The following is a 64,235-nucleotide window of genomic DNA, read 5'->3' on the forward strand; positions in this document are numbered from 1 at the left end:
AAGAAAAGTATATGCTTTAGTAGCTCCTTTGTCCATGAAGCAACTGCCGTTCATTATATCAAAAGTTTCTTTTTGATGATCAGAAAGACCATTAAAGAATGAACAAACAAAGACAGCTTTGTCTAGTTGGTGATGAGGACATTCTAAAAGAAGATCAGTAAAACGACTCCATGCTTCCGTAAAGGATTAATGAGGATTTTGACAAAAGAATTGAATTTTCTGAAGCATTTCAGTTATTTTCTTCAGAGTGTAAAATTGAAGCATGAAAGCTTGAACAAGTTTATTCCATGTGTCTATGGATTGTGGCTGTTGTCCTGCTAGCCAAATTGATGCTTTTTCCGCTAAAGTGAATGGAAATAGCCGAAGCAAGAGTTGTTCCTTAGAGATGGCTGGATGGTGAAATGTTGTGGCCACTTGTTGAAGCCTATGAAGATGATTGTACGGTTTTTCGTGATCGAAACCATGATACATAGGTAACAAACTAAAAACGTTTGGCGGGATACGAAAATCACCGACAATGTCCTCAAGTTTGATGCAGGAAGAAGGTCCTTCCTGTAATGCAGTATAGAAGTCCGATAGGGGCTTCTCAGTTGGTGGAGGATCGTCAGCCATTACGACAGAAGGTAATGGCGACGAAGGATCTTGATGAAGGTAATTAACAGAAGAAGAACAATTTTTAGGTGAGAACTTGCGCAATTGCTTATCGTATTTTTTTCGACGATACGTATGTTCAAATTCTTTAGTGGAACCAAACCTTAATCTCATGCAAGCATAAAATTAGATCTAATTTACAGAAGGAACTAATTATTACTTGAGTTTTATGATTCTCTTGAAGTATTATTAGAGTTAGACAACGTAGGCCTAAGCTGCTGCTAATGTAGCAGTGAAGCGAGGAATACGTGTGCATAAACCAACGGCCAGGTTACAAGAGAGATATGAGGGAGGCTTTCCGTGCAAGCACGGTTCTAATTAAGTAACCTCAATCTGTCAAGTTTCCTAGACACCGTTGGAATATGATTAAGATTTATGAAATTAAAATTTATACAAGGTCGTTCTTAATTTTTTTTTTTTTTTTTTTTTTTTTTTTTTTTTTTTTAAGATTTATGCAAGGGGGTGAAAATACAAGCATACAAATACGATCTACTCATACAATACTAGATGCAGTAGCATGTGAAGATACTCTACTCATGCATTATAGCCGCATTTAATAGGCAAGGTTATATCATCGATAAATATTTCCATACGTACAGGCAAATATACATCAGTAATACGTATATGTACGCTAATTTGTAAATCGATATTGCGTAGACGTATATCTACAGTTACAGGCAAATTTGAATTACTCATACGTATTTAGATACGGTAGCATGTGAAAATATTATACGTACGCATATATATACTAATATGTGAAAACGTAAACTAAACAGGCGACGTATTTTACCTAGACTAAAATACGACTCTTGTATTGCATAATAATTCGATTTCGTCAATACTCATTGAGATTGCAAGTGTCATATAGAGAGCAACTTCACCCCTTAGGGTTTAGAAACAACTTACCCAACTCAGATTTTAACCATCGTTGGAATGTTCTCCTCTTTCATGACAAAATCGACTTATTAAACAACATAATTTTCTAAAATGATGATTTTTGAAGGGAAAACAGTTGATTTTGACCTCGAAAATGACCTCCACCGAGTAGAGCTGGGTGGTGTCAGCGTGCACGCCGTCGAGATCTTTCCGAATTGAGCTCACACGCGTGATTCAAAGAACCGTAGCCAAAGTTATGGCCAAAATACCAAAACACACCCTAATTACTATGTATAACTCCTAAGTTATATATGCCAACATGAAAATAACCACTCATACGGTAATATATATGCTAAACATGTGACTTATATATATATATATATATATAGATAACCATGCAAAACTACTCATACAAATGGTACTGTTTTGCATGGTTATATATATCATATTCACATGATTCATGCATATTACTAAACTAATACGCAAAATATAGTCCATTAACTACGACATAATAACTACATACATGTGAAGCATGCAAAAATATTGAAAATTTGGAACCTGCAAGCTTCCTGCAAGTCCACCAAATAAAAGAAACATGCACAGCAGACCAAATGTTTTACAGTAAGCTTAGTGGTTGTTGTAGCCTAGTTTCCAGGTCCTAGTATTTGGAACCTGTCAGTACAACCAAAACCAGTATGTGGATCAGTAACAAAAACGCAGGAAATTTCAAAAAAAAAACGAAGAAAACATAAGAAAAAGAAATATATGAAAGGATGAGCGTGGGGGGCTTCCCCTTGAAGCAATTCCAGTTTGCAAGCACAAGTCCTTGGGTCTTTAGAATGGCAGCGGCGCCATTTTGATATTCACCTTTTTGCTATATTAGAGATTTGAATATCTTCTTTGGCCAAAGTGCGAATTCAAAGATATTTTTCCTTACTCACGATCTTCGTGTTCATATTGTTTGGAGTAGGGATTCGAACCAACCTAAATTCTAGGACCACTTACAACTTGGTTTTACTTTTTTAGGAAACTAGTGAGTAAGTTTAGCTATGATTGTATAAATACTAAATACTTGGTTTCTTTACTACACAAAAATTTAAAACATTAAGTTACATAAACATGCAACTAAAACAAGATAAAATTTTAATAAAACAAAAGTAGAGAGTTAATTCTCCTCATGTGAAGATAACTTTTGTTATTTGATTTTAGTAAGTGCATCTAATCTTCCTAGAACTCTTAGACAAGTCCTAATAAAAGAAAACTTGATCCCTAACATATATGACTCATCTCTAAGCTCATACATGCTAGCATGTAGAACCAAAGCAATGACTTATCTCTAAGCTCATCACTTTGATCCCTAACTAGACACTACACCAACTATTATTTTGGGATAGGATGTAGGTCTAGTTGTTCTTCCTAAACAACTTACTAAACCAAATAACAAAGATTTTCCCTCACATGAGTATTATTAACTCCCCACAAAGGGGAGGTTTAGCACATGATCCTTGGGCTAAAAGATGACTAATGTAGAATGTAAAAAGAGGGAGAGAGCACAAAAAGAAAACTAACTATAAAAACTCACTTGCATTTAGATTTTATTTTCACTAGAAGAAAACAAAGTTTCCTCCATTAAAACTATTACAAGCTTTTTTTTCAAAACCAAAAACTAAATAAAAACTAAGGCTAAGGAACTAAATTAATACATGGTAAAGGAAAAAAAATCAAGGGAGTAAATGGATTGTCCCCCCCCCCCCCACATTTACTTCATTTTTACCCACCACATTAAAACAAAGTGACACCTTACTTTTTTTTTCACTATTAACACCTAATCTAATTAATTACATGCAAGGTGTCAACTTTGCACCAATAATTTGGCATTTTTGTCTTGACATGCTCCATGATTGATGACTCATCAAATCTTGGGGGCCCGCATAGTGGGTCCACGTGCGATCGCTGGCACCGTCTTTTGGCAATTTTACAACTTCCCGCCTATCGCATTAGAGTTCATCGCATTCGATTGTCCGAAAGAGCAGCTCACTTGTCACATTCAGAGTCCTGGTTCTAGAGGTAGGAGCTTCAGAAGTTTGATGCTTCTGTGCGGATTTGTTGGGCTTTACATGGCTAATTTGGAAGAATTCATATATACATCGTTCCCCATGCTTTAACGCAGGTTTAACCAATATTTTCATGTTTACTGCGAATACCTGCAAAAGTATGAAAATATATTTATTTCATAATTATTAAACACATAATTAACCAAATTTATATGTCTCAATGGGGTTTCATATTACAGTTTTGGGTGCTTATCAGTGGGCTTATCTGTTTGGACACTAGTTGATGGTGTAATGGGAACTAGGTCTCTTTGGTTGTTGATAGGTGGGTTTTGATAGTTCTGGTTAAACTGGGATGGAACTAATACTCTGCTCTGATTATTATAGGTACCTTGTCCTTGTCTGAAGGTATTTGTTGGTTTGTTAAAACCTGGTGGTGTTTGGTTTTGTGGAATGTTGGTCCATGCGAAGTTTGGATGTTGTCTCCACGGTGCATTCAGTACATTGAAAGAACACACTTCTTCTGGTTAAAGTGATGATAGGTTTGTGATCAAGGGACAAGTGGCATCTATATGATTTAAGCTAAGACAAAAATTACATGGTAAGGTATTTACATTCATGACAGGATGAAGGGTTTAGTCTTTTTGTTTGGTTATGATCGAGGGCATCTATCTTTCTGGTGAGGGTTTCTATTAGGGTTTTGATTTTTGGATCTGATTTCACCTCAAAAATACCACTAGCCTTGGTTGTAATGGGTTGGGCTATTCTGAAATTGTTTATGTCGCCCCAATGGCTACTCTTTTCAGCTTGGTTTTCAAAAAAGCTTAAGGCTTCGGTTGCACCTCTATCCAAAAAATTACCATTACTCATGATGTCGAGGGTTACTTTGTGTTATGGGAGAAGGCCTTTGAAGAAACATTAGACAAGAGTGGATTTTTCTAGTTTATAGTGAGGACAAGAATGGAGTAGGTAAGAGAATCTATCCCATGCTTCGGAAAATGTCTCACTCAGACTCTGTCTGAAGAACTGTATCTTGCTTCTTATCTTTTCTGTTTTCTTCGGTGGAAAATACTTCTTCATGAAGGTGAACACAATCTTTTCCCATGTATCGAAAGAATCGGCCTTCTGTGAAAGAAGCCAAGCATGACTCTTGCCAGCTAGAGTGAAAGGAAACACTCATAGCTTAACCTGATCGTCGGTGACGCCCGGATGATGAAAAGTATTACATACTTCATGTATCCGGCGTAGATGCTCATACGGTAACTTGTGTTCTAACCCATGGAAGACGGGTAGAAGATTGAACATGTTCGGTGGAATCCTAAAATCACTCGTAAGCGGTGTGAGTCGTATACAAGATGGAGACCCATCTTGCAACGGTGTATAAAAGTTGGAGAGAGGCTCTTCAGCTTGCACTACTTCGTCAGCCATCTTATGAGATGGAGGATTAGAAATAGGAGATTGTCTAGGTCGACAAACTCTCCTATGTGAGTAAGTTTTATTTTTGCTAATACTAGAAGTGCCTGAACACAGTATCATACACTTTTAGTAAGACCCCAAAACTATCCTAACATGCACAAACAGTGCAATGAATGCTCAAGCAATCGAAATTCGTTTTTGCAAGTATGGAGTTTTGAAAACTTTGCTTTTGGTCTATATTTTACTATTCCCTGTTAAGAGGAACAGTTGGGCGCGAGACTAGGATGGCTCTACTACATGTCTCAGAAGAGTAGGCAGTCACTTCACCAAGTGGTGTGCTACTAAGAATCTCACTCACGATGAATCTAGGGGAGGGGAGTGACGAAGGTAGTTGGTCCACCAGAATCTGACAACTGATTACTCTAAATCCTCGTGGCTATATTTTTCTCTTTTTTTGGAGGAACGTGACTATTTTGGGCTCTAGTTGATATATTTTAATTAATTTTTTTGGTCTAGGGCTTTCAAGAATCAAGCAACGTCCAATTTACTTACATTGGGTATTGACTTCCCAATGGTTGTTATGTCTCGGGCTCAGCCTTATGCGCGAATGTAAATTGCAGTGCGGAAAGTAAATTTCAAACAATCATGTAAGCATGCTTAAACACACAAGTATCCTCTTACTTGGGCTTCGAGGAGGTTTATAATTTACCTCTCAAGCCGTGCTTACATGTTGCTTGAGGAGAAGGCGACGTCGGTTGGCGCTTGTTATGAGAATCAGACCTAACCTTTCGAGCTTTACCCTGTTTTAAGTTACAATAAATGCCCACTTAAAAAGCCCACAAGTTGGATTTTTGACAATTTATACAACTTTGCCTTCAAGGGCTCAAACTTAAAACTAAACTAAGATTATACTAATATAGTTAACTAGTTTTAGATTAATCACCTAGATTAACTAGAGTCAATTGGACTTAGAGTGTTGATTACCAAGTTGATTCAAAGTATGTAAGCTATGATCCATAACTTGCCTCACACACTTGAACTTCCCAAGGCAATTAAAACTCTAATCCCTTGGTAAGTATTAAACTTAAACCAAATTTAACTCATGTTCATCATAAGAAATCAATCAAAAACTTTTTTTTTTCCGTTTTTCTTTTTATCGCTAACTATTACAAACAAGTTCTACTATTTTCTCCTACTCTATTACAAAATTCGGGCTTGGAGTATAAATGCTCGTCACAAATGAACTGGACTACCAAAAAATCGGATACACCTTACTGGAAGTGACTGGGCGGTCGCCCGCCAGCGCCGGTGGCTTGACATCGGTTTTTGTCGGTTTGATCAGCTCCTCTCCAGCTTTGTTGTCCCGCAACCTGATTTGTAAAAAAAGTAGATCGATCTGAGAGAAACAATAAAATGAAATGACGAAAAATTGAAAAAAAAAATATAAATGGAGAGATGAGAATGATGCTCCCTTCTTAGATTCTCAACCAATCACTCTCACTCTTTCAATCCATGATGGCAGCGCTATTTGAAGTTTTAGTTATGGTGGAAGTATACTTCAAAAGAGTTTTGTTTTAGAAGTTGAGGTTCATCCTAAATTGTTTAGAGTTTGAGTGAGGGAGATATGAAGAAGAAAGGTAGACTCTTGTAGGATTAGAACGGTTCTAAGCTAATGAACTTATAAGATTTGATTGTTGTATTGAAATAACTTGAAAACATGAAAGGGGAAGATTGATTAAAACATTGAAATAAAAGCAACAAACAAGATTGAAAATTAAAACAAAGAACAAGAAAATAATAAGTTGATTGAAATAAAGAAAAGGAAATAACAAGTTGATTGAAATAAAATAAAATAACAAGAAATTAAAAACATGAATTGAAAAACAAGACAAGAAAATAAACAAACCAAAATGGTCTGAATCCTAAGACAATCGATGAGTTCTCTTTCCCTTGTTTTTTGTTTATATACCCCTACTTTTGTCATTTATAGATTTGCCCTTCTCCATTACAAACTAGACACCTCACCCTTTCACTTTTGATTTTGCTTTTGCTTTTGCTTTTTGGTTTCTTCATGACCAAGGTAGGTGTAAGGAGAAAAGTCTTCATAATTTGAGATAAGGGCCTCCATCTTTGGTCTTCTGATTTGATGACTTTGACTGTTGACTTTGACCCGTTGACTTTGACTTTTTTAGCACTTTTCCATAGTAGCTACTAGTCTTCATAATAAGCGTGATTAAGGCTCCTTTTGGTGCTAAGACGCAGCTTTTATGATAAGTGGTATGAAATACTCTTTAACCTGAAAAATGCAGTAAAAGCTATGAGTTGTCTTTTTCGTTAAAAGTAGAGGACTCAGAATGCAAAGAATATACGGGTAATAAAATGCACATTTGGGAGCTGATCAGGTTCTTCTTTTTGGTCTATCCAATTCTTGCCATATATATTATAGAACACTTGTGTCCATAAAGACCCATGGTCATGTATAGCTTTCTAAGCCAACTTAGAGAGCATGGCCTTGTTCATGTCATGTGCTCTCCTAAACCCAAGACCACCCCAGGCTTTAGGAGTGCAAATATGTTCCCACCCTATGGTGTGCACACTTTTTGCTTCATCAGTCTCATTCCACAAAAACTGTCTACATACTTTATCAATTTTTTCACAAGTTGACACAGGGAGTAAGTATGTAGCCATAGCATACAAAGGGGTGGCTTGAGCCACAGTTTGAATCATAACAGCTCTGCCAGCTTGAGACAACACCTTGGCTCTCCACCCCTTTATCTTATTATTGACCTTATCTACCAGATAATCAAAGTCCTTAGTTTTCTTTCTTGACAGAGCAATGGGCACCCCCAAATACTTATCTTTCCTATCAAAAGTCCCCATTTTCCAAAACCTTTTCAAAATCATTTTGTGTCTACTATGGACATTATTGCTACAAAAAATACTAGATTTTTCATAATTTATTTTTTGTCCTAAAGCAGCACAATAGTCCTTTAGGAGTCCTTTCAAAAAAATCCCCTTCTTTCATACTAGCTTTTGAAAATATGATCAAATCATCAGCAAACATAAGATGGGTAATGTCAGGTGAATTCCTTTTTATCTTGATGCCATGAATATCACCATTAGCCTCAGCCTTAGCAATCATCCTTGACAAGGCCTCAGACACAATAATGAAAAGGTAAGGTGAGAGAGGGTATCCTTGCCTCAGCCCCCTATCAGGGGTGAAGCTTTCTAGGGGAGTACCATTCAAGAGAACTCTAAAGAAGACTATGGTTAAGCATTGAAGAATGAGATTTCTCCACTTTTCACTAAACCCCAGTCTTCTAAAGATATTGTCAAGAAAGGTCCACTCAACCGTACCCTATCATATACCTTGGCCATATCTAGCTTTAAAGCCGTCCAGCCTTTTTACTTGGTTTTCATGTGCTTCATATTGTGGAAAATTTCATAGGCTAGGCCTATATATATTATCCCCAATATTTCTTCCTTTGATGAAATCCCCTTGAAAAGGCGACACAATCTTATGTAGATGTGCTTTAAGCCTATTTGCCAGAATTTTTGATATTACTTTATAACTATAGTTGCATAAACTGATTGGTCTGAACTTTGCAATGTGATCAAGGTTGGAGATCTTTGGGATCAGAGTAATGAATGTTTCATTGAACTTGGGGTTTAAAATCCCAGTTATAAAAAAGTCCTTAATGAAATTAGAAATACTAGGTCCCACAATGTCCCAACACTTATGGTAAAAGACCCCTTGGAAACCATCAGGCCCAGGGGCTTTCAAACTTCCCATCCTCTTGATCACATTCCAAATTTCATTATCAGTTGGACAACCAGTTAAGATGTCATTCTCTCTATCAGAAACACAAGGATTGAAGAGATCCAAAATGTTATTATTGCTTAGGTGGTCATCAGAAGCAAAAATATCATGGAAATAACCATTAATGGTCTCTCCCACATCCTTCCTTCCTTCTTTCCAACTCCCAGCATCATCTTTAATCTTGTGGATGATGTTCTTCCTCCTCCTATATACAGTGGAGAGGTGGAAGAACTTGATATTTCTACCACCTTCTTTGATGTAATGAATGGTGGACTTCTGTTTCTACAAGCTTTCTTCCTTAGCCACCAAGTTAAGTAACTAAGCCTTAAGGAATCTAGCCTTCTCATGATTCTCTCTAGAGGGAACTCACATCAGAATTCTTTCTAGTTCCCTCTGAGTTTTCTTAATGTTGGTAAAGATATTCCCAAAACAGCTTTTATTCCAAGCATTTAGAGAGGATTCAGTAGCCTTCAGCTTGTGAATAACATTACAATCAGGTCTGATATCTCTAACCTCATGCCAGGCTTTATCAATAACAGTTTTACAATTATCATGCATGAGCCACATGTCAAAAAACCTGAAGGGTTTCTTCCCCATCTCATCCTTTTTATTTAGACTAATAGCCATAGAAAGGTGATCAGAGATAGCATTCACCATATTTCTAACCTCAGCATTAGGGAAGAGGGTCATCCATGTAGTGGATGCTAGAGCTCTGTCTAACCTTTCGAGAACATTGGCCTTATATCCTCTGTTATTATTCCAGGTAAACTTTAGACCTTTGTAACCAAGGTCCACAAGTCCCAGATCACTAATCATACTGTTAAAATCAAACATGTATTTATTAAAAATACTTCTCCCTCCTACTTTCTCATCCAGAGAAGTTATAGCATTGAAGTCCCCAAAAAGAATCCAAGGGCCTAGGATGAGAGGTGCTAGCTCATGCAACTCATCCTAAATCTTCTTTTCTCATATGCTAAAACGGAGAACCATATATAAAAAAAAAAAACCATGGAGCACTTCAAAATCGTGATCCAACTTTCCAAAGACAAGACAAGACCACCACCACTCAAGCCAGGTAGAGAAAAGAAAAGCAACTATCATACTTAATAGCTTTACTTAACCTAATAATACTATCATTACTTACTTTAGTTTTCGAGAGACAGACAATATCTGGTTGGTGCTGTTGAAGCAGGTCCTTTAGTTGTTGAATTGCCGTGGGGGAACCAATTCCCCGGCAGTTTTGGGCGAGCATCATTGAAGTGTAGGTGGTTGTACGTGTTGGGACAGCCACAACGAACCCTTGTTGTGTATACCCTGAGTCTTCTTCCTCTTCTCTGTTTGCTTGTGATCCACTAAACAGAGACATGCTTACCACCTTTGCATCTGACATTCCCTCTACAGGATTGTTACTACCAAAGTTTCCACCTTCCCTGTAAAAATCCAGCCTCCAAGCCATTGATTTGCTCACCATGGAGTCATTTACCACTAAGGGTAGTGGTTGGGTGACACTATCTTCATATCTCGATTCATATTCCACCAAATTTCTTTCTGATCCTCTGACCCCTCAGTAGCTGGTACCATCTGTCCTTCTTCATTTCCCTACCCATTGCTTGATTCGCTTGACACAGAGATGATGGTTGCATTCCATGGTATGAGTTTGTTCATTTTTCCTTGCTTCCTCATTTTTTCTGCAAAGATCCTAGATTTTTTAGATCTATTTATCACATTCCTTACCCCTTTCCCCCTCAATTCATCACTATTTTCTCTTTGATCCTCCATATGTGTGATCTTCCTCTTACAGTTTAGATCTGAGTTAAAACTCAGTTCTTCCAAACCAGAAGATAAGGATGGTCTTGAGTATGGTGTGCTTTTAATCTCCGCTCTCTTCCCCATTTTCTCTCCTCACATAACCAACCTTTTGTAGGTCTTGTTGCCTGCTTTGACCAATCTAGCATGTTGTGTCAGTTTTTCTGTGATTCCAAACTCAGGAGAACTAATGCCCTCGATACTTTCTTCTAGGCGGAGAGGTGATAAGACCGGAGTAGGTGAGATGGTGGGACTTGTGTTTTCTGTTTCCATTGACTGGGCCTGCCATGTTACTATATCATTATCCTTGTTACCCCTATCACTACCCAAGCCTAATCGTTCAACCCCCATACTCCGGTCCACCTCCATCCTGTCTAACCCACTAATGCCTTAGCTGGGCTCCCTTAGATTCGAACCCACATCTGAGCCCATTTCATCTGATTGCCTATCTTCTAAGCCTACTCCAACGGCTCTATATATCCTGTGCCTCGGTACCTTTGTCCTGTTCTGTTTCTCTAGATCCACTTCCAACGGTACTCTGCCTAGTCACCATTGACACATGTTCATCCCTGCCCCCAAGTTACCCTTGCTACCACGCCTCCCTACCAAGATCAGAGATTCCTCCCTGTCTCTTCCCCCAGCTGGTTCTTCACCAAAGTGCAGTTTCCTCGGCGTTTCGGAAAAGGTGATGGATTTCCTATGCATACTCGATAGTCCATGAAAGAAAATCCCTGCCTTGAGCAAGAACTTATAGTTCAGCTTGACATCTTTCGGTGAACCACCAAGTTTCGTTAGGGTTCTTCCATGTTGTGCTTTGATTGAGATTCCATGGTAGTCATGCCCAATGACCCTATAGAAGTAACAAAACATAGTCAACTTCTCATATTTGTAGCTTATTGGGTAGATCGTCCCTTTCTCCATCTGGAAGTCGACATCTTTCTCTAGTCTTCCCTTGATATCAACTTCTGTCCGGACCCTAACCACCGACAAACTCGGCCGAGCAATTCTCATCGATTTCCATCACTGTTCCCAAGCTTCTTCCTATCTCTTTCATGTTAGCCTCATTAATGTGGTCGAGGGGGAGCCCCCAAATTTGAATCCGGAACTTTACCAAATTGAACCCTAGCTCGTCATTCTTATTTAAGGGCTCCCATTCTTTCATGGAGAACATAAAATTGTAAACTTCCCATGGTACATTCTCAATGGCATGTAAGTATTCTGCCTCCTCAAATTTAACTGAGTAATATCCCCTTGAGATAATGTCAATTTTGACCTCCCCTCTGGACTGCCATTGACGGTGTAGCTCCTCTGCAATATCTGCCAGAGGTGAGAACCGTGTACCATAGAGTTTGCAAATAGCCGTTTGAAACCATTTACCCTTCTCATCCTGGTTGACACATTTTGCCGTTATTACCTTCTTTTCATTGACACGGAGTTTTTGTATTGCTTCCTGTAAATCCGATATCTTACTTTGGCTGGTTGATGATGATGCTCCAGCTGACGACCAAGCTGATAACGCCGTGCATTCCTCAGAATTGGACTCTAAGAGTAATCCCTCTTTACTTCCATAACTTGTTTACCTTAGATATAGATATGCCCCAAAAGTGGGCGAGAAAAGAACTAAAACTCAACAAAAAACGACACACCAATTAGAAACAATGGGTTGAAAGAGAGATTGGTGACTTGTAACTGGTAAGCTCTGGTATGCCACTAGTGATTTAGATTCTTAGTGCAATCCTTCAGATGCAGGATTGCAAGACGTTTGAGACCGAGACCCACTGTTTTCAGCCGCAGAATGTATTAACAGAATCCTCTTTAGCACAAGTTTTAACCTAGGTTTAGAGACTTCCCCACAACCAAAACCATTAACAGGATATGCTACATTGTCTTTAACATCAGCCATATCTTACTTACTAATATTGTTGCTCAACAACGAAAATTAAAACTAACAGGAAAACTAGCTTTCTTTTTTTCGGAAGAACAAAACGAAACATAGAACAAGAGAGGAGAAATAACTAAGAGAGTTTCTTATATATAGAGAGAGAGATTAGAGAGTGGGAAGATGGAAGTACACACTTGGCTTGGAGTTAAAGCTAACTAATTTTCACTACTTTCTATTTTTATTTTCCAATTTAACAACCTGGATTTGTATGTTTTTAACTTCTCACCGCTAAAACAAGATAGGAGAAATAACTAAGAGAGTTTCTTATATATAGAGAGTGAGATTAGAGAGTGGGAAGATGGAAGTACACACTTGCTTGGAGTTAAAGCTAACTAATTTTCACTACTTTCTATTTCTATTTTCTAATTTAACAACCTGGATTTGTATGTTTTTAACTTCTCACCGCTCCTTTTCTAATTTGCCATTTGCAGATGCACATGGCTGTTGCTTGAACGCGTTATTTTCTAATTTGCCATTTGCACATGCACGTGGTTGTTGTTGCTTGAATGCGTTATTTTATCATGTAAGACAAGATTTACTTATCGGTTATCAGTGATGTGCGTCAAAGCATTTTGACCATTTTTACAAACAATGTTTTTTGTAGGGTCGGTTTTGGGTCGGTTCTTACCGGTTTCGGTTTTGGGTCTATTTTTAGCGGTTCTTATCGGGTTCGGTTCTTTCGGGTTTTTTCTTATATTTTGAAAACCCAGACCCATACCCATTAATTAAGTCGGTTCCGATTCCAGTTTCGATTCCTTATCGGGTTATACATTTTTATTGCTAAAATTATTTTTTTTAGTTATATAACCGATATAAAAGTTGGTTTAGGATGAGTATAACACTTGTCATTGATATTTTTGTCCTCTCATAAGAAGTAATGGTCCTAAATTCAATAATAATATTTGAAAGTTATCTAAAAATTTTAAATATATTCTCATACATTATATGTATGTGTGTATTTTAAATCGAACATATGTATATTATACTATACGTAATGCGTCATATATAGAATAAATACCACATATACCACAATTGTTAGTTAGCATTGCACGTATTCGTTATCTAATATATATACATGTAATATATCAAGCACATACACGTTCATGCATTAGTTAATATAGACAGTACATAAGTTAATTCATAGTATACGACTATACGTATAGACGTAGACACGTAAACATTATTATTAATATTTATAATACACATATTTAATGTAAAATTATAAAAAATATATTTAATAACACACATTCACTATTATGCTAAATGTTATATATATTTAATATAATTTTACACCTAACAAATATAGACTATATATAATACTATATATAATAATAATGTTTGGATTTGTTTTTATTTAGTGTAATATAATACTAAATTCTATATATCAAAATCAAACTAATCGGTTCCGGTTTCGGTTCGGGTACCCATTGGTTTTTTACTATTTGGTTCTTTATCGGGTCGGTTCTTAAAGACCCACTTTAAATAGGTCTAATATTTTAGGACCCAGACCCGCTATAAATGGTTCCGGTTCCAGTTCGGGTAATTGGGTACCCATGCACACCCCTAGTTTTTTGTTGGTACTATTAAGAATTTCATTTAGAGTTGATTTACTTTGTCTCAACAACCATCACCATATTATTGTGATCGGCCTCATGACATTGTTGGGTGCCTTGAGCATGTACAGTATTGGGTGCTGCCTTTTATCTGCAGTTATCGAATCGTACATGATTTTGCTTTCTTGCCTGTACCACCATTGATTGTGATCATGATGTTATCTAGCTTACCAAACTGACTTGCATACTTGTGCCACGCTCAACTTTCTGCAATTGTTGTCTACTCTGTATTGAACAAATTCATTGCATTTTCACCCCAAAAAATATAAAATAAGACACCTTCCGATGACTCACTTGCACAAATTGCCTGTCTTACTTCCAACTTTCAAGTTCAAATACATCTTGCCTCTTTACGACATGAAAGGACCAGCGTGCTTGGTACTCTGCATATGACAACGGCAACTACAAAAAGTAAAACTAAGAATCCACTTATGTAGTGATAAATATATTTTCTCGTTGTTCCCTCAATTCTCACGTTCTACTCAAATTTGATCAGGCAATTACAATTCGTCCTTGCTAGCAGTGTCTCCACCCATGAGCTCTTCAAGGGAAAATTCATCTTCTTCGATGATTTCACCATCTTTACCATCCCATGGTTCCGTCTCGACAATCATGGGAGAACTCTCTAGAGGTAAATTTCCCTTCCCACCACGCCCTGCCTCCTTCACAAACTCTCTGAAAGAGAAATGCAATGCAATCAACATTAAAAAATAATAACTAAGATCAACCATTTTTGAAACCAAAACAAGGGGAAAAGATCCATGATCAAGAAGTAAGTTAACTATACTCAATCTGACACCAAAACAAGGGGAAAAAAATCCATGACTTACATGATTTGGTCAAGCTCGAAAGCACTCCGAAGAGGTGCATAAGCACCTTTCTTCACATTCAGCGCTACCATAGCAGGGTATCCATAACCACCTACACCAACACGCTTCTCAAGATCCGGCTGCTTACCTGAGGCTGCCCAAACATAGCTGCAAAAAGGCTTACAATAAGATTCCACTAAAATACAGACATCCAAACCAAGTCTTTCCCGTTACAGCTAATGCTTTCCGACATGCTAAGTTCAAACATTTAAGGTGAATCATTTCAAATTTGTTTAATGATAGTAATAAAAAAAAAAAGCCTTTGTTGTCTATGATTCTAAATATACCAAAATTTCTCTGTTTCCTCCTAGATTTTGATTCTGAAGAGGAACCAATTGCTCATTATACATTAGCGGTATAGAAACAAAATTACTCCACAGCCAAGGGCGGTATAGACAACGTTGAATATAGACGTAGAACATTTGGTCTAATCCAAGTGCTTCAAGTAAACTGGATTGCAACATGATCAGGTATGCAGTTTAACAACTTTATATGACGAATAAGGTAAGCTATTTGGAAATGTACTATTATACTACTTGGCCTAGTTTATACTAAACCAATAATTTTATTTGATCAGCCTACCAAACCAACTTTGGTACACTAAAAATTTACAACTCACATTTGATATTATGGGGAAGAATCCCTTTGGAGAAAATGTAAAGATACATCTAAAGCAAATTAGCAACAATCATTTGGACTTCATCCCGCAGATCAATACTTATTTTCAAACTGAGTACTAACAGAAAGTTTGAAGCACATAATGCACATGATCTCCGAACATGGTAATGCCAGGAGATGGAAAAATAATTGCTGAAAAATAATAAATATAGTTCCAAGGAAATGCATACTAGTGCTGTGTAGCAACTATTTTTCGAGAAAGTTTTTGACAATGTGGACTTTAATACTTACCTATAAGGACTTCTCTTGAACTTTTCTGCAACAGACAGCAACAGCTGCACATACTTGTTTCTTCCTTCTGCCTTTGAATCTAAAATGTCAGGGAGGAAAGAGACGAAACAAATAGCAGCTGAACCACACTTCTCTTCCATCAAAGCCTACATTAGGAAAAGAAGGAAAAGAAGAATAAACACCGGTAATCACTCACAAATCCTCAGTTATAATGTGATAAAAGGATACAATTACTTACTGGACTTGTTAGCTCAGTTACTTCAGGAGGAGAAACATTTGTTTCCAGCTGTTCCAGTGCAAATGATTCAATGGCTGAGGCAGCTCTTGTGCCCTCATAAGGGAACGGGCTATCTTTATCAGCACCAAATACCAAGATTGTAGGGAAACCTTGAACGTTGAACCTGCTCATCAAAGACTGGTGGAATCAATTAGTTAGAAACTACACAATTAAACTAATATGTACATGGAATTCACAATGTGAATTTAGAAGATCAGAAAGTATGCCATATCCCTTGGTAATGACATTCAGCTTTATTTTTAAGTAAAGTGTGGACCATGAGCTCAAAAGCCCGTGAAGAGATGTCATAGACTATCATGACCACACTATAGTGAAGAGATGAACTCCAAAGAATAATTAATCTACTACGAGCTAATAATTAAGTCATGAACGTTCATTCCTGTATAATGAGCACCTGTACAACTTTGAAGCTTAGTTGCGCGTGACAGAAGAAGAAACTTATATATAAGCTACATTCAACGCATCACCAGAGTGGAAAATCTTTGCTGTTTGTGAGAAAATTGTGTAACGGTCGATCAACTAATTACAAGAAGAGGAAAAAATGGTATAACAGGATTCCATGCCAAGACAGGATAACTCAATATCTAAGTTTCTTACCTTATCTGCATCACAATCAACATGCCCAAGTTTAACCTTTCCCTTCAAATTGTTAGCAGCCTTCTTCCATTCCGGTGCCAGCTTTTTACAATGTCCGCACCTGTCAAATAAAACCAAATAGCATTACAGATCACAGATGAACAATAAAAGTAGTGGATTTTGTCAAACAAGTAAGCTTTAGTTATTAAGGAAAAATACCTTACTTGTGTGCAAAATATATATATATATATATATTAAGGAAAAGTAAAATTCGCCTTCCATGACTTTTCAGAAAAACAAAAAGGCTGATGTAGAACTTTGCTTGTTCTGGAATTTCTGGAGAGTGGGTTTTCCAATTTCCACAACATGATGTTTCTCCCCAAGTAGAAATGTCGTAATACCGACTTCATTCTCACTTAGTCACTTGTATTAATCTGACTTTAAAAGTACATTGGTGGGCAAGGAGACTTTCAGAGAGAATCGTTTATATTTAGGTCATTTTCTGGCAAATCAAGGACAGCGAATATCACTTACTTCAAATTTATATCCAGAAATTCCAGCTAGGCATGAACATAAATAAGTAAAAGAAAGAAAATAATAAATAAAGAAAATGATCGTATACAAACACGTTAAACATAACTTCAACAATACTATATTACTATATTATTTTATTTGGTTGAATGTGCTTTTCTTTGGACTTGCTTATTTCAACATCCAACTGATCGAAATTTCTTACCAAATACTCAACCAACAAATTTAACATCCGGAAAACACTTACCAGGGTGCAAAAAACTCCACGATCCAAAGTTCTTTACTTTTAAGGACCGACTCATCAAAATTACGTGAATCCAACTCTACGGATGCACTTGGTACACTTTTCTCAGATGATGCTCCAGTCGTCTTTCCACTTAAACGATCCTTCAGAGTTGCTTTAATCTGCCCATGGTTTCAGTACCTCAGTAACTTCACATACAATCATTACAAGGAGTTCTAAACATAATGAGGAAATTAAAGGAAAATGGAATGTACTTTATAATAAGTAGATATCAAAGATGATTTGAACTGGTTTCAAATTATTATTACAATAATTCTAATAATTTAATAACAATGACAATAATAATTATTATGATCGTTATTGTTATTATTATCATTCAGTGAAGCTGAACTTATTTATTCAATTTTGAACATACAACAAGTTAGGAGTCAAAAGATATGATCCTAGGTAGTATGAAGCTACTAAACAACAACATGAAAAAGCTTACACCTAAATTTACAAGAGCATCCCACTTAAAAGAAATTAACAAATCCCAATCCCTGAAATTGGACAAGCACCTCAGTAATACTACTACTAGGCACTGCCTCATTTTGAGGCATGCCTCAAAAACTAAGTTCTAAACATCAATCAATCATATGAATCTTGGCATGCATTATTCTATGACATGTGTTAACAATAAGCATTCCTCTTGCAAGTACGTCAGCACAATGCCAGAATTTGATGAAAGAAGTGAAAAACTATGTTGTATGAAAAACAACAGAATTTTGGGTATAATTTACTTTTCCCAATTGAATACTGAGACCATCATGAGATTAATGTCCGTAGAAAAGCTTCATTTTAAAAAAATTGTGCGCTGTATTTTTCTTTAACTAAAAAATAAGGGAATTATGAAAGTCTAAGAATGTCTAGGGACTTGGGCAAGAGATGTAGGTAGTCTAATGTAAAGTGGTAGGATCAGTGGCATTTTTAAAGTACGTAGTAGTGTAGTACTAGCTTGTTATAAGTAAAAAGAGTTTTTCATGTTTAACTCAGTAAATAGTCAGGCTGTGTAAATATTTGTGACAACGCACTCTACCAACAGTGATGTCCCTACTTAACCACATACCAACACCTAATGAAGTGCGTGGTTTTCCTTAAAAGGCCTTGCTGCTAAGCATAGATCGATCTTCAGGTCTTTGAAGTATTTGATTTAGAACTAATTAACTAAACCTCAAAGCATCGTAATTTTAATTGATGTTCATAACTAGCGACATTCCGTTCTTCCTGGCTAGCCTCAATAATATATGTGCAAACACCCAAAACCCTCAGGGCATCAGAATTTTAATGCATGTTAACAACCTTCATTCATGACTCGCCTCAGTAATATCTGCAAGTGTGTAACCATGCGTTTTAACACGTTTTTAACATGTCAATCTTGCACTTTCTAACATGTTAACACAAGCCTTGATACATGCATAGCACGTGTCTTGCAGTGTAGATCACAAGAAATATCTGGGAAAAACCGTTTCAAGTTACCAATTTATTTAAGAAAGCAGAGGAGATAACAAGTTTTGACATAAAAAGTATAACGAAAAAATTGTGTCATACACACCCTAGACATGTTTTCACCAAATTATTAATATAAAAATCAATACTCTTCTATTAATCCCAATTATATTGTTTGAGAGATCTCAAGTAATTGTTTTCTGCCATACCAACTATACATCTATACCGTTAAGCAGATTTGCCAATCAAAAGGTTACGCCACTCAAAGTTTTAGCAATTTAGATTTAAAACATGTGCCTTTCAGTTTCAAAGTTCTAGATAATTCAGAAATGCAATGTTTTCTGTTTTTGCCATTGAGGAATTCAGAGTACATCTTGGCATACAAACTTTTGCTTATAATTTTGCCCATTTCCTACCAAAATTTTATTTCCTTATTATATAGATACCTTTCAAAAGAATACACCTAGATAGTGATACAAGAAGCAATTATAGAAATAATGGAAAAAAGAATTCTGGTAAATGAAGAACTGTTTCAAAAATTAAAAGCATATCTCAAGAAATTTAAACCTGTTGGAGTGCAAATTCAGCAATAGGTTTGACATCCCTTGCTCCTTGATAGTCCACTGGAGGCTTACCCGGTGCAAACACCTTTATTGTGGGAAAGCCTTTGATTCCGTACTCCTGTATAAATAACATGAATATTGGTAACAGAGTAAGAGTAAAAATAAATAAGAAGTAAGACAGATAACTAAGATTCAAACTTGGCACACAACACGTCAAGATTAAAGATTCCTTTTTTCTTCATTTCATATCCATTCAACATTTGTAGTGTATTTAATTGATTTATAAAAAATTAACTTCTTAAACAAGTCTTAATTTTAAGAATATGGATTTACCACCAATATATTCCCATAAATCATACGAACCATCGGATTTGTTCAGATGACGAGACTTGCTGAAAATCAATGTTCTTGCGAAAGTTAAAAATTCTTTTAACTTTGATTTTCAAGATTTTTTTACTATAAATATTATTAAAAAAAATTAAAATAACAACGCCAACTTCAATCTTTTAGATTTTGAAAACTTTTCGTTAAATAGTGTTCCATATACGCTTTTGTCTGAAGTAGATAACAGGAGAATACATGCAAGAAGTAAGAAGTTTAAACCACACAGTTTGCAAAATGTAGGTAACGTAATTGAGTTGCTAAGGAAGACCGCTGAAAGTATGTTTTTCATTACATTATCACTTCTCCCTTTACCCATGAATACCACTACTCTAGATGTTTTCCCAAAAGGACTTTCTTATATATCAAACTCGGATTGTGTCCGAATCACACCAATATACTACCACATTGACCTATTTGTCAACAACGTTGTTTTCTTGACCGAAACTACAATAGGGGTCCCATTACAAAAAAAATCTGTCATGTTCACTAAGGGTTCACTTGGGGTTGGGAACAATAAAGAGACCACATTACTTATCAACCAATTGTCCTGGTGGTAGGAAAGTATCTACTCAAGTTATTTGAGAACACACATTAAAAGGATTTAAGACACGTCTGTAAATCTCACACAACCACTGCCATATCTTCCGGACTCTCTCCCAAGAAAATCTAAAGAAATCTAATCTAAATCTAAAGTGGCCCCAAATCTATATTTAAAAAAGACTAAAATTTAATTGAATTTACTCTTTTTTCTCTCTGAGCACAGTTTCAGCGGATCCCCAGTTTCAAACTAGTATGTGGTAGCGTTTGAGGAATGGGAATTGTGTTTGAAATTGTGCTCAGAGAGAAGAAATAGTTAATTCAATTAAACATTTATTCTTTTTAAATATAGATTTGGGGCCACTTTAGATTTAGATTTCTTTAGATTTCCTTTTAAAATTTGCATAATAGGAGAGAGAAAGAGACAAAGATAGGTAAAGGAGGAAAGAGGAACAAGATTGTGTTGGCTCTTTTTGGTGTCAAACTTGTTGAGGAGGTTTCTATCTGTAACTTGAGTTTACATACTGGATTGAGGGATAATACAATAATATAATTAATATAATATCCCTAATATTCGGCAGATATCGCAGTGGCTGTGTGAGATTTACAGAAATGTATTAAGTCCGTTTAATGTACATTCTCAAATAACTTGAGTAGATGTTTTCCTACCATTAGGACAAATGATTGATAAGTAATGTGGTCTCTTTAATGTTCACAACCCCGAGTGAATATAGGAGATGTTTTTGTAATGGGATCCCTTTTGTAATTTCAGTCAAGAAAACAGCGTTGTTGACAAATGGGTCAATATGCCAGTATATTGTTGGGATTATTTATTGGTGTGATTCGGACACAATCCGAGTTTGATATATAGGAAAATCCCTTTGGGAAAACATCTAGGGTAGTGGTACTCATGGTCATGGCCCATGGGTAACGGGAGAAGTGATAATGTACTGAAAACATACTTTCAGCAGTCTTCCTTAGCATAAAAATTATGTTACCTACATTTTGCAAACTGCAGTGTTTGCAGTCGGGGAAAATAAGACCATAACCAAAATGGGAGGGTAACATAACCTGGATCAGACATTTGGTCTTAGTAACCAAAAATACTGAGATCCTAAGATACTCTTCGAAATTACAAAAGAGATTGGCATGTCCATTACACTTCACGATTCGACAAACCATTATAGTGTTGACATTGAACGTGATTTCTAAAACTTTTGACGGTCGAGAGGGAAAACTTTGATTTATTCATCAAAGTCGAGTATGAAAATCTTTCCTATTTGCACTAATATTGCTTTCTTGGTCATGATCTGTATGAATGAAAGCTTGCATTGAAAAATTGAGATATCAAGGAAACACGGGTGAGTAGATCCATCATGGGAAGGTCTAAAGGACGTTCAGTGTTCTTCATAAGACACATTGTCTCTTAGATGTTAAATTTTAAGTTTGTTCTTATTCTCTTATACATATGAATGTGTTCAGTGGCCTACTGGTCCAAGATTTTAGGTTTAATCCCCACCTTCAACTTGCTATACCTAGTTTGTCGCTTATCTTATGTTCAAAATCATATTAACATACTAATAAACTCTTTCATTTAACAACAAAAAGAATAATATTAAAACCTGAGCAAGAGATTGATGAGCATCAGCATCAAGAGAAGCTACAGTAGCAACACCTTTCAATACAGTAGCTGCTTTTTCCCATATAGGTGTCAATGCTTTACAGTGTCCACACCACGGTGCAAAAAATTCAACCAAAACTACACCATTTGAATTTAATACCTGCCCATCACAAAAAAAACCCGACAACATTTGAATTCTAATTTTGAAATGAACAAAAAAATAAAAAATTGGATACATACATACCTTGGACTTGAAATTGGTTGGGTTTAATTGAAGTACGGGTGATGACGGTCCGTAAAGTGCAGTGACGTGGTGAATTAGACACAGTGATATTAGTGTTGAAATGAATAACACTTTTTTTTGTGATCTTTTTATTAACAACAACATTCTCCTTCTCGATTTTCTGATCTATTTCTTCTCTTTTTCTTTCTACTTGTTTTAGCTCTTACCTTCGTTTCGGCTTATTATACTAGTAAACTGCATAGCAGTGGGGCGTGAGCGGAGAGGGAGGAGTGGAGAGGGAGTGGGGCGTGAGCGGAGAGGGAGAGGGAGAGGGAGGAGTGGAGAGGGAGAGATTGAGAGGGAGAAGGATGAATAGGAGAAGATGAGGACAGACAGAAACCAACCAAGTAATGTTTTGGGCCACCTTACTCCCACCCGGCCCAAAATCGTTAAGCTCGGCTTCACTAAAGAAGTAAGAACTGCGTAAGAAAGTGGGAGGAGAGAGGAGCGGAGATTGAGAGGGAGAGGGATGAATAGGAGAAGATGAGGACATACAGAAACCAACCAAGTAACATTTTGGGCCACCTTACCCCCCTCTCCCAAAATGTTCGCTCCGCTCACGGATTATTCCACGTGAACGTTGTTTATAGATTTACACGTACCATAGCGAATGAGAAGAGGACACGTGTGCTACATTTATGTGTTATGGCCCTTTTCCCCGCTAGAGGCCTGACATAGAAATATTGACGGGCTGGGGTGAGCATTTGAATCTTTTTTTTATTTTTTTGGTAGATAAAGCAGGGTGTTTAGAGAGGTCTCTTACCCATTTTCATAAATAAATGAGCTGATTACGTCTTTGCATATTCCTTGCTTATAGCATCTTCATATACAATTTTCTTTACATCAACTAGGTACAATTTCAATAAAAACAATAGTAAGGATATTAGCAGCTAATGCATCTGCTAACATATTAGACTCTCAGTAAGCATGTACAATAGAGAACACATGTAGTTTCCCTATATAGCGCTAAGAAACTACAATGGGGAGGTTTTGGCAGCATCACATGGAAGGGCAGACCATAACAACATAGCACTCATTGAACTACAAGGATTGATGCAAGGAATAAAGCTGGCTACATAGCACAACATCAAGAGAATTAAAGCACAAACGGATTCAAGCAATGTGGTATCATTCATGAAGGCCAAGGAACAGTACCCCATGGCATGCAAAGAACACTATAGATGGCATTTCAATCTATGGACACTCCCATGATGAATTTTGAAGCTCCATTACTCCTTTGATGCATTGATCTTCCACTCGTGCAACTGTGCAAGAGATAGGAATTCTGTTTCTGATTCTCTTAAAAATCCTTTCCATTCATGCTAAGAATCTGTTCGAGGTTTAGAAGAACATTGATGAACAATAATAAAATAAAAATGCCCCAAGAATGTATCATGTTTATTTCTCTATGAAGTTACCGCTAAATTGATTTCTACAATGATTTAGAGATTTGAATCACTACAATACGACATCTGAAAATATTGAATTTTTTCCATTGAAGTATGATAAAAGAGAAAACTATATTAGGAGAAGATGCGTCCAAGATTCCAAGTTACATTCTTGAAGCATCAAGGTGGTGGCCATGAAACTCTAATTTCATTAATGTAAGGTGAGCCACCACCTACGATAGTGGGGAGGGGACTCCCAGACACTCGGCTATGGAATAGTGTAGCTAGAGATTTTGGGCCTAGTACAAATATCAAGTCTTCCTATAAAGGATCAACACTTTAATTAAAAAAAAAAATACAAAATCCAACACTCTATAACTAGAAAACAATTCAATTGGAAATAATAACAAGTAAGAACAGAAACATACTCGAGAAACTGAACTGGAGCTCCTGGGCTGGTTGAATATGCAGCAACTAATTAAAGATTGACAATTCAAATGCTTTAAAATTGGCCATTTTGGAGGGGGGAAAAAAAAAAAAAAAACTGTTCACGTTCTTTTCGCCATGACCAGCTCCATGGTGCACTTCTCGTGCAGCACCGGCAGCCGCCACTAGCACCACCTTGTCCCGTCATCACCAGTCAACAACCTTCACCAACTCCTCACGCCATCACCCAATTTCCATTAACCCACTCCCCACTTATCAATTTCGTTCTCTTTATACCCCACTTTTCAAAACCCCTTTACCACCACCACTACCATCGGTTGCCAGCACCACCATACACCATCATCCATCATCTTGTACCCCCATTACCACCACCGCCCTTCATAATCTCCACCACGTCAGTCCACAAAATCATCCCCATCCATCATCTCCCATCGACCACCAACTCCACCTTCGCCGCACTACTCGTGCAACACCACCACCACCCTTTCCTTTTTGAACAAGAAGTAATTCCATTGTCACCAACACACCTTCGGTTGCCATCCCTCTTACACTACAGACACGCCACAACATAACCCACAGCGAGATTGGAATTATTGCATCCCGCTTTTTCTTCACCACCATTTAACAGCAACAGCACTGCCCAATTCACCCACCACCTGAGCCCCTCCACCCTTGTAGCACCCAACAACATCGTCGCAATATATGTTGGATTGCCTAATCTATGGTGTTTGAAGTACAACTGGAGTAGTCATTCACTCATTCTTGTATGAGTGTGCTACCAAACTTGATACGAATGGCACCTACCTAATGTGAATTTCTTGTCTTCGAACTATTTCAGACTGTGGTTTGGTTAACTGATTAGATGGGCATGATTGTTTGTTGGTTTTGATGAAGTTGGGTTTGTTTTGATGCTAGGTTTGTTGTTTGGGTTGGGTGTATGATAGTGTTCTTGTTGGTTGTGGTTTGGATTTATCCGACGGTTTTTGGGTTTGGTAGAGCATAGGGTGTCGTCACCATGCTCTCTCGGAAGAAGCATGTGCATTGCCCTTTCGCGTGAGTTTGATATGTGCAAAGATGGGGCCAATGGTGGTGGCGCTTTTTTTGGGTTTCAGATATCGAAACTCACATCAAGAAACAGCACATGGGTGGTCAAGGAGATATAGATAGCCTGCGGGATAAGATTAAGAAGGACATAAGTTTATATTTATCCCTTCTTAACTTTTTGAAAACGGTGAACAAATGGATATGTGGTCACTGTCTCAGCATGCATGCATTAACCATACCATGTCGTCATTCAGGAGGCATCACAAAACCACCGGAAATGACTGATAATGGAGAGTTGGGATGTCTTATTGTCGGTATACCAGAACCACCGCCTATCCCTATGACTGTGCAATCTGCACTCTCATCACAAGGAGACGCTAGTGCTATCCAGAGGCCTCACGGGTGTTGTTCCCTCTCTTGATGAGACGTTAATTGATAGGGCATTCCGTATACCCTTTCGCACTGTGAAAAGTATACCACGTGCATGTCGTTTGGCATTTTCTGGTGCATTGAAGTCTGCTCTCTGGGATATTACGGCTGATCCTAGTGCAGTTTTGTCATGGGTTCGTCTTCTCCTTCTCCCGTGCTGCACTCTACAGGTTTTTCAACCACAGAATCGTCAGGAACGTCGATCTGGTACTAGGAAAAACCTTCAGCAGAAACAGATACTACATGCGCTGACAATATGGAACGAGCCTGGTGGATCGTTTAAGCCTCTAGAGTCTGCGATAGAGCCTCCTTCAATCCAGCCACCCCAGCCGACTGTTTCTACTTTCGGAATAAAGGCCGATGCTTCTGAGGAAGGTTCTTCGATGGACATTTTACATCAGCGGTAAAAGTGTTGTCATCATCAGGGGTCGCCCCTAACTCGGCGGAGACTATCCAAGCATTAAAAGAGAAACACCCAATGCGACAACCACCTGTGAGACCAACTGTTCCTTTTGCTGAGCCTCCTTTATTTGTAGAGAGAGATAACCTTTTGTCATGCATTAGGTCGTTTCCGAAAGGCACTTCTTGTGGCCGTGATAGTCTCCGAGCTCAGCATTTGTTGGATGCTATGAGTGGTGCTGCAGCAGCTATATCGTCTGATTTGCTAGATGCATTGACCCCTGTGGTGAATCTTTGGTTATAGGGACGATGTCCACAGACGTTAGCGGAATTCATAGCGAGTGCTCCGCTTACCCCACTTCTTAAGCCGGATAACAGTATTCGTCCTATAGATGTGGGCATGGTTTGGCGTCGTCTGGTCTCTAAGATTGCAATGAGAGGAGTTTCCAGAGATGTGGTTGCGTACTTACAGGATTTCCAGTATGGGGTGGGTGTTTCTGGTGGAGCAGAGGCAATTTTGCACGCTGTCAACCGTATGGTGTATGCTAACAGCGACAATAGCTCTCTTCTATCTTTCTTTGGTAGATTTTCGAGAATGCTTTTAACATGGTTGATCGGACTATCATGTTGAAAGAGGTTCGTGATCCGATGCCCGCCTATTGCCCCGGGTCGAAAGTACTTGTATTGTCACTGCGAGGTTATACATGGGGATGGCTACATATGGTCTATCTGGGGTCCAAAGGCGACCCTCCGGGTCCCTTCTATTTGCACCGGTGTCGCATCCTCTTATTATTCGAATTAATCCGGTTGTGTCGTTATTATTGCTACTGTGCATGGTACCTAGATGATGGGACTCACGGGGGGATACGCAGTGGCGACAGCTTTGGGTATGATCGGGGAAGAAGGACCTTCTTATGGGTTGGTTCTTAATGTGGCCAAAACCGAGATATTTTGGCCAACTCTAGATCCACGCCGCTCTACCCCCCGGGTCTCTTTCCTTTGATTTGTCCCATCCTCGCCAGGGGTCGGGTTGCTTGGAGGTGCGGTTATTAGATCGATGCATCTTTTGTCATGAGTCTTGTTTCGCAAGCGTATTGACAAGGCTATGACTGTGATGGACCGTTTGGTCAGTATTAGAAGACCCACGGTGTGAGCAGGAGTTCGCCTTACGAGCTTGTGTTGGGCTCTCTAAGTTGGTCTTTGCGATTCGTGACTTGTCCACCATCCTTTTCGCAGAGGCATTTCGGACTTTTGATCGGCATCTCCGCAGTTGTTCTCCGTGGTATTGTGGTTTCGATGGTCCCGGCTTCGGTGATTTACATTATGCGTTTTTTATCGACACTCCCATTACGCTCTAGGGCGGTTTAGGTATTTATTGTGCCACCGATGTCTCTACATTTGCTTTTGTGGCCTCCTCGCCGTCGACTCCGAGCTCGAACCACATTCGAGGAGTTCGCCCAGTACCTTTGGATGAGATTCTTGATGTTGCTAGTAGTGCATTGAGTATCCGTCTCACCCGATTTTGACCTCGGTTCTATGGTCGTGAGTGCTACCGTCCCCTCAAAACCACAAAAGTTTTTGCGGAAGCGTTCTATGGTAAGATTGTTCTTTGGTCTTGAGAGGGAGTTTATGTTATCTGCTTTCGTCGAAAAGCGGTCATTGGGATGCTTACAAATGTAACATGCAAAGGATTTCCTACTTGCTATTCGATGGAGGGACTTGGGCCAGATGTCGCGTAGAGTATCGTTCTATTCTCCGTATCGCCTTATGATTCCTTTGTACTCGATGGTGGCCTCGTGGCCCTGTTTGCAAAAAAGAGCGACTAGATGCTTTTGGGGACCATGCAGCACATTGTAGATATTTCCTGTGTTTCAAATACCGACATGATCATGTCGGAGATATTTTATGTGATGCATTTTGGAGTATCGGGTACAGTGAAGAAGGAGGCTCTTGTGAATTTTCTCACGATCCGAATGAGGGAGATCGACACTCGCCGCTGGATATATTGATCTGGTTGGTCCGAGGGGAGGCATGCATGTGTTGATGTAACTGGAGCCTCTCTATTGGTAGGGTTTGGGAATGGAGTCTTTGAGGTGGGTGAAGCTGCTACTAAATAGAGCGTGGCGGGAAAATTGAGAAACACGAGGATGCTTGTAGAGCTAACCGGCATTTTTCATTCCTTTCGGTTTTGACACTTTTGGTTTCTTGGCACAAAAATCGTTGAGCTCCTTAAGAGATTGCAGAAAGTTATGGACTGCAATGTAATGACAGTTGGTTCTAACGAGTTTGTTTTTAGGAGGATAGGATTTGCCATTCAGAAAGGACTTACGGCGCAGCTTGTTGCACGCTTGTCCTAATTATTTGTAAAACTCGTTATCATTATTAATAAAATTTCCACTTAAAAAAAAAAAAAAAAAAAAAAAAAATCCAACTGCAAGGTGGCAAAGATAATATTACTAAAAGTAATAAATCTAAATCTAAAATGAACTTGTTTGCAGTTGTCTTACAATACGCTTCTTCATCGTCATCATTCTTTCCAAGTTTGTTGTATTGATTTTTTTTTTTTTTTCCATACTGATAACATAAATTTTTTTTTCCCCATAATGATGAACTAAGACAGTATTGGTATTCAGTCATGAGAAGGACTAGGAGGAACTCAACTGATTTGGAAGTAATAAGAGCAATGGTTTGTGCAGTAGTATATGGAATCTGGAATGAGAGGAACAGTTCAATATTTAAAGGGAAGCAACATACGTACATTTCTACATGTTTCTAATGATATCTTGAGGAAGATAAAAGTATATTTGCAGAAGGAGCTGAAGGATGTAACTAACTCAGCAGAAAGTGTTGAATCAGTTAGGACTACATACAACTCTAAAACCTAGGGTCTTCACAATGTCAGTGGCAGAGACAACTATGATTAATCCAGATGGAACAATGCAACCTAAGAGCACAGGATACAAAGGACTCATTAGAGACAAGGAAGGGAAAATCCTACTTATTTATAATGGTAGTTCTAAACATAGATCAATCATGGTCCAGGAGATGTTGGGCATTGAAGCAGGATTACAAGGAGCCAGAATGATAGGTCTACAGCAACTAGAGGTTAACTCAAAATCATTAAGAGCAGTTAACATAGTTAATGGATTGCAGGCCACTCCTAGGTTCCAATCTGCATGAACATTATGGAGTCTATTATTAGGAATCATAAACTAGCTTTTGAGAGCATTGGGGTTAAGCAAATCTATAGAGAATATATGTAACAGGGCAACAAATTTTTATTAGCAAAAACATGTAGCATGAGTATTGTAGAAGTTAATTTTACTATATGTCCTCTACAAGAGAAGTTAAATGTAATAGTATAAGAAAATGCAAGTGGAGTTGTACGCATACTCAAGGTTATAAATCAATGCAGGTTGGGGTCTGCCCAACCCCTAACAGTTTCAAAAAAAAAAAAAAAAAACAACAGTATGCCACATGCAAAGAATATATTTGCCACAAATAAAGGCTAATTCCAAGAAGATATGCATTACAACCGTATTGTACATCAGAAAGTATTAACTAAAGAAATCAAATTTTACATGTAGTAAATACTAACAAGTCAATACAACCAACAACAGTCGAGAAGGATTTGTGTCCCCATGTGTGTCCCAATTGCCTAAAGGCATAGTACGGCTTAACGACCTTCCACGCTGAGCTTCATGGCTTGAAGTGGCCTTTTATTTTGAGATTTCAAGTTCTGCAAGTTTTTCGACACCCTTAGGCGCCATTGATCATCATTAACAATTTGCCCTGCCCTTGCTCTAATTTCCTTTAGTTTAATCTTGGAAAGAGGGCGCACAACAAAATCCATCGCCATTGATTTTGGTCTCACAGCATGTTGCATTGAAGAGAGCGAGTAGCTGTGGTCTGTCCCTCTCCAAAAATTGTGATACATCAAGATCAACCTCTTTATACTCTAACCTAGCAGCTCCTTTTGTTGGCATGTTGTAGACTACTCTTTCCTCATCCTCCCTTCTCACGTCTACATACTGTGTCATAGTGTTATTGAATATTGGCCTACTCCACTTATATATTAATTAGATTCTGGGTAAGTCTTCTGTTGCTATCACTCTCTTCATCAAATATCGATAATAACATAATAACCCTGCCGATACCACTTTTCTTCAGTTGCTCCCTTCTATCAAACTGCTCTAAATCAATTGGATAATAAGTTAATATCTCTAATATTGCAGTTCTGATCGCTATGTTGCGCATGCTTCCATCATGTAAGTGTTCTAGCCAATTTTTTAAAAGGGTCAACACACCATGATCTAGGAACTCATGTTGAAGTGGTTTCCTTAAAAGAACCTGAGTTAAAAGTGGTAGTTTCTTTAGTTTGTTCATTGCCGGCTTAGACAATTCATTAAGTGCAACATCTTCTTCTGCTGCCACTTCAAGTTCAGCAATAACCTTTTCCACATACAAAGCAATATCTTCAGCAAAATTTTCTCCACTCTCCTCTTTTTCTTTCCAAACATTGTTTCAATCTCCTCATCTTCTGCACCTTTTTTTGCTCGAGGAGCATTGTCGTTTTTCGAAGTCTTTTCAACTTCGGCTTCGTCATTGTTTGCATGATCAACCCTAGAAACTATTTTCCAAGACTTTCATCTCTTCATCATCAGGATCTCTTTTCCTCTTTAGCACAAGCTTTATCCTAGGTTTATAGACTTCCCCACAACCCAAACCATTAATAGGATATGTTGCATTGTCTTTAACATCAACCATATCTTACTTACTAATAATATTGTTGCTCAACAACAAAAGTTAAAACTATCAGGGAGACTAGCTTTCTTTTTTTTGAAGAACAAAACGAAACGTAGAACAAGAGAGGAGAAATAACTAACTAAGAGAGTTTCTTATATAGAGATTAGAGAGTGGGAAGATGGAGGTACACACTTGGCTTTTAGTTAAAGCTAACTAATTTCCACTACTTTCTATTTCTATTTTCTAATTTAACAACCTAGATTTGCCATTTTGGAGACAAGATAACTGGAAACAACATAAAAAAAAAACTTTCCAACTGCAAGGTGGCAAAGATAATATTAATATATAAAAGTAATAAATCAAAATCTAAAATGATCTTGTTTGCAGTTGTCTTACACTACGCTTCTTCATCGTCATCATTCTTTCCAAGTTTGTTGTATTGATTTTGTTTTTGCCATACTGATAACATAACTGTTTTTTCCCCATAATGATGAACTTTTTTTTTTCAAATATTTAAAACTCTTTGACTCTGTAAGGAAATAAGCAAATTTTAATTTGAGTAGGTTTCTCTATTAATATCTACACAAAACTCGAAAAAATAAGGCTACTAAATAAAATATTATGTATTATGATACTATATTTTCAAATGTAAATCATTCGTTTTCGATGAGAATGAACTGAAATGGTTAAACAAAAACAAAAGTAGATAGAGGAACCTAAAAAGTTTTCACAAACAATTAAATAGAAAAATTATTAGATTTATTGTTGTAGTACCATATTCTAGTATCGGCATTAGGAAGGATTTGTTAATATGTGGATTCCAACTTTGATTAAATGTGATATTAATAACATAAATAAATAGAATATATACCATAATAGTGAGCCCCTCCCAATTTGTACGAGAGGTCAAATTAGAACTTGTTAGTTGAGAAAGAGCTTAAAGTGTAGAAATAAATTATACTTAAAAATGTTCCAACTTTTGATAACACTGATTAGAAAATGTTATAACTGTTATGAAATATGTGGGTCTATATGGATGCCCACCATTGAGCCCATATGGAGCACCTCCTCATATGTTTCTATTCCTGTAATCTTTGTATCTTGGAAAGGAGGTTACCTAGTTATATACAAAGGTAACCTCCTTTCATTCATGCACACTTCTATGAATAAGATTTCTCTCTCTCTCATTCTCTCCATTATTCATCTACTTTAGTTAGTGTAATATTCTCTCTAAGGCTAATTAATTATAACATGTTATTAGCACGAAGACTCTAGGAGCTATTAACTTCTAAGTACCATATTTTTCTACTCGTTATCTATTACACAAAAGCAAAGGTATGAAAACACTAACCGGTTTGTTTCACTAAAGGAGTTTTCATTTTCTACTTAGATGAACGTCTTTCCATGGTTGGATGGACCTGAACGTTTTACTGTAGATGCACGACTCATGAAGTAAATACATATCAAAAGTTTATAAAAATCCAATGGTTAGATCGTCAGATATAATATAAAGAATGTTACTATTCATACTTGAAGTTCCAAGATTCAATTTTTAAGAACCTAAAGTTCCAAAATCTATTTTTTTAGGAACCTGAAGTTCCAAGATGTATTTTTTTTTAGGAACCTAAAGTTCCAATATTCAATTTTTTAGGAACATGAAGTTTTAAGATCTATTTTTTTTAGGAACCTAAACTTCCAAGATTCCATTTTTAGGAACCTGGAGTTCCAAGATCTATTTTTTTTAGGAACCTAAAGTTCTAAGATCTATTTTTTTTAGGAACCTGTTGAAGTCCCGAGATCTATTTTGTTTTCAAGAAACTGAAGTTCTAACATAAATAGGGACTTGAAGTTTTAAAATCATGAATGTGAAAGTTTGATGCCATCAAATTGTTTAGTAATTTATTGTTACTAAGATATAATTTATGTTTTTTTTATACCATTTGACATTACACACTTGAATTGTAATGGTCTCTTCAAGGATGCTGATGGTCAACCTCTCAGTAATGAAGCATTTGATGCTAAGTTTGGACCATTACCAAACTAGATAGATCTAGAAAATCTAAATTTTACTATATATTACTTGTCTGATTGGTAGACAATTTAGTTTTTTTTTTTCTTAAGTTTGATTTTTCCTCATTAGGTGATGGTAACTATTATGTGATTGTCTAGTTACATTAATTTATTTTTTTTCTATGTTTTTTCTAAAAATGTATGGATCGTATTTTGATGAGACAGTATTCCCACCGTTAGGAGGAGATAAGAAAGTTCTTGAAGAATGCCTTGTCCTAGCAGGACAACCCATTCTTGAAGAACGACGAGAATTGAAGTGGAATTCTCCCACTCTGTCTCATTTAGATCCCAGAACTCCTCAGTGTGAATATGAGGTTATGAGAATATTGCATCTACAAGTAATTAATTGCAAATAAATTACCTGATGCATTCAATGATGCAGCAAAAGTGACTAGGTCACATGTTCCAGCTATAAATACACTTGCTAAGATTAATGTTCCTGTTGGACAAAATTTGAATACACTTGCAAATGAATTTGTTGCATACCAGAAGTGTGGTAGACCTATAGGCTCCAAAGACTCGGTGCCCCGGAAGAGGAGGTCTATTGAAAAATTATGCCCCGATAATACTCTAGAATAAGTTGTGCAAAACACTCAAGAAAAGGTTATTTACGAAATAACCACTTTCTCTAAAACCCCGATAGAGATTATGAGCGAATCACCTATGGAAACCCCTAAAGAGGAACTAGTACCAAAAAATAATGAGATCTCAATATTCCATGTGTATTCGGGAGAAGTGTGGGACATAAAGGATATGACCATCAATGATGTATTTGCATATATGGTAGCTGCTGAAATATCCAGGGGCAATGAAGAAACTAAACTATGCAATATAAAAGAATGTCGATAAAGATCTGATTGGCTAAAAATGAGAAGTTGCTATCAAGGCAAAATTAGAGTCTCTCAATAAATGTGGTGTATGTGGACCTATAGTACAAACCCAGAAAGTGTTAATCCTGTAGGTTACAAATGGGTGTTTGTTCGTAAACGAAACGAGAAAAATGAAATTTCTCGATATAAACGTCTTGTGGCACAAGGTTTTTGGCAAAAATCTAGGATTGATTATGAATAAACATACTCTCCTGTTATGGATGCTACAACTTTCAGATATCTAATAAGTAAGCTTAGCAATTTCTAAAAGATGCTTAGATATGAGACTCATGGATGTAGTGACTGCCTATACTTGTATGGGGACATAGACAAAGATATTTACATGAAAATCCCTGAAGGATTTGGTTTGCTTGAAGCAAAACCAAGGAGTACGTACTCAATCAAACTAAGACGTTCATTGTATAGGTTGAAACAATCTAGAAGATTTTGGTACAATCGTCTTAGTGAATATTTGTCTAAGAAAGGGTATGCAAACGATGAAATTTGCCCATGTGTCATTATAAAGAAATCCGTAAATGGATTTGCAATACTAGAAGTTTATGTGGATGATATAAATTTGATCGAAACATTTCCATATGGACAAGGCACATCCGTTAAGTACCCCCAATGGTCATCCGGTCACTGAACATAGGAAAAGAGCCATATCGGCCTAAAGAAGAAAGTGAAGAAGTATTGGGTCCTGAAGTACCATACTTGAGTGCCATTGGTGCATTAATGTACCTAGAACAATGCACTAGACCAGACATTTCTTTTTCTGTAAACTTGTTAGCTATGTATAGCTTAGCGCTTACTAAAAGACATTAGAACAGTGTAAATCATGTCTTAAGATATCTGCATGGAACCATGAATTTAGGGTTTTTTTTTTATTCAAAGGATTCTAAAGGTTACAAGTTTGTGAGATATGTAGATTCAGGATTTCTATCACATCCTCACAAGTGTTGCTCCCAAAACAGGTTATGTATTTCTTAGTGGTAATACTGCCATTTGTTGGCGTTCTATGGTGGCAACTTCCTCTAATCACTTTGAAATTTTAGCTCTTCATTAAGCTAGCCGTGAATTGAATGTGTATAGTTAAGTTTATTAATTGAGCATATATGCATATTCGTAGTTCTTGTCAATTACCTTCTATAACAAATGTTCCCAGCATTATTTATGAGGATAATGTTGCTTGTATATCCCAGACTCAAGAAGGATTTATAAAGAGAGACAGGACAAAACACATTGAGCCAAAATTATTTTACACTTACTAGCTTCAGAAGAAGAAGCAGATTATGGTCGAGCAAATTCGTATCAGTGACAACCTTGTTGACCTTTTACTAAATCACTATCGAAACATACATTTCAGAAGCTCGTATATGGGATCGTCATGTGCAGAATTCACCACTAAGCCATGTAAAGACTTTTATCTTTATCAGGGGGAGTAATAGAACAGGGGGAGCATCCTGAAGAATGTGTCCTAGGACATATGCACTGTACTATTTTTCTTTATATCTAGGTTTTATCCCACTAGATTTTTCTAGTAAAAGTTTTAATGAGGCGGTATTAAGCAAGTCCCAATACTATTTCAATGATTCTGAGGAATGTTGTACTCTTTTTCCTTCGCTTTGGTTTTTCCCACTGGGTTTTCCTTAGCAAGGTTTTAATGATCGAGGCAACTGTCATTGGATAGTCATAGAGCATCGAAAAGAATGCTACAAAAGATGCACTATTTTTCCTTTAGATTTGATTTTTCCCATAGGGTTTTCCAATCATGGTTTTAATGAGGCAACAAAATATGCACCCACCAGAATTTCTAGAATAACAGTGGACATCCAAGGCGGGAGTGTTATGAAATACGTGGGTCTATATGGATGCCCACCATTGAGCCCATATGGGGCACCTCCTCATATGTTTCCATTATTGTAATCCTTGTATCTTGGAAAGGAGGTTACCTAGTTATATATAAAGGTAACCTCCTCCCATTCATGCACACTTCTATCATTAACATTTCTCTTTCTCATTTTCTCCATTATTTATCTACTTTAGTTAGTGTAGTGTTCTCTCTAAGGCTAGTTAATTATAACAAGAACAACTATTTTTTCCATCTTTTTGTGCGAAACTCCATATTAGAACCAACATAATACCAAAGAAATATAATGTTTAGTTTTTATTCAAATATTTAATACTCTATAAGGAAATAAGTAAGCAAGTCTTGTTTTTAGTAGGATTCCACCCCATATTGGACATCTATGCAAATCTCGAGAAATTCAAATTAATATTTATGACTATGTAAGGAAATAAGTAAGTTTTATTTTGAGTAGAATTCTCTAATAGATATCTATACAAATCTCGAGAAAAAAAAATTTCCAAACATTTGGGAGTACTCAAGGAAATATGTAACTTCTGTTTTTTGTTTGTTTGTTTGTTTGTTTGTTTGTTTGTTTGTATTTTTGATGTCTAATGGGGAGGCACATGAGTTGCTAGGTGGGTTATTAACCATCAAGACATGGGACCTCTTCCACAATGCATTGTATTTCTAGATTGTGAACTCGTTAAAGTTTAAATTTTAATATGATGGTTGATTAGTGGAAAAAGAAAAATACAAATTCTATATGATATACTCGTATCCAAGTCGCTAGGTGGGCATATGTAAGTGATGCCAGCTTCTCGCTATTAAAAATTTCTCACTAAATATATCTAGGCCGGTAAAGTTTTCTCTCGATCGCTATTTTTTATTATATATATATATATATATATATATATATATATATATATATATATATATATATATATATATTTACATTCTTTTAGTGAACTTAATTGTATGAGAGAATATATGGTAAGAGATCCAATACAACTACACTATATACTACTTAATCGTATGGGAGAATATATGGTAAGAGATCCAATACAACTACACTATATACTACTAGCAAAATGCACGTGCTCTGCACATGAATAACAAATAAATCTTATTGGAAAGTATGTGAATATGAACACATGTACAGTTGTAATAGATATACACTCATCGAAAAAAAAGAGAAAATTAACATGTATGACAAATACTTCTTATTCCGATTAAAATTGATAGTTGGGCATAACTTTTCAAACCTCTTTTGTTTGAAAATGTTGTTAATAATGAATCTTACAAAGTCGTATAATTGCTACATATTCATTTCAGATGTGAGTTTGGCACTGAAATAGTTAGTACATAATCCAAAAAGAATAGAGGATTGTATAAACAAAACATTACACGGAGTATGACATCCAATTCAAAGCTCATGTAAGCAATTCAGTAGAACATGAGACTATTGTGCTCCAACATTCTTGATGGAGTGTAGGTTCTTCATCACATTTCCAACTTATACACCAGACGTACAATGATCGTGTGGATATCTATGGATTCAAAATGAAGAAATGGTACACAAAGCTATATTGTTGGTGCAGCTTATCTGACTGTAGCAATGAGAAATACCATTGTTGAAGAATTCGGTCTAGACTATAGAGTAGAACAGGTGTTACACATGTTGATCTTTGTCAAACATCAACGGCGTGTCAGTTTCAGTGACCTGAACTCCACGATTAATCAAGATGCTAATGCCGTCAGGTATGAGCACCTCTGACTTGAAGTAGAAAAATTCCATCTCAGAATGTACTAATAAAATTTATTAAACCAATAATTAAATTTCAAAACAAAACACATACCTTTCTACTATATACTCCCCCTCTTTGTTTATCCAAGTGGCAGAAACTCAAACTGCAATGCAAATTGTGTAAGTTTTTAAGTCGGAAACATGCAATGCATGTGAATGACAATGACAGGACGATGTAATTGTATAGTACACATAGGCTGGTTAGAAACTATTATTATGCAGCAATAATTTTGAAATTGGAGCACCTAAAACACCATGGCGCAATGTCATTGATGATAGCTGACTAAATAATCATTTATGAGAACTTATGTAGCACCAATTTACCAAGGCCGAGATACCTAGGAACAAATTTACTGCCATATAGCATCACCAATGCCACACACTATCGTGTATAGGCAATTGACACCCAACAATATAAAACAAATAGTGAAGTAAACTTAAATTAAATGGAGATGGTGTAATTTAGTCTGACCTCGTTACCTGATAAAAATTGCAATCCAAGGTTGCTAGATCTGAGCATATCTTTATAAACAACGTTTCTAGTATGGCATCCATTTAAGTCATGTAAAGCTCCATTCTTGACCACATCTTGGTTTTTATTTTTCTGTTTTTGTTTTTTTTAGACTCCTCGTGACTCATGACTGAACACATGGTCTAGTAAGTAGATACCAACCTATAAGTATGTAAAAATAGAAAGCACCAAATAACACTAATATAACATGCAATGTCAAAAGGAAAAAAAAACATTTAATAGAAATAAAAAAAACTAATTACCTATTGGAAAGTGCTGAGAGAGGCCAAAAATGAATCCTGCAATCCAAACACTATACTTTCTCTCAAGAGGTGCAACCACTTTAAGCTTCATGCTGGTTGGTGCAAGAGCAGTGATCATGTTGTTCATACAATATGCAATGCTAGGGAACATAGTAGATGCACAACTAAGAACAATGTTTCCATATAAAAATTTAATTTTCTAATATCAACATCACACTAAATGATTGAGTTGTAGGTGGTCTCAGCGAGGGTTGGAAGATAACCTAAGGGGACCTGAAACGCTCAGCTCCAATGGTGATTACTTGACCATGAGGGAGCTCGTAACTCTTTTCAATTGAGGAGCTGCTATTTGCTGTTTCAAGTTCCTACTCGTAGTCAAGAGCTACACAGGCAAGCTTCTCTTTCTACTCACTTGTCTGTCAAATTTCGTTCTGCAAAGTCAAGACAAAGGATGATATGGGGAGAGCATAACCTTTATAAATAAGGACTGTGTGACGGACTCCATCACCAAAGTCCAGCACAATAACTAAAAAATAAAAGAAATATATTTATCACAGTTCCCAAATGACAGGAGTGAGGTCAGTTAAGGTTGTTTTCAATCCTAAAAAATACCAACCTATTGTACAACCACTGTCATAGAGAGAAAGAATAGCTTGAATTGCAACATACATGGTAGGGACGTTGAATGTTTCATACATGGTCTGTGTCATTTTCTCCCTGTTAGCTTTGGGATTAAGAGGTGCTTCATTAAGAAGGTAGGGTGTTCCTCTGGAGCCACACAAAGCTCATTGTAAAAGGTATGATGCCATATTTTGAAACAATAATTACATAACTCATAAGCATTCCAAGCTACCAACTAACTGAAACATCCCACTAAAAGTATCGAGATTTTTTCTCTAAATACCATCATGCACAAATTCATATAATAATACTTGAGAGTTCAAAGTGGCACAATGAAAAGGAAAAACCTAACCAACTAACTGAACTGAATTGGTTGACAATGAACTAAACAATGTTAGTGTAGTCATAATCTACTTGGGTCAGCGGTTGAATACTCACTCTAAAATTTGGTAGAACTACCCAATTGATTAGCCTGAAATTGCACTACGAAGGAACCATTATCTTTCACAGTTCATCCTACGTTCTAAATTCTGGTCCAACACACCCAAGTATCCAACACTCTCATAAAGCTAAAACTATATAATTTTAAAATGAATTATTTGTTATCAAGATGTGACGACCTATTGAAAGTATCAACTAACATTGAAATTTAGTTTACCAAGATGCTCATGATGTAATATACTAATATGGTCTAAGCTAATATAGATTTTCCAAACTTAACCCAACATAGAGAAGAAGGATCGTATTCCAGGTGGAAGTATTAGAATGAAAAAGAATAAGCAAGAAAAAGGTTCTTTTTTTTTGTATATACAGTAACTAATATTCTATCTTGGCCGTGTCTCGATTCCAAACAGGCGAGTATTTGTTTTGAAGTCACATAAGATGAATAAAATAAGAGTACTTGTACCCTGGAAGTCACTGGAAATAATATCTGAAGGATAAAATAAAAGAAACCAATTATTATGTACTTAAAAAGAGAAGGGAATTGAACCTTCGTTGATGGGCTTAGGTATGAGTTTGTCTATGGAGACCGCTGTCCAGTGTTCTTGACTTGTGAAGATCCGAAGAGGATTAAAACGACAAACTCTAGCGATATATATGCTCATATTTTAATCATACTTGAAGCTAGTATTGTTCACTAACACACAAAAGTAAAGAAAATAAGAGAGATAATTAGTGGATTAGCAAATTAGTGGAATAATTAGTTAGCACTCTTATATGTATAGTGCACATCAATAAGTGTGCTAGCAGCATGGCAGATCACAAAAACACAATGGTAGACTTATAGCATTATTAAGGAGGTGATTCAACTAGTGGGCAACCAAGTTGCCAAAAGAAAAATAATAACATGGACTGGTGATAACCGACTAAAAATTGAAGTGCCAAAGCTTAGGGATTCAGGGAAGCAAGCATTGAAGTGGAAAGGCAAACTTTGCTAATTTGATATATTGATATCAATATAATAATATTGTAGAGACACAATGTTAGACACCAGTAAGTTTATATTATTACCACATGATAATCTAGAGCGAAGGCAATGAATATAGAAATGAAACAAAAATTGTGATATTAGGATACTTGGGCAGTGTCCATATCTGACCAAGTTTTTAATGCATGCCACATTGAGTTGAAAGAGTCCAGATCCAACAATTCTTGCATATTTGGTAAGTTATCACAGCTTACATGAAAAAACTTGGTTCTTTTACCTTTCCTATTTTGGGCCACTCCTTCGACTTGGACAGGCTACTTCGGATATGTGAGACAGCTCCCCAGCATGTCAATGTATTTGCTACATCATCAAGTCTCAATATATACGCTTCTTCAGTCAGTGGAAAATATCTCTTAGAGAAATAAGTCAAACCAGTAAGTCGAAACACATATGTGCAGTTGTGCAGAGTTCAAGGTTCATTACTACTACTCTGTAGCAAAAACCTTGTGGGCAATTCTAAAAAATTCTGTGATTTACCATGTATAGGAATACTACCAATGTATATTATCATTCAGAAAGCTATATTAGGCTACTGTGCCACGTCGGATGTGTGGGGTTGTGTTGACTGGTGAGTACACAAGCACATGGTGATATAGAATATTGATCTCTTTAAATAGAAAGATATAGTGCAGGCAACATATTGAAATGAAGTAGCAAGTGTGCATCTTTAATTATGTCCATCTGATACAACTCTAACCTGTTCCATGTACTTCCACATAACGTTCAAAGCCAAGAGATTTTTTTCCCATGAATTCCTGTATCAAAGCATTCTAATTAACAATGCATCAGGTGAAACAAAATGACCTAGAAAAAAAAAACTATTCACACCATAAATATTGTGAGCCAAAATCCCAGTTTTACAGATTGAACATGCTAATGTAATCCAACACAAAACATCCTCTCTCACTTATAAGAAAGTATAAAATAGCATGCATCAGAATCCACTATATGAAAAATCAGCTTGTCAGTGCTGATGTTATGTATCTCATTGAGCAGCTTACCTTCTTTATTAGTTGGACATCGTATGATCTACCATATTTGTTCCTAATAAGAGTTGCAAGATCTACCCCACTAAAGGTCGAATCATCTGTCCCTACAATCCTTTCTAGATCATCACGGAATCCATTATTTACCTGAAAGAAAAACAGTATAAGTGCAAAGGCCAAAGCTAATATTCTCCATGCATGACGAATGTTAAGTTCAAGTAGGCATAAATAGAACATAAAAGTCAACATACCGCTCCAGTTTCTTCGTTGGAAGATTCTCCATCGTGCTTATCATCTTCCGAGTCACTTAGATTTGTTCCATCATCCAGTGTACTGGAATATACTGGCCTAGAATGCATAGTACTTCCACAGTAGTTGTCACCAACAACAAGGTGAGAACCTTGGCTTAAACATGATCCCGAGGAAAGAAAATACAGATGATATAAAGTTTTATGAGTTCTTCCTTTGACCGCATCATCTTGAACTCTTAAAGACCAACTCTATAGTTTGCTTGACAAAACACTTGTCATCTCCTGTATCCACCGTGATAAGAGTGCATTTAAGTTAAGGTCGTATGTCACAGCAAGACTTGCCATACTTGCACAGAAGCACTTCCAACACCTTAAAGATTTGATAATAGGGGACTGCAGTAAGTGCTAAACTCAAACTATATTTAGGATACATTGTCATCATCTAAAGTTAAGTATTGGGATGCTTTCAAGAAAATGAACAAGACTCGGATATAAAGAGAAAGAATGGAAGAGTTTTATAATTGGATCAATGCTTCCGTGTGGCATTACAAAAACATGCAGAATGCAAAGACAAAATTCAAGAGTAACTCCATGCGCAAGCAAAGCTACTCAATGGCAGCTATGCTGCATAAGAAAGGGCGAGCAAAACAATCAAGAAGATACAGATTCCTCTTCACGAACCACTTCTCTTGACCAAAGCCTCTGCCGCCCTAGCAATTGATTCTCCAAAGAGATGGATGACAGGTGATTTCTGGATGCTAACCATGCCAACAAGTTCCCTGGAAGAAGCCATGTAATATTTCTGCATTCACAAAGAAACAGTTGAAAAAGAGTACATATACTATTTTTACTAATTAATAGATTGCTTTCACCTTGAGATTTTAACTAACAGAGCAACAAATCCATTGAAAAATAATATGGTACAAACAAAGCACGAACATAATCAAGTCACAACTGCTCAACTCCAAGTCCCCAACATTCAAAGTTTTAAATTGTGTCAAGTGGGATGCACATGGTTCGTATAATTGGATGTAAAAATGGTTGATATATTTGTAACCATGGGAAACAGGTTAAAAATATATGAAAGTACAAAACATAGCTATGCTGCATCCTAAATTGAAGAAAATATATACCATAAGAATCTTGTAGTAAGTAAATTCATACCTAAAACTCATTTGATATTCTTGACTGCACAAACCTTTCCCAATATTCTTGTCTACTCCATTTCTTGTATGCCTCAGGTGGGCTTCTTAACAACAGCTGTGAAAACCATTACACTATCCCCTCTTATTGTGACCTTTAGTCAAACACTTTGCCATTGTGTTTGTTGCTGCCTATAGAGCGTGCACTATATTTCAGGTACAACTACAAATAATTTTTCCAAACTAACAAAGAAGAAAAGATAGAGAACCCATTCGAAGTGTCCGACCCTTTCAAATTTAATTGCCTCACGAGGTTTTCCCGAAGAAGCAGACAAACACAGATTATACAAATGCTTCAAAGCAAGCGGTGACCAAATACATACATCTCAAAACGATGATGTCGCTACTTTGATTCTAAAATAAAACGAAATTGATCAAGTGACGAATTAAATAGAAGGGGTGAGAGATTTTTGGATTGAACAACCATTAAAATTCCTAGAAGAGAGAGATAATGGCGAGGGGGAGGCAACGTCACCATCATTATCAATTGGGAGAGATAGATGTAGAAGCCCTAGTTATATTAGTCGAGAAGGAGAAGTGGGGTTTTGCAGAAAATGCAGACCGAACAGTTTTCCTCCGAGAATTGGGATTGTTTTGAAAATTTGGAATTTTTTTGGTTGTAGTAGTTTCATTGTGAGAAAAAAAAATTATGAGAAACAGAAGAGATGGGAGAGAAGGGAAAAGAATCGGTTCATATTCTCTGATTAGACTTTTCCTTTTCTTAACCTCTTATTAAATAACCCTATTATTACTAATTAAATGACATTTATATTAAGGCGTACAATTGAGAATGGCGTGGATTTGGTTTTCTAATATACTGCCACATGAAAAGACTGATTGCTTCTATTTAAAGGTGTTAAGCAATTTTTTTTATTTAAGGACAATATCGGCATAGAAAATTTATTAAGGCATAAAAAGACAAAGTAGTCCTCATTAATAAATATCTAGGCATCTGATTTTATTATTCATCAAAGGTATTATGCGTCAGAAAAATACCCGGATGAATTTAAGAGGTCACAATCATTATAGGCTATACTACTGATAAGAGCCTAAAACTTTAGTTTTAACCCCTTAACAATCATACTTTTAGACCAATTAAGTGAGTAATAATTAAGAGTTAATACTGATTACGTGTTTTTATGCGTTTCAGGCTTCAAAGTCAATTATGTGCAGAAATGTGCCACTTTGATGAGATAAAGGAGCAATGGTTGGTTGCTAAGGAGTTCTGTGATTAAAGGCCAAGATTCAAGAAGACAAAACCTTTGTAAAGCCTGATAAGAGCCCAAAACTGTAGTTTTAACCCCTTAGCAGTCATACTTTTAGACCAATTATGTGAGTAATAAGTAGGAGTTAATAACCGACACGTGTTTTATGTATTTCGGGCTTCAAAGTCAATTATGTAATGAGGAATGTGCCACTTTGATGAGATAAAGGAGCAATGGTTGGTTACTAAGGAGTTAGGTGATTAAAGGCCAAGATTCAAGAAGACGAAGCCTTTGTAAAGCACTGGTCAAAAGATGAAAAGTCAAAGTCCACGCGGAAGCTTGATGCACAAAGTCAATGAGAACTTCGAAGACCATATCTTTAGACTCGGACCACCGAATTGGGCCTACCTTATGTCAAAACGACCGGCTTGGAAAGCGATTTCCAATCGTCCAAGCCTTGACCCAATCAGAGGAGCAGAAGTGGACGAAAAGTCTGTTGAAGCGAACTGCATTTGAAGAGGCCTTTTGAATTTGAAAGAATTGGGTTTTGGGCGATTCTCGGCCCAAAAAACATGGCTCCAAGCCCATGCACGATTTTTGGATCTGGATGTATAAAACAAAAGCTTAGCTCTTTGTTAATGGTAGCTAGTTAGACCTAAATTAATATATAGAATTCTAGATCTAGTTTTATTAATTAATTAAGTTTTAGTTCCATTTCAATTCTGTTTTAGATTAAATCTTTGAATCATTGTTCTGATTGATTAGATAAATAAAATAGTTAGTTTGTCAATTTGAATTTGGTCATTTCCATTCTAGATCTAATTTCAATTCTTGTTCTTATTTCATTCCAGCCATTAAATTAGATTCATTATTGTTTAATTAAGTAAATCTCAATTTCTTACATTATGTTTAGTTTAGATTCAATGGGAAATGTTAGTTTGATGAATCAAGGCTAAAACCTCCATTAGAGGGGTTGATGAAGCCTTGATGAAAACTTAGTGGTTAGTATAGAATTGGTTGTAGAATCTATTCCACTCTAGAAGGTCGTGTTTCGCCATGAGAATGGGTGGACGACCTCACATGCTAGTTAGTATCCGGTAGGAATGCCATGAACACTAGGGATTAGAACTCGAAATTCTTGCCGTGAAAACGTAAGAATCGAGATACGACAATCTATACTAGGTTATTAGGTTGGAATCGAGGTGGATTCAATTCCCCTCTATTTCTTTATCTAGATTCAAACAATCGTATTTCCGTAGCTTTCGTAGATTCACTTTAGTATTTATTATATCTTGTTATTTATTATATCTTGTTATTTAAATTAACGCGTCTTGTTAGCATAACATTTCGTAAAGCTCTCATTAGACTTAAGACTGATTTCTTAGACTTAGAAAACAATCCATGCTAGGGAACTAGGAGTGGAACGAACTTCCTACTCCACTTAGTGCAATTCGCATTGAGAGTAGAAGCTTTGATAAACATAAGAGATAAAAGATCAGTTTTAGTTTACTTACGTTTTGAATTCATCGTTCATTTTGTAGGTAAACTATTCATTTTACATTTATCAAAGCCTACTCAGACCTTGAAAAGTCAAAGTTCACGCGGGCAGAAACAGTGCACAAAGTCAGTAGAACTTCTGAAGACCGTATCTTTGGACTCAGACCTTGGAATTGGGCCTACCTTATGTCAAAACGACCGGCTCGGGAAGAGCTTTCCAATGGTCCAAGCTTTGGCCCAATCAGAGGAGCAAAAGTGGACTAAAAGTCTATTGAAGCCGAATCCAGCTGAAGAGCCCTTTTTGAACTGAAGAAATTGGGTTTTGGGCACGATTTTCCGACCCAAAACATGGCTCCAAGCCCATGCACGATTTTGGATCTGATTTCCTCCTTATCAACAAAGAAGACTTAACTCTTAAGATATCTAGTAGCTTAGGATAGCAAGTAGCCATTAGAATAGCTTCTAGATCTAGTTTTAATGGTTTTTAATTAAGTTTAGTTTCATTTCATTCTTTGTTTTAGATTAAACCTTTAAAATATTGTTATTGCTTGATTAGATAAATAAAGTAGTTTATTATTGATCAAATTCGATTTTGTCATTTAAATTTGTTAGATCTAATTTCATTTATTGTTTGTTATTTATTTTGTAGTTATTGATTTCGGGTTGGATTATTGTTTAGTTAAAATTCATAAAGTTAGAATCTTTATATTATTTCGTATTCAATTTCATATAAAAAATGATTGCATAATGATTCTTGGCTAACCCTCCATTAGAGGGGGTTGAGAAGCCTTGATGAAAGCTTGATTCCGATTATCGTAGAGTCGTCGTAATTTCTATTCCACTCTAGAAACGATTAATTCACCATGAGAATGGGTTTAATTGTTCACATGCTAGTTATGAATTGGTAGAAGTGCCATGTGTAATTAGGGATTAGGAAGAACCAATTGTTCTGCGTAGCAATTCAATTCGGATTATGATGATTCGTCGTTAGTAAGTTAAGTTGAGTTAAGGTGGAATCAATCCCCCCTAATTCCTTATCATAGAATCAACGCAGCATTCCGTAGTTAATTAGTCGTATCTTGTGGGTAGTTGTATCGTAGTTTATAATTTGTAAATCTCTCATTAGACTTTAGTTAAGATTGATTAGACTTAGAAAACATTACATGTGAAAGAACTAGGAGTGGAACGAATCATCTACTCCACTATATCTCAATAGGATTGAGAGTAGAAATCTTTGATAAATTAGGCACGAAGAGTAGTTTTAGTTTTACTTTCGTTTAGAGTTTCATCGCTTTATTCATTAGTAAAACTATTCATTTTACATTTTATCAACTACTAGTAGAGATATATATAAGAATGACTTGAGTTACTCCCTTAATTTGCTCGGTAAGAATTGTCATATAAAGGTTAGGCTTTGGCTTAGCTCAGTTAACTGGAGAAATAACAATTGCTTTTCATAGTTTTGTAGGAACCAGGATTCGTTAAATATTTGGAAAATATTAGAGTTTCATAAGAAATTTTTTGTCCAACTCCAACACGAAGACGTGTATTCCTCTTTTCCTACTAAATAACAAATCTGATGATATCTATTAAGTTTCCATGCGTTACTCAAAACTGTGTAAATGCCTGCAAAACATTAATATATAAATAAAGGTAATTTAGTTGTTAGAAAAACTTGTTTACAAACTCTAATGTTGAACATAATTCTATGATATATAATTTAATCAAAACCTTCATCTAAATCTAATGAATTATATTTTTAATTTTATTATGGGCCTTCTTTCAGCTCTAGGTTTTGTTGTACTTTGTATGTAGAAAAGTTAAACAACAAAATTCTAAAGATGAGAGATGAACAACCGCGATTAAGTATGGTAGATTATGATTCTCAAATGGTTACAACACCAACCTATAGCTTCAGTCTATACATCCGCCCATTCTTTCTCACGCAACACTCCCTTGTGATAGTTAAAACCCAAATGATAGATTGTCTATAGCAATTATATCATGACGTAGCATGAGAAGGTCCACTTTTAAGATATTTCCTTTAGTAGTATTAGTAAGTTGATTTAGTAGTTTCCTACACAAAGTTTTATTAGGTTTAGAAGTCTAGGTTTATTGATTATCAAGTATGGCTTATCTATATAAATAGGTCAATGTAGTTTGTTTAGATTAAATCAAGGGATATTTAGCTTTTGGGCCACTTTTTAATTGGATAATTTGCAGTTGGTCACCAATTGATCGTTTATTTGCGTTTGGGCCAAAATTGACGGTTGACTGCATTGACTTTGAGTTGACCTTCTTGTTCTATCTATAATTTTCTAGAAATGGCTAAAATGCCCTGCACATGCCATACAAGTGACTTACTTGTGGACCAAACACAAATATTACTATTAATAGTATGACCAAATGCTAAAAATTTCAAATAATAGTCAGACACTTGACAAGATCTAAGATTTGATTCAATGGCCATATAAGAATCTTTTTGCGACCACAACTTAACCAACTTACATCCTGCACCTAAGCCAAGTTAATTAACATACACACAAATACGACTGAAAAGTTATGGGTGGAAGCAAAACAAAATGCATATTATTAATTTTTGCATAATTGTACGAATTAAATAGTCTCAATCATTACACATATTTTTTTATGGTAGGAGCAAAACGAAACTTCACAAATATTATTATGAACATGTTTGGGGTTGTGATAATTCAATTGCTATACTTAGAGGTTAGAATTGAAGGTGTTTGATTTTCATTAGCTCTTGTACTAAAATAATTGTGAGGTATTGTTCAAATTGGATGATCTCAAGCCTAAATTTGAACAAAATTTTTACATCTATATAAAGATGGCCGATTGCAGAACAACTCATACGATTTATTACTAGTGTTAGTCATGGGGTTGAACAATCATCTATTGTTGATTCAATCGCTATCATAAGGTATATATAAACTAGAATATAATAAAGGTTGGTAAAAGAGAGTGAATATTTGAGTGGCCATTTATCCAATTAGCGAGTTTTAACTTTCAACGAGGTTGAGCTTATGCTAATGGGGGAGGTGGAAGAATAGAGTGGTATAATAGATAATATAATTTTTTAAAGGTGAGTTTATAGACGTAACAAGGAGAGAATATTAACACTCTAAAATTATTGTTTAATGGTACAAAGAACATAAAATTGTACACCTCAATTAGCGACTAATTTTATGTCAATTTAGAGTTGGTCAACTACCAACTCTAAATTACATGAAAGATGCATCATAATTAGAGCATTCAATCAAAATTAGAACAAATTTAGGCCCTTTATTAAATGCCCAAGTCTTATCTCAAAATTAGGGTTTGCCCCCCAAACTTTTACTGTAAATTAGGGTTTGGTCCTAAGGGTAAATGTGTCAATATATAAAATATGGATGAACAACCGTCAATTTTGGCCCAAATACAAATAAACGATCTGCAAATTATCCAATTTAAAAGTGGCCCAAAAGCTAAATATCCCTTAAATAAATAAACCAATTATCAATTATTAAATTATCAAATCGCCAAAAATCTTTTATATTTTTCTACCTCAACTTCTACAATTCTTCAAACTTCAATTATTCTTCTTGATTATATCTATATCTTAATATTAAAGCTCCCACAAGGGGTATTTTTCGAGCTCTATTAAAATTTCACGTCATCTCCTATTAAAACAGAAATATCTCTCCTATTTGAAAACGGAAATCTTTTTTTACAACGGGAATCCTTCTCCTATTAAAATAGAATTTTTCTCCTATTTGAAAAACGAGAATCTTTTTTTTATTATTATTATAATTCTAACACTTCTAATTAAAGCGGGAATCATTCTCCTATTAAAATGGGAATTCCTCCCCTATTGAAAAGAGAAAATGTAACATATCTAATTAAAACGGGAATTATTCTCCTATTAAAACAGGATCTCTCTCCCAATTAAAAAAATGGGTTTTTAAAATTTAATTAAAATTTCATTTAAAACAATTTGTTAGAAAATTAAAAAGGGTTAGCGACTAAAACGGTAGTCTCAATTTTCTAAAAAAAAATCTAAATGTTTTTAAAAGAGCCGGTGCGTATGCACGGGCGTACAAGCTAGTCTTAATGTTAAAGCTCCCACAAGGGGCATTTTTCGAGCTCTATTAAAATTCCACATCATCAACTTAATAGTTAACTTAAAACAGGAAACTCTTTTCCTTTTAGAATCCAACTTCAAACGGGAATCTCCTTTCTTTTTAAAACCAAAACTCAAATAGTAGCATAAAAACTCTTTATTTCCAAATTAAAATGGTATCCCTCCCCCAATTAAAAAACACGGGTTTTTAAAACATAATTAAAACAATTTGTTAAGAAATTAAAATGGGTTTTTAAGACTTGATTAAAACAATTTGTTAGGAAATTAAAATAGGTTAGCTTAATTTTAAAACAGGAATCACGATTTGTTATGATTGTTGAACAAATTTTTAAAAGAGCCGGTGCGTATGCACGGGTCTACTTTGTAGTATATATATATATATACTTGAGGAAATCTCGTTCTAAACCCTTGTTCCCCATCATATCAACTCTGAAATTTCTATAGAATGACTTTGATCATCACATCAAAGCAATGACAAACAAATATAAAGTGCAACAACATCCAAGAGATTAATAAGTGAAAAGATGAAAAACTTAGAGACCACTCAACAGTAAAGGGAAGCTTGAGATCAATTTTAGAACAAGTTAAACCACATATACTTGGATCAATTTTCCCTCCATGCCAAGACTTCAATTGCTTATACATAGCACAACCATATTTTATTCTTTTTCACCAAAACACAATTGCAATTTACTTCTTTTAACTTGGAACAAAGTTGCAACCATGCAAGCAGAGTGATGATATGCAGACTAACTCAAACCCTTTGATGCACTATGAATTAGAGCATAATGAGTATAATAATCTCCTTGAAACTACTAGAAATGGGGATTTATCTGTCGAGGAGCCATCAGAGGATGGAACCCTCTACTTTAAGGATATGAACAATATTCCACTGGCTGATCTACAATCTCTGGCTACTCCAAGGAATGGAATTGAGACAAAGAATCAAGGAAAGAAAACGAATGAATCAAGTGGAAAGAAAAAAAAAAGGAAAAAGAGCAAGGGGGTGACACAAGGGTTCAAAAAACAAACATCCTAAGTTCTAAATGATAGGTCCTATTTGTATTTGGAATGTGAGGGGAGCTAATGACTTATTAAAAGCAAAGGAAATCAATAAGGTGAGGGTAGATAAGAAGTTGTGTATCTTTGGTTTACTGGAAACGAAAGTTAAGTATCCGAAGTATGATCTCATAAGAAAAATTTGCTGCCCTTCCTGGGAGCATACTAACAACTATGGCAAGAGTCAGTCAGGCAGAATTTAGGTTTGTTGGGATCCGTATGTTGTTAAAGTAGTCCATTTAACAGATTCATAACAGTTTATACATTGTAGGGTTACCTATCTTCCAGAGGCAGAAGATTTCTTACTCACTGGTATATGCGAGTAATTCTCTACAAGAAAGGATAAAGTTGTGGAAAGAGGTGTTAGTCATTCAAAGATCGGTACATAAGCCATGGTGTGTAACAGGGGATTTCAATAACATACTGACTACAGACGAAAGATTAGGTGGAGAACCAATGCATCCGAATGAAGCGGCTGATTTTAATATATGTTTACAGAATGCGGGGCTTTCGGACATCAAGTATACTGGATTCTTTTATAATTGGTGGAATAAATATATTGGAACAACCAGAGTTATGTCGAGGATAGATAGATACCTAGTTAATAATTTGTGGCTAACTCGTTATCCACAAGCTATAGCTGATTTTTTTACCTCAAGGGGTCTCTGATCACTCTCCAATGCTGCTAAGGGTGTGTTTGGAATGCTGGATTTGAGGGGAGAATTCAGAATATATTTCCAAGAATTAGGAGTTATCTCGTTTGGCAACCTTTTGTGCGCTAGAATGAAAACTCCAAAACCCCAAAATAAAGGAATCGCAAATTTCTATGGGGGCAGAAACTTGAGATTTCCGTATTCCACAATTCCTTGCGGGTGAAAAATTATCAGGTAAGATATATTTTCTACTTCTTTAAAACCTCTCGTACATCCCACTCGATCTCGCTACCAACACTAGTCGAAAACTCATCCATTTTTTCTCTGCAACTCGTCCAAGGTGTGCACTCTCTCACTTGTTTATGTTGGTGTTTCATCTCTCATCTCTCATCCCTCATTATTCTTGTTGTTGTTGTTTGCACAGTTCTATAATTCTTATCTTTTTTCTTTCTACTTTTTATGCTTTATATTAAATTTCTAGTTCTCTTGATTATGTATTAATAGCTTACTGTTTTGAACATAAGGTTTAATATGGAATCATCTTAAATGAACATGACCAATAAACAAGTAAAAGTAACTTCATTGAAATTCTTGACATGTAAAGATGAACGAACTCACCATTTTATTCAGGATGAGATCACCTGACTGGCTATTAAGACACTAGAGATGTACAACCGATATAGTTAGTTATGACAAGCATCAAATGCATTCCTAATAGAATCATGAAATAACCATTTCATTTATTTAGATAGAACAATCACACATCTCTTATCCTACATACTAATTCAAATCAGATGTCCCATTTAACCTTTTTATCTACTGATCTAAACATTATGACGAATAGACATCTTCTAGACCTCTATCAAATAACTTGCCCAATCAGCTAATTAAGATCAACTAACACAAGCCTAAAGCATTATTTGTTTTGTCTATTCATAATGGTAACTTAAAGAACAACTAGTTTCATGCAAAAAAAAATAATAAATAAAAAAAAACAGTTCCACATTATTATTATTATTTTAAATCTAAGAAGGTACAAATTGGATGGCATAACTCAAAGTAATTGTTGGGCCTCTTCATGTTAAAAATGTCAACAAATTGCTCTGCTGTCATTTTATAATCCAAGGAGAAGTTCTTGAGACAGTGAGATTACTATGAATCACTTTTTGGTGGTGTCATGTCCTTCTTTATACCATAATGAGGAAAAATCTGATGGCCAAGCTCCATCATGTATTGGAACAAAAATGGGGGTGTAGTAATCAGGTGGAAAGTAAATAAGTGCAGCTAGCATAGTCGATGGCTTACTGTTGCAATGCTTATTAAGTAAATGTTTTTATGCATTTTCTTTGCATGTATGCATTGATGAATAATTTGATGCTTATAATATAGATGGAAGATCATACATATGATACTGACGATGAGAGTATGGATGTTGTAGCTACATGTGTGGCTACAACATTGTGTGCTGTAGGATGGTACCACGATACATATATAGATAAATTTCCTACATCCAATCTTGATATTGAAAGAGAGAAGTTTATGAATAAGCTGACTAATGGGAATGATAACGATTGTCGCAACATGTTACGGATGAATAAAATCCAATTTCTTAGTTTGTGTGATTTTTTGCATCGAAAACGAGGAATACAAGATTCAAAGTTTGTCTCTCTAGAGGAACAGATTGCATATTTTTTACATACCATTGTACATGATGTAAGAAATCGAGTAGTGAAATTTGGTTTTAATCGTTCTGGGGAAGTTGTTCATCGTCATTTTAAGCGAGTTTTGAATGCAATAATACGTGTGTATAAGTATCTTGTTAGACGACCTAGGGGACTTCCATATCCACAAATTGCCGAGAATCCAAGATTTACATATTTTAAGGTAAATTTATATATCAACACGGGATATTAGGATTGCATGGGTGCACTAGATGGAACTTATGTCCCTACAAAAGTCCCACTTGCAGAACAAGGAGCTTATCGTAATAGGAAGAAACAAATTTCACAAAATGTCTTAGGTGCATGTACAATGGACATGAAGTTCACATACGTTTTAGCCGGTTGGGAAGGATCTGCGGCAGATAGTAGAGTACTACAATCTGCATTACGGAGGCAGGATCCACTTCCTGTTCCAATTGGTATGTTCTTTACCAATTGCTATTAAAAGACAATATACATATTGATTAGAAATAGATCAACTAATGAAGTGTTGTCATTTTAAATAGGTAACTATTACCTTGTGGATGCAGGATATGCCAATGCCTCTGGATTTCTTTCCCCGTATCTTGGTGTTCGCTACCATCTCAATGAATGGAGGGGAGGCAGAAGACCACAAAATTTTAAGGAACTATTCAATCATAGGCATTCATCGCTACACAATGTGATCGAAAGGACATTTGGATTGATAAAAAAACGATGGGCGATACTAAGAAGTGATCCATTTTATAGTTTTGAGATGCAAGTGAAGATTGTGCTTGTTTGTTGTGTTGTTCACAATTATATAATGACCATAGATCCAGATGATCCTTTATTAGCTAAGGTTGATATTGAGTTGGAAATCTTAGGGCCAAAGACAAATGAGTTGATCACTGAAGTTAGTTATGGCAATGATGATTGGAATGTAATGAGGGACCAGATGGCACAACAAATGTTTGCTGACTATATGGCATCGAGAAATCGTTAGATGACTTAGTCTTATAGCTTTTCTACTTGAGAATTGAAATCGTTAAATGACTTAGTCTTATAGTTTTTCTACTTGAGAATGTTTTATTTTCTAGTCTATGTTTGGTTTGTTGCAATGTTTCTTGGATTGAATTTATGTATTCTTTATATTTCTAATTAATAAGCATTTGCATCATGTTGTATGGGAACTCAATGATAATTTTTGTATGTAACTTCTGAACTGTTAGAAATGGAGAACAATTAATTACCTGAACAACCAAAAAGCACCAAAGCAAAAGGAAACTATGTGGTTTGGACAATTGAGATGGATCATGTATTAACTGAGACGTTTCTTGACCAAGTTCAAAAGGGAAACATATCTGAACAAGGTTGGAAGCCTGTTGTTTGGACTGTAACTGTTAATGCCATCAAAGAAAAATGTGGAAAAGTAGTGACAAAGGATAATGTTCAAGCTCGCTTAAAGACTTGGACTAAGAATTTTAATATCGTGACTGAGCTTCAAGACCAATCAAGATTCAAGTGGGATGAAAATCGCAAGATGATTGTGGTGAGGGATGATGTTTGGGAGAACTATGTTAAGGTAATTTTTTTAGTAATATAAATTTGCCTTTTATTGTCAAGGTGTTTTTTCTTAAATATTGGTTAAATAATTTGTAGTCACATCCCGATGCCAAAGGGTTTAGGTATAAGCCTCTCACAAACTATGATGAGTTAGCAATTATTGTTGGGAAGAATAATGCAAAAGGAGTTGGCGCTAACACAGGAGGAGAACTTAATAAAGCAAGAGAAGAAGTTGAAAACAATGGCAACAATGAGAATGATGGCCATGAGGACATTAATGGCGAAAATGAAGGAAGTGACAAGCAATTGAAAAGAGGTTCGGATGAGAAACAATCTGCAAATAAAAAAGTTCGCACAGGTGATGCCATTGCCGCAGTTATGACTTCCATGACTGATACATTGAAGTTTATGGTAGAGACCAACTCACGTGCATGTCTTCCCACTGTTGATGTGAACAAGTTATGCCAAGAAGTTAATAAAGTTCCGGATTTTGATCGTTCTCTAACACTACGAGTTGTTGATTTGCTTGCAGCTGATAAGACTAAGGAACACGTCTTTTATGGGCTTCCGGATGATTTTAAGAAAGAATGGTTGATGATGCATCTCAATGTTTAGAATACTACTTTTAAGAGGAGATTTAAACATTCAAAAATAAAGTTTATAATAAATTTGGTCTGTAGACCTGTTGGTTTAGAGTACATTTTTTTTTTGAATATATCAACTTTGGTTTGGAAATTTTGAGTGGCCAAACAGTTGATTTGATATTATGTGGAATTTGGAAATGAATTCCGTTATGCAACCAAACATAGGAATTCCAATTTGAGGAATTTTAACTACTTGAAATTGTAAGTCTTGGAATTATATTTTTAATTCCAATTCCACAGGAAAACTTCCAAACACACCCTAACTTGGAACGACTTCTCCAAAAAACCCACTCCTTTAAGATTTCGCAATTTTTGGGTTTATCAGACAGAGTTTAAGAATATGCTAGAGGAAGTCTGGGCAACATAAATCTTTAATAATCCGATGTACAAGTTGATGCAGAAACTCAAGATACTAAAGGAAAGGATTCGACCATGGGCACGGAGAAACTTCTCCAACTTACATGAGAGAGTAAATGTAGCAAGGTAGAACCTTCAAGATGCTCAAATTTTGCTCCAAAACAAGTCTGATGATGCCATGTTAGGAGAGGCAGAAAGGGAGGCCATGCAGAAATATATCAATCTTGCAAGAGCATAAGCGATAGATATGGACCAGAAATCTGAGGAAAAATGGATGATAGATGGCGACAGATGCACAAGCTATTTTTTCAATTCATTAAAGGAAAAAATAGCTAAGAAAGGTATATGGACTATTGTCAATGAAAATGGGGAGACAGTCCATGGACAGGCAGAAGTGGCAGGGATCATTGTTGATTACTTCACCAGGATGTTGGGCACTGCAGCATCACCATTTAGGGAAAGAGAGTTCTTCATGGACTTGAAAGTTTGGAATACTATTGAAGCGACTTTGTGTGATGTTCTAGATGCCGAGGTAACGGGTGCAAAGATAAGAAAGGTAATTTTTGATATGGAGAATAACAAAGTGCATGGACCAGATGGGTTTAATCCATTCTTCTTCAAACACTGCTGGGAAACAATGGGAGACGATGTCATAAATGCAGTCCAAAATGTTTTCAGTAACTTCAAGATGTCGCGGGGTATAAATGCAACTTTCCTGTGCCTCATGCCAAAGGTGAGCAATCCTTCAAAAGTGGAAGATTTTCGACCCATAGCACTGTGCAACACGATATACAAGTGTGTTTCCAAAGTAATCACTACTAGAATGCAACTGGTGATTTCTGACCTTGTTCATGAGAACCAGTCTGCTTTCATACTAGGTAGATCTATACAAGACAACATACTCATAGCGCATGAAGTGTTGAGAGGGTATAATAGAATACATGGTACTCCCAGATGTTCTATTAAACTAGATATCAGGAAGGCATATGATACGGTCAGTTGGCAATCTATTCTCTACTTACTGGAGAGATTTGGATTCCCCCCGAAGATACGCCGATGGATTCATATGTGCATCAGCTCACCATTCTATTCTGTCTTGGTGAATGGGTCTCCTGAAGGGTTTTTTGCTGGAGGAAGAGGGTTGAGACAAGGTGACCCCCATGTCCCCTTATCTATTTGTGATTTTCATGAAAATTCTGGGTACTGTAATCAGGGAGAGTATTGCTTCAAAACTCATGCGCTACCATTCTAAATGCAAGAGGACTTTGTTGACGCACTTGGCCTTCGCTGATGATGTCCTTATTTTCTGCAAAGGGGAAGTAAGCTCTATTGTAGCTTTCAGGGATTGCTTACAGATCTTCAGTGAAGCGATTGGCCTTAAAATCAACTCTCAAAAGACTACAATCATGAAGGGTGCCATGGAGCATCAAGAAGCAACAATATTGGCTCAGTTACTGGGTCTGGAATTTGTGAAACCGCCAGTGAGATATCTCGGCCTCCCACTATTTTCTAATCATATGGGTATCAAAGAATTTCAACCTTTGATTGAGAAGATAACATGTAGAATCAAGGATTGGAAAACTAAACTTTTATCCCATGTAGGTAGATTACAATTGATTATGTCGGTTTTGAGCTCTCCAAACATCTATTGGGCTCGAACTTTCATTCTGCCATTAACGGTCCTTGAACAAGTGGAGAAGATATGTGCCACTTTCCTCTGGAGTGGGATAGAAGCTAAGAGATGTGTGCATCAAGCAAGTTTGAGCACTATATGCAAAACTAAGGAGGAGGGTGGTTTAGGTATGATGAATATGGAAACATAGAATAAGGGTGCTCATTGTGGGTTGTTGTTCAAGATAGCAGTGTCTGGGTCAACTAGATTTGGGAGAATCAGATGAGAAATAAATACTTGTGGACCATGCCAATTCCAGCTGACTACTCATGGTCATGGAGAAACATCTTGAAGTGCAGGAAAGAAGCAAGAGAGTTGATTAGATACTCTATCTCAAATGGCGAAGACGCTACTTTGGCATGACATTTGGTGTAGTAGTAGTCCATTAATTAACAATGCTCAAGCAGTAGCAGAAATTCAGCTACCTCCCAATGCGACAGTGAAGGAACTCTTGACAAGTGGAGAGTGGGATAACATAGTGAAAGATTTGCAGTGTCACAACCTCAGAGAAGATATCTTGCGCACACTAATTAATCGACACCTCGATAGAGACCGAGTGGTGTGGCTTCCTCATCACAGTGGTTCCTTCACTTCAAACAGTGCATATCAAGCTTTGAGAAGACAAAGGGAAAAAGTAAAATGGCAGAGATTGGTATGGGGCCGACACGTAATCCCTCGGCATTCCTTTACTTGTTGGCAACTGTTCTCCAATAGTTTGTTCACCCAAGACAGGTTAGTGCAAAAGAAGATACTCTCTCACTCCTCTTGTTGCTTATGTCAGCAAAGTAGGGAGTTCTCTAATCACCTCTACTTTGACTGCACGTATTCTCGTGAGATCATCAATGGAATCAAGCAGATTTTGGGTATAGTTACTGATTGCAGAAATTCCAAAAGAGAATGGTCGTCTATTCTGAAATTCTGCAAGGGCACGAGTTGGGTGATTGAACAAAACAAGAACGAGTTAAGCTGAATACTGATGGGTCACTAACAGGAGAGGGTACAGGACATGGTGGAGCAATCATGAACATAAAGGGCAAAGTTCTGGTAGCGTTTTCTGGTAGTGGGGGCGAGCGGTCAGTTCTATTCCAGGAACTGAAAGCTATAGAGGTTGGGCCGTGCAGATGGATGGAGATGGGCTTCGAGAATGTAGATGTGGCTACAGACTCACTTCTAGCAATCCAAATGATAACTAAACTGGCGAATCCACCATGGAACTGTCTTGATGTGTTAACACACATCTTAGAAATTTTGACCAAATTTAAAAGCTGTAATTTTGCTCATGTATATCGGGAGACCAAGAGTCGCTGATCATCTTGCAGGACCATGGTATTGATATTTTGCATGTTGGTCCTCTTCTAGATAGAGAATTATATAATCTTGTTGAGGAGGATGTTGCGGGTACCATATATGTACAATTTGGTTGATTAATGCAGGTAGGGGTCCACCTAACCCTAGCTTAAATTTTTTTAAAAAAAAGTTGCAACCACGCTTTAATCCTTTTTTTTTTGTTGGTAAGCGAGGTTGTTATAGGGTCCCTACCCCTTTTTATTAATAAAAAAATAGATCTTGTTAGATTCTTACATACTCACACCCCCTAACATCTTCATATACAATTTTTTTGATATCCTCTAAGAAGAAGTGAGGTATAGTTTCAATAAACCTAACATTAGGACAATTAGCTGCTAGCGCATCAACGAGTCTATTAGTTTCTCTATAAATGTGAATGATAGAGAAGTGTTCCAGTCTCTTCCTCATATGTTGTATTCTCTTGAACATCTGCTTGATGTTGTGACCTATCCTCCTCTCCTGTTCTATTTATAATCCCTCATCTCTCTCTTAGGCCATCCACCTGTCCCTCCATCTCTCGGTCCATTGATTGCCGCGTGGAGGGTTCTCGTGACGACCCAGGGGTTTTCCGTGCTCTGGCTGGAGCGCGTGTCCTGATGGTACAATTCCAGGTCAGCTATCCCTTCAAGTCGCGGCTCTACACTGTCAGTCCTCGGTTCTCAGCCTTCATACTTGACTCCTATGTCCGCGGCCCTAATAAAATGCTTGTCACCCCACTGCATGTCCTCTTTCTGGATCCATCACCTGCCAGACCGTCGGCCATCATAAATTGGGTCGCTACAATGCCCCCTCTTTCTGAATTGTTCATTTTCCTTAGCTCTCTCCCCATGTCGGATTCCCAATAAGAGGGTCCGACTTCCTCGCGGTCATATGCCGAGGCGTCTTCTCCTCCGTCTGATCCCACCGTGGCCCCCTCCACCACTGGGCGGCCTTTCAAACTTCCACCGCCTCCCCCACGCTCCCGTTGACCTAACCTAGAAGCGATTAGGGTTGGCTATGGTATACCTGACGACATCCTCCTTGAGCACGCGTGCGGCGCGGACTCACTTCCCCCATTTGGTTCCCCCCAGACCTGGATGTCTCGTGGCCACGGTTGGTCAAATTGTCTCTGGCTTGCGGCTACCGCTGTCTCTACTAGATGTCGAAGTATGTAACTACTTCAACATTCCCCCCTGCCAGGGTATAGGCAATTTTTGGCGTATCATGTATGCCGCAAACCATTACAACCTCCACCAGGAGCCCCGAATAGTTCTCCACGACATAATTTCTCACTACTATATAATAAAAGCACCAAAGGCGTGGCGTTGGATATCACTCCTTACGGTCCGTCCGGTAAGTAAACAAATCCTTCGTCCTCAAACTCACCACCTCAGACAAAACTTGGCACCATTACCCCCTGTACGTCTCCGGTAATTTCTTGTCCGCGGATGTTCCATCTGAAGTGACTCTCAATCATCTCACCTTCCTGCCTCGCGGTGAGTTCGATTTACTACATCTCTTTCTTATATCGATTGTGCGGTGGACTCACTCTTTATCTTTATTTCTCTATTACGCAGGTTGGAGGACCGACTCGAAATCTCACTTTTACACCGGTGTGAAGTCCGCGGTCTTTGAACAAATCCACAACCTGGGCTCTTCTCAAGCTGAAGTTCTCGGCATAGATTCCTCCCATGGAACCCCTTCTTGGCGGCCCGCTCGCATACTTTGGGTAAATACTCGCTCCATTCTATCGTTCACCGCCCCCCAAAGAACAAAAGCCTCGGCCTTCACCTCCTCCACCATCCGTGTCCCATCCCCCCAAGAGTAAGCCTCGCAGTCGCGGCTTCACTAGCAAAACCACCAAGTCTCAGGCCAAGGCTCATGCTCTAGCGGAGATAGTCAGAAAATCCACGCCCACCTTCCTTCGATCCTGCCCGATATACACCCTCTTCCTTCCTCGTCCCTCACCTGGGAAGATCAATATATTCCTCCAACTTCCCCTCCTATCGACTCCCCGCCTTCCCCCATGGATGTCTCCAAGATTAAGTTATTCGACAGTGACTCTGACGATGAAGTAACTGAAGTCCCCAACTCTCAAAGCCTGTCCGGCCTCGGCTGCCCCATGTCCACGGATCTCGTCTCGAAGAGCCCCACACAAAGCGCAGCAGATCCTCCTCCTCTGCCAAGACTTTCAGCGGCTCCTCACCCCTCTTCCCGGATGCAAATACCGGCAGGGAACCTTTCGATCTCTCCCGGGTCAGCGGCTCAGAAATTTTTCCTCCCCACCTTCAAGGTCTTGGCCGCTCGTTATCGGCGTGGAGGACTCTGCTCTGGAAAACCCTGCTGTGGCCTCAGCCATGTTCTATGGTTCCCATCTCCCCTGCGACCTGGCTTATGCAGATACTAGGACCTTTGAACAGCATCGCACCTCCCTCTATGCCGACTGGGAGAAGGTATGTCCTTCTTTCCACACCTTCCACTCTCTGCTTTATCCATTGTTCTGACTGCTTCTTTGTTGCTAGGTGAGCTTGGACATGTCCTACATGATCCGCGACCTCTTCTCTTCCCTGGGTACTGTGGAATCTTTAGAGAAGGAGGTCGGCGGTCCCAATGGACTAAGGGCCACCTGTGCACGCGCCATCAAAGCTGATCTCATGGCCCTTGAACATGGCCAAACTTCGAGCTGAAGATGAATTAAGAACTGCCGAAGCTTACCACCAGGACTTTATGGACGGAGTGAATGACCGTTTGAGCAAGCAGCGGGAAGCCCTTGTCCTCCAACACACCGAGAATACTGCTGCTCTCCTTCTACAACACACTCAAGACATGGAGCAGCTGCGGATAAAATTCAAAGCTTAAGCCGACAAGCGTGTGGCCAAGAAGCTTCGGCGACAAACATGCACGTTTAATCAAAGAAGGCCGACTCCTCCCAGAAAAACCTCCCTTTCCCATGTCAGAAGATCCAGTTGTCACGGTCCCAATTGCCACGGACCAAACTGTTTCTGATTCAGTTGATGTTGCCACTCTCGATCTGCTGCCCGAAGACCCTATTTGTGAGGCCACCTCCCCGGGCCATGCCTCGAGTGCTCTCGACCATGCACCCCTCGCTGAAGACTTGTTGCCGAACTTAGATTAGCCCCCATGTTGGCTATCTGTCATTTTACTAGCTGTCTTGTAACTAACTTTTCCGACTAAGTGTGCCATTGTTATTATTTTTTCTTTTCTTTTTTACTTGTGTGTTTGTTTGGTTAGGAACTGTTTCACTCCCCCACATTATATGTATGATCCCTTGGCATTAGTTATTGTTTTGCCTGAAATGTGCTATTCATCCCTTTCCATCTCTACTCTCTCTCCCTTTGTCAGTCTGTACACTGGGGCCTTCTCTCTTCTTGCCCCCATGTGTGACCCAAGCCTCTCACTCGTGAATATCTCATTTCACTTCACAGGCACTCATAGACTATGAGGTCCATTGGGGCAACTTAACCTGCTGTGGACACGATTTGAGCAGTTTGTCCGCGAAGGGCTCATCCCCACCGCGGCCTTTCTTTTGGAGTGGCTTCGCCAACCGCTGGGCTTCTCTCTTTGCCCCCGTGTGCAGCTTATACCTTTCTTCCGCGGATGACTCTCCCGGATCCACGGCTCTAATTTGAGGTGGACCTCTTGTCCTTAGGCATCTCTTTCCCTCAAACCATGTTTAGCCTGACTGTTACATTTATGCGTAAGGGCGAAATTTACTCCCCAAAAGTGCCATTGTATTATATATTTACAAACAGCTCCAGTGTGTCGTTCTAGACTTTCATTACATTCAAGCATAGAATTTTTTTAACATTCTCACATTCCATGGCTTTTCTAGCACTTTTCCCTCTGCTGTTCCGAGCTTGTAAGTACCAGTTCCTCCTACGTCGACCACTGTATAGGGCCCCTCCCAATTCGGTCCCAGCTTTCCATCATCATTCTCTTCTTGGTGCTGTGTTGTCACTTTCGTCCACAAAGACGGCATCCCCTACTCTGAATCGGCCGCGCTTGACTCCTTTTGTTATAACGTCTCGAAGGCGGCGGTGATATTCCTCTAGTCCGATTCGGCGCGTCTCTTCTCTCTTCTGCTAAAGTCATATCCACTGCCAGTATGCTCTCATTCAGTCTTGTTTCCACCGCTCTTGTCCGCGTTGTGGCTGCCACCATTTCCGAGGGAATCACGGCCTCGATTCCGTAAGCTAAAGATAAGGGAGTTTCCCCGGTTGACGTTCGAGGCATTGTCCTGTATGCCCAGAGAACATGACTCAATTCATCTGCCCACACGCCTTTCTTATCCTCTAGCTTCCTTTTGAGATTGTTCATAATGGTCTTGTTAGAAGATTCTGCCTGCCCGTTACCTTCTGGATTGTACGGAGCTGAGAACCCCTGCTTCACCTTGTATGCTTGTAAGAACGCCTGCACTTTGGATCCGGTGAACTGGGCTCCATTTTCCGCTATGATAATATATGACAACCCAAATCTACAGATGATATTCTCCTACAAGAACTTGATCACTTGAGCTTCCTTGACCTGTTGTAGGGCCACTGCCTCGATCCACTTGGTGAAATAATCTATGGCCGCCAACATGAATCTCCTTTTGCTGATAGCCATGGGCAGCAGACCCACTATATCCATTGCCCACATTGCGAAAGGCCACGGACTAGACACACTATGTAGTGGTTCCGCTGGCGCAAAGATCATCTGAGCAAATTTCTGACACTTTTCACATCACTTAGCGTAGTTCACTGCATCCCTCTTCATGTGTGGCCAAAAGTAGCCTTGCGTTATCAATCTGTGCATCGTTGTTCTGCCCGCTGAGTGACTTCCACAGTCTCCCCCATGTAACTCCGCCAGCACCTCTAGGGCTAACTTCGGCCCGAGACACTTCAGCAAAGGCCCGTTAAAATTCTTTCGATACAGCTCCCCTTCTATCAGTACGTACCTCCGAAAAATCTGCTCCAATCTCTTTTTCTCCTTTTTATCTTTCACCACGTCCCCAGACAAAAAACTCTTGATGGGCTTAATCCAACCCCCCTCTTCCTCCTCCGCCTAACATATCTCAGCCCCTTCCTCTTCCACTTTCTCTGTACTAGGTTTCTCCAATCGCTTTACGTTTATCACTCTCTCTTCAGACTCAGGAATTGCGGCAGCCACGTATGCTAGGGCATCGGCATGTCTGTTCTCGCCGCGAACCAAATGTATGAACTGGATCTTTGCAAACCTGGCGGCCCTCTTTTGCAGCACTTTCAAATATTTTACCATCCGCGGGCATCGTGCGGCAAACCCCCCGTTTGCCTGGCACACTACCAAATTCGAGTCCGAATACACTGTCAGTTCTTTTACCCCCACATCCTCTGCCATTCTCATGCCCGCTATTACCGCCTCATACTCTGCTTCATTATTGGATGCCGCGAACCCTAACTTCATGGTTAACTCCATTATGTTGATCTCTGGCGTGACCAACACCACTCCTATCCCACTGCAAGTGTCTGTGGCTGACCCGTCGGCGAACACTCTCCACCCATTTCTTCGATCCCAGGGGTCCAACCAGTCCTGTTCAATGATTTTTTCTGGCTCC

The 64,235-nt window shown here is 37.5% G+C and overlaps 3 protein-coding genes and 3 pseudogenes across 3 annotated transcripts; 2 read left to right on the top strand and 4 right to left on the bottom strand.

Moving 5' to 3' along the window:
* Nucleotides 1-14,469: 14,469 nt before the first annotated feature.
* Nucleotides 14,470-22,784, bottom strand: LOC147504848 (protein disulfide isomerase-like 2-3). The gene is made up of 9 exons (XM_086557563.1): nt 22,437-22,784; nt 22,194-22,352; nt 19,655-19,768; nt 17,606-17,763; nt 16,849-16,948; nt 16,192-16,368; nt 15,954-16,099; nt 15,006-15,152; nt 14,470-14,850 (listed from the first exon to the last, which is right to left on the bottom strand). Exons 1-9 carry the CDS (start codon nt 22,578-22,580, stop codon nt 14,676-14,678), a joined length of 1,320 nt encoding a protein of 439 aa, XP_086413689.1. The 5' UTR covers nt 22,581-22,784; the 3' UTR covers nt 14,470-14,675.
* A 2,667-nt stretch (nt 22,785-25,451) lies between these two features.
* On the top strand, nt 25,452-26,813 carry LOC147504849 (uncharacterized; annotated as a pseudogene).
* Nucleotides 26,814-29,858: 3,045 nt separating this feature from the next.
* LOC147504850 (protein IWS1 homolog 1-like) lies at nt 29,859-35,035 on the bottom strand (annotated as a pseudogene).
* A 3,259-nt stretch (nt 35,036-38,294) lies between these two features.
* On the bottom strand, nt 38,295-39,322 carry LOC147504851 (actin-66-like; annotated as a pseudogene).
* Nucleotides 39,323-41,030: 1,708 nt separating this feature from the next.
* Nucleotides 41,031-41,912, bottom strand: LOC147504852 (uncharacterized). Its single transcript, XM_086604096.1, has 3 exons — nt 41,642-41,912; nt 41,406-41,537; nt 41,031-41,159 (listed from the first exon to the last, which is right to left on the bottom strand). The coding sequence occupies exons 1-3, from the start codon at nt 41,747-41,749 to the stop codon at nt 41,097-41,099; spliced, it is 303 nt and encodes a 100-aa protein (XP_086460222.1). The 5' UTR covers nt 41,750-41,912; the 3' UTR covers nt 41,031-41,096.
* Nucleotides 41,913-54,386: 12,474 nt separating this feature from the next.
* LOC147504853 (uncharacterized) lies at nt 54,387-55,258 on the top strand. The gene is made up of 2 exons (XM_086605381.1): nt 54,387-54,662; nt 54,740-55,258. Exons 1-2 carry the CDS (start codon nt 54,387-54,389, stop codon nt 55,256-55,258), a joined length of 795 nt encoding a protein of 264 aa, XP_086461507.1.
* The last annotated feature ends 8,977 nt before the right edge of the window (nt 55,259-64,235 follow it).

The sequence above is a fragment of the Coptis chinensis genome, chromosome 4, assembly GCF_015680905.1.
Source record: "Coptis chinensis isolate HL-2020 chromosome 4, ASM1568090v1, whole genome shotgun sequence".
Classification (NCBI taxonomy): domain Eukaryota; kingdom Viridiplantae; phylum Streptophyta; class Magnoliopsida; order Ranunculales; family Ranunculaceae; genus Coptis; species Coptis chinensis.

Excerpts from the sequence above, each read along its gene's own strand:
- LOC147504848 (XM_086557563.1), bottom strand. The coding sequence starts at position 22,580 with ATGTTGTTGTTAATAAAAAGATCACAAAAAAAAGTGTTATTCATTTCA. Across the intron at positions 16,100-16,191 it reads TAACTGAGCTAACAAGTCCA|GCTTTGATGGAAGAGAAGTG; the intron begins GTAAGTAATTGT and ends TTCCTAATGTAG. Across the intron at positions 15,153-15,953 it reads TTCAAGAGAAGTCCTTATAG|CTATGTTTGGGCAGCCTCAG; the intron begins GTAAGTATTAAA and ends GCCTTTTTGCAG.
- LOC147504853 (XM_086605381.1), top strand. The coding sequence starts at position 54,387 with ATGGATCATGTATTAACTGAGACGTTTCTTGACCAAGTTCAAAAGGGA. Across the intron at positions 54,663-54,739 it reads TTTGGGAGAACTATGTTAAG|TCACATCCCGATGCCAAAGG; the intron begins GTAATTTTTTTA and ends AATAATTTGTAG.
- LOC147504852 (XM_086604096.1), bottom strand. The coding sequence starts at position 41,749 with ATGCATTCTAGGCCAGTATATTCCAGTACACTGGATGATGGAACAAAT. Across the intron at positions 41,538-41,641 it reads CCAACGAAGAAACTGGAGCG|GTAAATAATGGATTCCGTGA; the intron begins GTATGTTGACTT and ends TTTTTCTTTCAG. Across the intron at positions 41,160-41,405 it reads ATGTCCAACTAATAAAGAAG|GAATTCATGGGAAAAAAATC; the intron begins GTAAGCTGCTCA and ends GCTTTGATACAG.